Below are 72089 nucleotides of genomic sequence, written 5' to 3'. Positions count from 1 at the left end.
TCATTTCTTTCAAGATCACAGATGCCTGTTATTCACACATGGATGCTGAATGAAACACCTCCAGTCCAAGCAAGAGAGGCGTTTGTTCTTTTATTTCCAGAAATATCCATCATCTCTTCTCATCTGTGAGCAGTTTGAACTCTGATGTCTCTTTCTTTTCCAGTCCTTCAAAACTCCATCTCATTTAGAATCCATGCCTCTGGCAAAAGACCTAAAATTTATGCCACAACCAAGACGCTTCTTAAGCAAAAATAACAAATTGTTTCTTCAGTCTTTTAATGCCATTATTTCCTTAGCTGTCTTCAAAGGCTTTCACTTATTTGGTAAAATAAAGATGAGTTTTTGGTAGTTGTTACTTAAAAATATCATCAAAAGTCTAGTTGCGTCAAGCAGTGGTGGCTCACGCCTTTAAGCCCAGCACTTGGGAGGTAGAGGCAGGTGGGTCTTTGTGAGTTTGAGGCCAGCCTGGTCTACAGAGCAAGATCCAGGAAAGGCACAAAGCTACACAGAGAAACCCTGTCTCAAGAAACAAAAACAAAAAACAAACAAACAAACAAAAAAGGCTAGTTGCTACAAGGTAGCCATCTGTTAAGATCTGTAATTTATTTATCAATTACTGTGAATGTGGATTATGTTTGTATATGGGTATGTGTACCACAGAGCATATGTAGAGGTCAGAGGACAATTCTGAGGATTAAGTTCATTCCTTAGACCATATGGCTTCTGGGGATCAAAGTCAAGTCACCAGACTTATGCAGCAAGCACCTGATGAACCATCTCGAGTTCCCAAAAGTAGCTATTTTTTTAAAATACCTGTTAAGTGTACAGAGCTTTGATGTATTACAGGACACACTAAGAAGTTCTGGGAGTAAATCAGAGATCTATGCTTTCTAGAAGAAACGTGGACTGTCTCTGATTAGAGGACCTACAAAAGCTTTCCAAAGGAGGTGTCCATTGAGTTGCACTTTCAAGGAAGAAAGTTGTACTATTTTTGTAGTGTGTATTTTTTGTGGTATAGGTGTAGGCATATAGTACTCAATATAACATAAATGATGAATAAATTATTTTTCACTAAGTGAGCACATAAATAAAACCTGCTGGAGCAAGTAAAATTTCTGTACTATAATTGACTGTAACTTATCCAATATTAAAAAAGAAAATAATGACTTTTTCTATCTTCCATTTTATTTTATTTTATTTTATTTTTGAGACAGGGTTTCTCTGTGTAGCTTTGTGCCTTTCCTGGAACTCGTTTTGTAGATCAGGCTGGCCTTGAACTCACAGAGATTCAATGCCTCTGCTGCCTCTTGAGTGCTGGGATTAAAGGCATGTGCCACCACTACCGCCTGGCTCTATCTTCCATTTTAACTCTGTACTCCTCACCAAGCTTTAGAGGCTGTACATTTTCTGTAAGTTGTGATAAATTTGATATTATATGCTCAGACAACTACTAACATGGTTAGGAACCCTTTCTTTCCCTCTTTTGAACCACGCATTCTGCTATTAAGAGGAGGGATAAGATAAACACAAAACAGAAAAGCAATAGCACTGGGCGGTGGTGGCACACGCCTTTAATCCCAGCACTTGGGAGGCAGAGCCAGGTGGATCTCTGTGAGTTCGAGGCCAGCCTGGGCTACCAAGTGAGTCCCAGGAAAGGCGCAAAGCTACACAGAGAAACCCTGTCTCGAAAAACCAAAAAAAAAAAAAAAAAAAAAAAGAAAAGAAAAGCAATAGCACAGGAAGCTATTATGTACATAGAACTCCACATCATTGTAACCTGAGCTACGATATGTGGGATTTTGTTTTTGTTTGATTTAAAAGTAGGATTGTGGCATCTTTCTCATGGTCTGATAACGGAAGGTTGGAACCCTTCATCTAATTTTAAATATGTACATGTAACAAAATTAGATGCTAATTCCTGTTGTAAATGGAAGCTAAAGCTTCTGTGATATTTTCTAATATTGCTTCCAGCCCCAGTTAATCTCATACTTTGGCAAAGACATGAATGTCTAATTCTGGCCCCATCATTTGGGTCCAAGAACTCTTATTAAAACTTTAATAATTATGTTTCTTTGCAAAGGAAAGAAGAACTTAGACCTTTTTAACACCGTCTTTTTAATATTAGTGAAATCCATTGTGATATTTAGCTTTGTCAATTTACCACAACTCAGACTCACCAGGGAAGAGAATCTCCAGGAAGCGTTGTCTACATTGGGTTGCCCTGTAGATATGCATGTCTGTAGGGCAATTGTCTTAGTAAAGTTAAATTGTTGTGGGAGACTCAGCCCAAAGTGTGAGGCACCAATCCCAAGGCACCAAATGAACTTGAACTGAGCACAAGAAAGGAATCAAGTGACCATCTGTACATTCATTTCTCTCTGCTCTTGATTCTGGATGTGGTGTAACAAGCTGTTTCAAGTTACCACAGCCTTGACATCCTGCAATAATGTTCTATATTCTGGAATTATGAGGGAAAATAAACATTTCTCCTCTATGGAGTTTTGGTGGGCATAGACTATCATGCCAACAGGAAAGGAAACTAGAACTTGTACATATTCAGGTAGAAGTATGTTGTTAATAAGATAGGTTTGATTGTTGGCTTTTGATGATCACAGAACCATTGGCAGAGGAATGATTGAGGTCATTTTTTTTATAAGCTGTGCTGTACCTTGTCTTCTTTCCTCATTCACCATAGATGGGGTTTTATAAAGAATTTCTTCTCCCTGAAAAACTTTCATTTTTGTGAAGTACTCTTGAAAATAAGAAGCTTTCAGATCCAAAAGAATGAATTTATAATGGTGGATTTCAGATAGCATGAGTGACCAGTGTTGAGTGCAGAAAGTAAGCTGAGAAATAATCAGAGGGAGAATAGTAGGGAATGGAATCCACAGACAAGCCAAAGAGAAATTAGCTGGGAATGAAGGTGGACATGGTATTGTGATTTTTGGTAAAGAGACAGAATGGGTGGTACCAGGCAAAAAGAGAGGAAAGAGGTAATTTCAAATGTTAAGAAACAATTTCTGTCACCAAGTGTCAGAGGTTCATAGAACCAGTCAAAGACTCCTTATAATACTCAGATATGAAATTCCCCAAAACAAAACCTTCAAATTAAGCCAACAACAATCACAAAACCCACAGAAATGCCTCTGAAGCACACACACACACACACACACACACACACACACCTTAAAATTGAAGTATGTGTACAAAAATACTACTTAATAAAAGGCTAATTTCCATCTTATAAGTATATATTTAAGCCTTGGATTTTATATGGCTATCCTAATATATAATTCTTGCCTACCTAATCTATCTATCTGACTATCTATCTATTCATTCATCCATCTTCTATCTCACTATCATCTGTCCATCCATCCATCTATCCATCCATCCACCCATCCATCCATTCAGCCATATATTCATACATACAAATAGATAATAAAACTCTAATGTATCTGTTACCAGCTTTGAGCTTCCATAGTGTTTATTCAAGGTATGTTAGAGTTACTAATTTTTATCTTGATATAAAATAATCCAGGTTTTTTTCTGAGATCCTTGGACAGAAATTGGCCAAATGAGAAAATCCAAATATATATGTCTAAACATAATGATCAAGTGTGGGATGACTCAGCCCTCAGAGGCCAGAGGGCCAGCCAGCCCAAACTAATAATGAGAGCCAAACTGATAATAAGATACTTTCTGGGAGCCAACCTGGGTCTGCCTAAGGGCCGTAGCAACAGCAACTGAGACATGATCTGAGATAACCTGGACCAATGAGAGGCAGCCATGTCACATCAGCAGATGCATATTAACAAGATGCATGTTCCCCCAGGGGTGGGGTATAGGGTATATAAGGCTTGCCTCTTCCTGAATAAACTGAGCTTGTTGTTTCGACATCCTCTCATAGTCTGTGTCATTGACTCTGTGCCTACTCACACTTCCCCCAAAGGGAACAACAGCACAGGACTCTGCCACATCTGGCGCCTGAACAAGGACCTACTTGTCTTCCTTTCCTCATGAGTGGTGCTTATTGAGCACCCTCTTGAAAGGTGTATTTCTGTGAGTTCGTCCCTTTATGTCATGCGCTTTCAGTCCCTTCAGCAGGTAAATACTGGGACCCCCACATCCTTCTTGTTGTTTGTCTTGTTTGTGAGTCTGTCTATAGGGTAGAGTGGCACATACTTTTGTTCAGGCTCATCTGGTGTTTCCATATAAGGGCTGGTCCCTCTGGAAACAACAGCCACCATCTGACTATTTTTAGTTTTGTGTGTGTGTGTGTGTGTGTTCATAAGTGCATGCATGTGCTTGTGGGTTGTGATGCCTGGAGAGACGGCTCAGCAGTTAAGAGTTCTTGCTGCTCTGCCAGAGAACATGTGGGAACCTGATCTTTGGATGAGGGTTCTGTTCCTGGCCAGAAAAAGGAAAGTGGCCTTGGGAGTAACCACCCAGTTGTTTGTTATGCCCATCTTGTTGGTTATAATTGCCAGCCTAAAGTCCTCCTCTACTGAGGAGGTCATTAAGTCCCACAATAAGCACTGCCAGGAAAAATGTAACACAAACTTATCACCTTCATTCCATCCATGACTGATATTTCCTCTGCCTCTGCTGATGAGGAGACAGATGAGAATAGGTGTAAAGTAAAAGAAAAGAATGGAAAGAGAGAGGAAATGATTGTAACAGTGCCCAAACCTACACTAGCAGAACCTCTCTCTGCTCCCCCCATTCCTCCAGTAGCTACCCTCCCAATGCAGTATCCATGGAGTGATTTGCCTCAATGTCTGCCTGCCAAGCCAGTTGCTCCAAGTACCTCCCAGCCTATTCCACCTATGGTACTGCATAGGCACACCAAGATGTTTCCAGCTAATGTGGACCCCAGTCCCGCCAACCAGCCATGGATACCTACCCAGAACTGTCTTTGGTCCATAAGTCTGCTAATGAATCAGATCATGACTTGCTGTTTTTTGAGCAAGTCCTACAGCAATGGGCAACTGTAGCATGAATCTTAAAAGGTCTTATTAATAAAATAAAACCTGAAGCCAGGTATTGGGGTGAATGCTGGAAGATCAGAGAAGCAGAACAAGCCACAGCCACCTCACCTCACCAATCCCTCAGCTGATCCTGTTTCCTCAGACTGGAAGCCTCTGAGTCCTCATCCAAATGGATCTCAGCTGAATTGCTGCTCAAAAGCCTAAAAGCTTAACCAGCTCTAGTTCCTGGTCCTCATGCCTTATATACCTTTCTGCTTCCTGCCATTACTTCCTGGGATTAAAGGCGTGTGTCACCATGCCTGGCTGTTTCCAATGTGGCTTTGAACTCAAGGAGATCCAGAGGGATCTCTGCCTTTGGAATGCGAGGATTAAAGGTGTGTGTGTGTGCCACCATTTTATGGCCTCTGTATCTAGTGGCTGTTCTCTTCTCTGACCCCAGATAAGTTTATTAGGGTGCACAATATACTGGGGAATACAATATCACCACATTTTCCCATTTTTTGTCTAAAATTTTAAAAAAAGCTTATAACAAATACAAGAAAAATTATATCCAATAAGTATACGCAATATATACAGTCAAGAATTATATTAACAATGTCTAATTCATTAACATTTGAAAGATTCAGACAAAAAACTCTATTAATATAACAATGTCCAGTCCATTAACATTAGACAAATTCAGATAAAAAATTTCATTACATATCCTATTTAAAACAAGTAGTTGTTTTTTAAAAGTAGATTCAATAATCTCCCTTTTTTATCTTATCATATCTATATTCTCTTTTTTTGAGTAGATCCAAAAATCTACCTTTTATCTTATCACTTCTATATCTTCCCTTTTTTCAGAGTAGATTCAATGATCTGCCCTTTTCTATATCTTTTTTCTTTTTCATTTTTTTAAAAATAAGAACCTTGTATCTAATCTCCTTTGTTTAGCTTTTTTTTAAAATCATTAACGATTAACAACTTGTAACCAACCATTGTAAACAATAACAATAAGCCACTGAATGACCAAAAACCACCCACCCCACTTTTTGGGAATGTGGGCATCATTTTCTTAAATTACTTCCTGCTTTCTGGGGGTGAAGACATCTTTAGGGAATCATGAAAAGAAAATTTTTGGGTTAATTGTCAAGTCCTGGGAGAGGTAGCTGTATCATTTGTTGTCCAGTCTCTGCATAATGAGAAAAATGTAGGCCTTGTCTCAAGTCCTTGCTTGAGTTGTCTGTGAATCTGGATCATCTCAGCTAGCCATCTCGAAATTGTCCTGAGCAGTTTGTAGTCCAAAGTCAATCTTTCCATGGTGTTAATCAGCTTAATGGCTTTACCATCGTCCATGTGGAATCATCTTTGTGGGGTCCCACTACTCTTTTGAAGATTTCAAAGTTGCTGTTAGGTGTGGTCATGGCTCCCTGATGATGATTTTTTTTTTTTTGCCTCCTCTGTGGTTTGGAGCAATCACAGTCTGATAAATATCTGTCTCACAGAACCATGAACATTTTTCCCTAGAAGAGAAAATCTTCACAGCAATTTCTCCCCACCATTTATCTTGCCAAACTTTTCCAAACTGACCTTTGCCGATGCTTTCTTGTAACACCATGGTCCTGGCAATTCTTCTCTAAACAAGCAGCAGTAAACCCTTCATCCTAGGTAGCAGCATCACTGCAGTCACCATCAGGATGAGAAGCATCCAGCAATGTGGAATAGCAGCCGCTGCCTCCATGGTCCCACCATCACTGTTTCTGGCCAGGTCCGGCCCTGGCCAGAGCTTCTCCTCAGCAAGCCTCCTAGGCTGGTCTAAAAGTCTGGATCTTTCTCCCTCTGTCTCCTTCAGCAAATCCTACCAGTGTGCACCACCACAACTGGCAACATGTTGCTCAGGTCTGAGCTGGAGCCTGCAAGGCCACAGGCAAGTAGCTTTTTTGTGAATTAGTACTGGACAAGTTGGCAGCCAGATGTGGCATGAATCTTAAAAGGTCTTATTAATAAAATCAAACCTAAAGCCAGGTATTGGGGTGAAAGCTGGAAGATCAGAGAAGCAGAACAAGCCACAGCCACCTCAGCTGATCCTGTTTCCTCAGACCGGAAGCCCCTGAGTCTTCATCCAAATGGATCTCAGCTGAACTGCTGCTCAAAAGCCTAAAAGCTTAACCAGGCTCTAGTTCCTGGTCCTCATGCCTTATATACCTTTCTGCTTTCTGCCGTCACTTCCTGGGATTCGTGTGTCACCATGTCTGGCTGTTTCCAGTGTGGGTTTGAACTCACAGAGATCCAGACGAATCTCTGCCTTTGGAATGCTAGGATTAAAGGTGTGTGTGCCACCATTTTGTAGCCTCTATATCTAGTGGTTGTTTTGTTCTCGACCCCAGATAAGTTTATTAGGGTACACAATATATTGGGGAACACAATATCACCACAGGCAATGCATTTATAGATATATTATGGCTGGTACCATTTGATGAAGGCTGTGTTAGAGTCTGCAGTCTTCCTTAACTGGTGTGCTGCCTATGATGACCAGGCCAAGGCTCAGGCTCATCTTAATATACAATACAACATTGCTGTTTCTCTTGAGATACTCGTGGGCCAAGGAATGTATGTTAACCCTGTTCACACAAGCCCAAATTGGACAACAGGTTTATTTACCTGCCTCAGGAGACACCATTGCCCTTAATGCATTGGAGGGATTCCAATGCACCCTTCAGTGGCAACACCCTGCTCCCCTATTAACCTGTGGGCAAGGGTATGCTTGTGTTTTTCCCCAGAATACCACCACATCAATATGTATACCCTCCAGAGATATATGTCTGGTAATGGACTAAGAGACTTTGGCCAGTAAAGAAGCCTTCGAGGTGTAATGTATGATTTGCCCTGCTACTACAGCATTAATAAAGGTCATGTCATTACTGTCATGCCACCCTAGATATCAAACAATTTGCCTCATCCCCTACAAGGTCACTAATGCATCATAAGAACGACTTTGATTGTAACAATTCATATAAATATGACTAGGGTCCCATCCATGTCCTTGGAGACTGAATTTTTGACTAATTCTTCTCCTGTTCAAATGTCTTCTACAATAGGTTCACCAACAGATGGTGGCCATAAAGGTGACCCTACAGATTTTATTGACTTTCAGACACCCAGAACAAAGTCCTCTTAGAGAGGTAATGAACACATAGCTCACTGAGATACAGAAGGCTACTGCCTAAAACCTACTACCCAGACAGCTCTCCAGGATTGATGCTCTTTGAGGGTTGGTAGTCAATGATGGGTAAGAACTTGTTTGGCAGGCTAACCTAAGGTAGGCACAGTCCATCATGTTGAGCTCTCCTGAAGTAGAGTCCACAAGGTTAGGGCAATGCACCCTAGCTCTCACTGAGCATGTCCTGTAAAATAATAAAAAGGGGTGGATATGTGGGGTGACTCAGCCCTAACAGGCCTGAGGACCAGCCAGCCCAAACCAGTAATGTGAGCCAAACTGGTAATAAGATACTCCCTGAGAGCCAATCTGGGTCTGCCTAAGGACTTTAGCAACAGCAGCTAAGAAATGATCTGAGATGATCTGGACCAATGAGAGGCAGCCATATCACACCAGCAGATGCATATTCATCAGACCTTCCCCCAGGGTGGTGTAGAGGGTATATAAGGCTTGCCTCTTCCTAAATAAATTGAGCTTGTTGTTTCAATATTCTCTCAGAGTATGTGTCACTGACTCTGTACCTACTCACCCACTCCTCCAAAGGGAACAACACAGGACTCTGCTACAATCAAGTTGCTGGATGTAAGGATACTCAGTGTAGAACATAAGGGCATAAAACATAGTGCAGAATTTTTCAAGGGGTAGTAAATTAAAAAAAAATTAAATAATATACTTGGGGAGGCAGACGACTAAATAACTATGGCTATAAAAAGTAGAGTGCTTAGCCTGTAAATGACATGTATGAAAACATACATTAAATGTTTAAATTACATGAAGCAGAAAAAATTACATTTTCCTGTGTTTTTTTGACAGTATGAAATTGAGAAAAGAGGCTTGGCTGAGGGTTCTAGAATAATATTCAATACTTGTGTGTGTGTGTGTGTGTGTGTGTGTGTGTGTGTGTGTGTGTGTGTGTGTGTAAAGAAGTTAGAAGACAAGTTGTGGGACAAGTTCCCTCTTTCCATCATGTGTGTCCTAGGGATGTAATTCAGATTGCCAAGCTTGGTGGCAAGTGCATTTACCCACTGAGCAAACTTGCCAGTCCTAGAGTCCTAGGACTTTCCTTCCATATTAGATATGTCCATTTATTAACAGAAAACAACAGGAATTCAATTAAATAAGATATGGATTAGGGACTTTTATGCTATAAAGCAGGAGCCCTTCTTGCCTTGAGACTGCACAAAGGTGGTCCAGGCAACTACCAGAACCTGAGAGTTCCAAATTCAGCTATGTCTAGGTTGATAAACATCTTGGAAGATTCAAGTGATATCAGCCTTAAATCTTGATTTGATCTTAATAACTTAAGTCTTTGTCTTTTGCCTTCATCTTCTGTGAATAGTATTGCCACCAATTCAAGTTAGTGCTTTATAGAGAGATGTAGGTGGTGTGTCAGTCAAGGTCATGCCACAGCCAAGCAGACTTCCTAGCCATTGTGTGCTATTGCTTCACCCAAATATTAATAGGACGATGATCTAGGATGGTTCAAGCACAACCAGTCATGTAGCTTTGGATATTATTAATTATCTTTGTATATTTTAAATATATCTTGGATATGATGAGTGCAATCAACATTCCTAGCTAAGAAAAAAACCCCTACAAATAAACTTTCAAATCAAAATGGTGCCATTTACTAACTGTAGGACTCTGACCATAGTCACTCAGTATCTCATCTGTAAAATGGGCAAAATTACAAGACTTATATCTTCAAAACAATCAGCAAAATGATAATATAAAATTCCTAAACCAATCCACAACACACAATAATTGTCAACCTAGTCAGACTACAGCTGTGTGCAAAAGACCATGTTAAGAAGACGCAGATAGAAATAAACATCAAAGATTAATGACACAAAAAGTACTTGAGAAGTGTTTGCAATTCCACAACACACACACACACACACACACACACACACACACACACACACACACACAAACCAATAGTGTAGAAAATTTATCTATGTAGTTTAAGATCATGCATAGAGTCTAAGTTAAATAGGTACTAAATATGAAAACAGCCACAACCAAATTTCAAAGCTTTAGGGTTAAGATAAAGGCTTGCTATATCTCAGAAACCCTCTGTTTTGGTGAACAGGAGGAGTGGAGTTCACACCAGATGGAAGCTCGAATGTCTTAAAAATTGGCTCCAGAAACATGATGGATGGTCAAGCATTCTGGATATAAGATATTTTATATTTAAGCCTCTGCTTAGGTTCTCATTTCTCAATGCACATACTTCTCTCTAAAAAAAAAAGTACAACTCAATAATATCAACTCTCTTGCAGTTCATTTTCATTATAAATAAAAACTTTCACAAGACACTAGCCACAAAGACTGAGAGGGGATCAATATGTTCAACAATAAATATCCAATATTCAGCAAAAGGTGCATAATTTCCCCTGTGGAAATGTTAGCTTATAAATAGTCAGTAGATTGTTGCCAGAATAACGCTCATTTGGCATGTGAAATAATCAAGCAACATTCTTGAAAGATGAATTAGGGTCTGGATTTGCATAACTTGGATTCAATACATTGACACAATATTTGCATTGTGAACATATCTAAAGCTAACCAGTGGAAAGAACACATGATTTTACCAACATGCTTATACATTAATAACATTACTTGGCAATCTGATGTCTCAAGACCCAGGGTGAATTACTTATTAAAAACCCATATACAGCTATCTGTCTTTATCACTCTTTCTGGATGAGCCATAATGGTTCTGATTGTTTTCAAAATTTTATTTGGACAGGATATGACTGCTACATGAGACCTCTCAAACCAATATCATTTTCCTTACTCATAAAATACATTATACTGCTGTGTGCATTGAGCCAAATCATTAAGGAAGGAGGTATAACCTAACCTCTGTACCTCTGATTTGACCAACAGTTACACTGGAGCAAGATAACATCTTGGAAATTGTTTAAAAAGTGAAGCTAAAATGATTATGAATATTTATGACAGATTCACTTATTTCTTGAAACTTCATCCTGCCTTCTGAACCATTTCATTATTCTTAACTGTTTTCTAAGAGGTTAACTTTAAGATAGAAAAATCGTGTCTGAGACTTACATAATTTTTGAATCCACATTACTGTGTTCCTAGATCCAATCTTTCCTTCTGTTTATTTAGAATTATGTAAAAGCTAAAATGACTAGCTAAATATTACAAAATATGCAAATTAGAAAGCACATCAACACAGTTTTCACCTTTTTAAGATTTAAAAAAATATTTCAAGGCAACCACTGACTTTCTATGACTGTCTTGATGGACTGTAGAAGTTTCATTTTAGTGCAGAAAGCAATACTCACTTGCACACTGTTTTACCACTAATCCAATGTGCAGTTTCTGGACAAGGGAAATTCAGGTCTCTGAATCCAGTGATGATTCAGCTTTTCACACAGACCTAGAATGAAAGAGTTATTTTAATAATAAATAAGCCTGAGTAAAAGAATTAACTATTTGTGCTTCTATTTCATTACTGCCTTCCCCATTTCCCCAAAACAATGTTAGAAGAACAGACATAAAATATGAGTCGCACATCACAGATATGAAAAAATGAATGCAAATTATTACAGAGGAAGTGCTGCCTCTGCTGCGAAAGTGAGGAAAAGGAAGGAAATTATAACAAAGCATCTCAAAGATCCAATGGTGGTCTGTACAAGAACCTGTGATCTCAGTGTGAGAAAACCCTGACTAGTTGAGGCTGACCTAACCTTGGGCTGTAGAAGTATTTATTTTGGAGATTGCAGTCTTACCACCATTACTTTTTAATGCATGCTGGGAAGGGACAGGTTACTCAACTGTGTTCCTATGTGTCTTTCCTGCTTTCTCTCATCTGTGACCTATTTGCGTACCATTTGATGTGGCTCTCCATGGTTTCAATAGTGAGTAAAGAACAAAAGAATCCCTACCTAGTCTCAAAGCATCCTAGGGATATATTATTGTTGATCCATTGTTCAGGAAACAAGGGCATCAACGCCTGTAGGTACTTTGAAGGGAAAAAACTGCTTCACTAAGATGTATTTCATAGAAACTTCCCCAGCCTTACTCTAGAAAATTTACTATTTCAGATATTTAATGTAATCTTGAGTGATTTAAACCTTGATGTTTATCATTTCGCCTGTTATCACTTTGTACTTCACATGCCTTTCTTTGTAATTGAGATTGCTTTAAAGTATACAAATGTGTGTTTAGTAACACAGCAGCCATTTACAGGTCCTTCCCAAAGCTTCCAAATGGGATTCTGATATTTAGAGCCCACTCGCAAAACACTCAAGCATCCATCATACACAATTATGGAATTTAGACTCTATTGAAGGTGATTCACTCATTGGCAAATAGCACATGAGTGAAGAACTCTCTTCTGCTGGGTGAATTCTTGCAATTCTAAAGCTAGGATTCATCAGGAGTAAGGAAACAGACCTGCATTAAGACACGATTCAGCCGTGAGAGATGTCTGTGTGTAGCTCTTCCAGCTGTGACCTCCATCCTTGGGGCAGCTATAAGCATCACTATCCCTTGCTATTTTTGGAAGGATGCTCCTGGCAGAGAAAGAAAAAAAAGCAAGAAAAGGATTGGTTTCATTTTCTGCTGTTTTTCCTCATTATTTCTTCTTGGTAAAGACTATTTTACACCCATTCTTGGGTACGTGCTGACAGAACACAAAACAAGACAATGTCCCTCAGATACTTTGATATATATGAGAGCAATAACAATGTTTGAGGACATTTTTGTAAAAAAGATTTGGGGCACTGAGACAGAAGATACAATAATAAGATGATTTCCTTCTTATGGACCCAGGATCTGAAAGTGAGTCTTTAGCTGTTGGTAAAATATGAGTCACCGATTAGTACCGTAAGAACAAGCAAGGAACATAACTCAGTACAAAATTCCATCAGAACTCTGCATTTTTTTTTAATATGGCAGTATGTTGATGGAAATATGGTTGCAAAGTTACTTCTCACAGAGGACACTAGTGATGCCTTCTTTGGCGAGGTGACTGCTTGGAGCAAGAATGGCCACTGGAAAAAAAATCAAAGGGATTAGTGTCGTTAGTGTTTATAACCTATCACAAGATTCCACCAAATAACGGTGATGGTGACAAAACTTGAGTCATAAACCAAATCCCTTGGCATTGTTAATGGAATCCCCTGTGGATACAGCCCAAAGTGGGCCAAGGCCCAGAACATATGAGTTATGCATGTAGCTAAGAATAACGTGAAAGTTCCATTACTGGCCTTGTTTGGGTGTGACGTGAAATCACGTGGCACTGTATAACAATAAAGTAAACTGCCAAAAGTGCCTTCAAGTGATGCTGAGAGTCTGCCTTAAATTACAAAAATGTTGAGTGGAAAGCTGAAAAGCTGCCAATGCCCATCTATGGTTTGTAGGAGATAAGCCATTAGTCCTGGCGAGGTATATTGCTTCCTACATTATCATGCTGACAAATGTGAACTCCCAAGACCCATGCACTGCTTATCAACCACCCAGAGATATGCCCTTAAGAAAGAGTCTGTGTAAGGTTACTGTCTTGGAAACAGATATGACTTCTGGAGGTTATTCATCATTTGAGAAACAATGGTTTGGAGTCATAGAGATTATTGGCTTAGTTAATTAAAAGCCAATTAGCCCTCCACCTCTCCCCCCAAACTAGCAAATACCTTAAAAAAAAACCCTACCACATTCTTTTGCAAATGATTGGGTATAAAAGCTAAGATCATTTCCACAGAAATCTAATTTGGCTGTACCACACACTGATATCTACACATGTGGAAACTGACCTGGAAAACCAGTTTCTCCATCAAATTAGAAAATGGGCTAAATATATTGATTATTTCGGGGAATACAGACAAAGGAAAGCTGAAAATCAAATCAGGGAGAGTCTGTGTACTGTCAAGAATAAACCAGAAACTGAAAACTCTAAAACAATTAAACCTATGTTTTGTTAGCCCTCTGGAAACTCTAAGACTTAGCTTAAGGTTTTAGAGAACAGTTCACTAATTTTTTTCATTTATTTTTGTAAAGGATTATTAAAATAAGATAGGGTATCAGCTGTAATAACTTTAGTCATGCATATGTCAGATTTTCTTATGATATCACTTGAGATAGGATGTGGAATGATGGATGTGGACATTTTGATAGCTTTGTAATTGGCTGAAAAACAAAATCACCAGAGACTGTGAATCAAACAACAAGGTTAATGTCAAGGGAGATCACAGTGATGCATCAGCAAGCTCTGTCCCCAAGATACCAAGATAGGACCCTGTCTAAGGAATACACCAGTTACCATGGTGATAAGAGAATTTACTGATCACATTTCATCAGGGCTCATTGACCAGTGCAACCCACTGATAGTCTGGTCCACAGGGGCATGGATAAACAACTGCCTATCAATCTTCAAACAGTAGGAACCACATTACCTGGAGAAAATGAGTCGAATCAGAGCCAACATATCTTAAAAACAGCAACAAAAAAATCTTTGTAAGGAATAACTCATTGTTCATTCAAAAATATTGAATGAACTTTTATCACAATGAAACATATACACAGTTTTAACTATTTCAGACAATGGAACCCATGGTTATTAAATATGAGGCAAAAAGTTCATTCATTAACTGGAAGCAGGCTGAGGGAATCCATTAGGATGCATGTTTTGATTAAGAATCTCATAGGAAATTGTTAATGTTAGGAATGAAAACTGTTGATGTGGGAAATATAAAAAGCGACTCCAATGATATTTGTCTGTCTGGGACTCAATTAAAGAAATGGAATTTTGAACAAAGAAACTTCAGAATAGACACCAATGAGAGGACTTGAGCCTCTTTATAGACATAACCATTGGAAGTACTGAGACTAACATTGCAGTTTCACAGGAAGACAAGGCTATTTTGTGTACTAATTAATGGCTAAGAGATTCATTCAAGTGATAGAAAATTTCAGAGTGATAACATACCTCAATTAAGCTAAATTTTGAGTTTTCAGATTAAAAAATGTACCCGCCCAGTTGTTTTTTTTCCCTGTAGTTGTATAAAAGCAGGTCTTAATCTGGTATGTTTTCCAAGTAGGCTGAACCTTGTAGAGCCGAGTTTCTTAAGGACACAGAATAACCATGGTGGCCACTTTCTGACTATACATGACACATTTATTCCCTGTAGAAGTGACATTTGAGAAACAAGGAGAGACCAATATGTTTTTCCTTTGAAAGTAGATTAATAACTGTAAAAAAATCCAGCCTTCCTGAAGGCAGGCACTGGATGACTGTACTGTCTTGATCTACACGACAACTCCATAGCATAATACATTTCCTGGTAAAAGGTCATGTGATACAGTTAATAAATGTCAAATTCCAACAAGTGAAAGATTGAAAATTTACTGACAGATAGATCACTTAGTTTGGAGCCAGTATAAAGAAAAGGCCCAAAAGAACAGCTATCATTTTGAACTTATGTGTTAGCTACTACATGGTGATGATTGTTTTAGGAGCATCTATAGAGTTGTGAAATCACAAAATCTTCAACTGGTTACTATTCCAACTTTCCAGGAGAAACTAAGGCTCAGAGAAATGATGAATTATCCTGACATGACACCACTACCAAATGTTGCGTCTGCAAATTAGAATCCATATTAGCTGGGCTCTGAGGATGTCTATTTTTCTACTATATCAAGTTTTTATAAGAAGAGTTCAGTAATTAGAAAAAATAGCAGAACTCACAACACTACTAGGTCCTTGATTGTAGAGATTACAACATCTTTATAGAACAATGGAAGGTGTTGGTAGAAATGGAGGAAGAGTTGAAGCCAAGAAAAGTAAGGGCACATGAGGAAGTGCATGGAGAGTGGAACTGTGGAGACCATGCCCCCTCTTGGACTTTTATTTACCCAATGCTTTGTTTTTGTTTTTTCATACCATGAAATGAGTTCGAACTGGGATGACAATCCTTTGACATTCACACCACAGGCCCCAGTAAGTATTGGATGAGCAAGTGAATAAAAACATATCTTGAAATCAGTTCTTCAAAGTAAAAAGTTCAAGTAGAATGTCTGTGACAGTTTATAAGTTGGGTCTAAGTTGTTCCAGATAGGAACCATGATCCTTTCTTTTTTTTTTTTTTTTTTGGTTTTTCGAGACAGGGTTTCTCTGTGTAGCTTTGCGCCTTTCCTGGAACTCACTTGGTAGCCCAGGCTGGTCTCGAACTCACAGAGATCCGCCTGGCTCTGCCTCCCGAGTGCTGGGATTAAAGGCGTGCGCCACCACCTCCCGGCCCATGATCCTTTCTAATACCAACATCTGGGAAACAGAAGATCCTGAGGCAACACGGTCTATACACAATGCATTCATCTAGGCATCTACATTAGCCTGGGTTAGGTTCCATTTAAATGCTTGCTTACTTTTACACCTTTCCACTAGATTAAAATTATTGAAATCCACCAGATTACTAATTATTGAAAATATTGAACATAATATCAGCTTTCAGCCTTGGAGATGGACTTTAAACCTTAGATCTATTCATCACAACTAATGTTCATTAACTTGATTTCCCGAAATTTTTCTGTGATCCCAACAGTATATTTACATGTCTATTACATCACTTACCCTGTTATGTACTTCTGATTGAGAGTTTCTCTGTGAGCAAAATATAAAACCAGTTAATTCTGTAACCAGAGTTGGATAAGAAGAGAGAAAGGGCACAACAAACAAATTTGCGATCCTTTTAGCCTACCTGACACAAGGCTCTTCACAGACTCATATTTCCCTTTGAATTCAGTGTGAGTTCTACATCTGTAGAAAGATCTCATGCTCGGGATTAGCTTCATTACACAGTTGGACTTGGAGCGAGGCGGCAGGAGAGCAGCAAGACTTCTTTCAGGAGTGGGCACAGAAAGATGTAGTGTGCTAGGATGAATTCTCCTTTAAATAAAAACGAAGTCAGATTTTTAGAATGAAATTCTCTAGTGCTGTCAAACTGTTTGAAACTGGATTTGGCAGTTGTCCTTTCAAACTGTTATTTCAGAGCACGTGTCCCAGAAGGGACAGCTAAGAATGCTTGTCATATTTGAACTCTTTCCAGAACCATTCAGCAGGATACTGGCAGTCCACTTGTTCGTGTTAATTATTTCTGCCCTGATTGCCTGGCAACACATAACACGGGAAGTATTATATTTTGCTATTTGTGAATGCTTCCAGCAGAATGCAGGGAGAAAATGGAATACAAAGTCAGCTGGAAATGTAACTTAATAAGTTAGGTGTGTTTTTTGATTGAAAATTTGTTACAGATGAAGTGGTTTGTAATCCCATGATGGTGTGTGTTATCCATGGTTTCAGAGAGCTTGAGGGTATTTCAGTGGACCTTGATGGGCAGAAACTACTGATAGATCTTAATGGCTAGAAGACTAGAATCTATAAATATGAGTGGTATCCCCAGTAGGCAGAGTGGATTTGTAGATGTATGTGAACAAGTGTTACATGTAGGTCTGGTATATGTGCAGCTGTGCATGCAGATGGGATTTGTGTACCTGTGCCAGTGCAGGAGGTGCAGAGAAGAACTTAGGGTGACCTACTCTACAGAGCTCTACTCTTTTGAGATAATCTCTTTATGACATTTAAGCCACATCGGCACTACCAGTCCCATGAGCCTCCTTGTTTTCACCCTGCAAAGTGAAGGACAAATAGGCATACACATGGCTCACACAAGCATATGAACTCAAACCCAGATATTTTTTTTGACCTAGATCCAGAAGACTAAGGTTCTCATGCTTGCTCAGCAAGTGCTGTTACCCACTGGGCTATCCTCCCAGCCTGTAAAAGAAAATTTCTATAAACCCACATCGTTTCATCCTTTGATAATCCTACTCTCCCTCTCTTCCTTCCCTACTTCCCTTTTTACTTCCCCCCTCCCTCCCTCCCTCCCTCCCTCCCTCCCTCCCTTCCTTCTTTTCTTCTTTCTTCTTTTTCCTCTTTTAGTATTGTTGAAATCCTGAAGTTAATGCTGTCATGAGAACCCTGAAATGAAATGTTATGCCCAGAGCTGCTGTTGATTGTTTTTGCTCTTTTATTCTTTTAGGGGGCCTTCTACCCAGCTCTCAAATAAATCACACACATGGAGAGTTGTTCTTAATTATCAATGCCTGGCCTTAACTTGGCTTGTTTCTAGCCAGTTTTTTTTTTAACTTTAAATTATCCCATCTACCTTTTGCCTCTGAGATTTTTCCTTTTCTTACTTCTGTATTACTTACTTACTTCATTCTTACTGTGGCTGGCCCCTGAAGTCCTCCTCTCCTTCTCCTTTTCTCGGTCCTTGGTCTTTCTTCCTTTCCTTCCAGATTTTTCCTTGTGTTTATTCTCTCTGCCCACCAGTCTCACCTATCTTTTTTTCCTGCCTCACTATTGGCTGTTCAGCTCTTTATTAGACCATTAGATGTTTTAGACAGGCAAAGTAACACAGCTTCACAGAATAAAACAAATGCAACATAAAAGAATGTACCACATCTTTGCATCATTAAACAAATAAAATATTCCACAGCATAAAAAAAGTAGCACACCTTAAAATAATATTCTACAACACAGAGCCTTTATCAATTCTACAATACCAACCACCTTAGGACTGTAGTATACTGCAAAGCAATGAAGGTTTTGAGCATGCCTTTATGCCACATTCCTGCTGTTAGGTATGGCTTACTTCAACAACGTGGTGCAGCACCAAAACTATGGAATGCACCCAGTCCCTGTGCTAGAAGGAAATGCATAATTCGGAATGATTTCTGGGATGTCAGTGATCTTTAAAAACAATTATCTGACAACTTTTCTCCTTGCTGTGGTTTTGAAAGCCACCCCTATGTGACAGCTTTGAGCATGGTTATGTGACATTCTGTGTTGCTGGGTAATAGGTGGTGACAATTCAATGGAAATCAATTTCAAAAATTAACTGTGAAACATGGTGTTAATACATTGAGAGACACTGTTTTGTTGATGAAGGGAAGAACTGAGTTTTTCTATGGATGAGGATAGGTATTCAGTTATCAATCCATATTTTAAAAATACTTAAATAGAAGCTGAGATTATTCTCAAAATGGTTCATCCTATCATAATTAGGACCTCAAGTTTTCTTTCTGTTTGATACTTCCTCTTTATTTTTTTGCACATATATAGTGAAGTATGATTATATTATCCCCTCTTCTTCTCTTATCTCCTTAACACCTCCCTAACTTCATTGTTTCTTTTTATGTCTCCCTTATTAGTTTCTTCCTTACTCCCTTCCTCTCCCTCTTTCTTTCTTTCTGTCCCTCTGTCTTTCTGTCTTTCTTTTTTGCTTATAATGAGCCAAGTCCAATTAGTGCTGCCCATATGTGTAGGGCATCCACTGGTGACTGGGAACCCTTCCGATGGCCACACTCTCAAAGACAAACAATTCTCCATCCCTCAGCATCTACCAACTCTCAGTTGCTCCCCAGGAGAGAGTGTAGACTTCAAAATTCAATTTTTACAAAGCAACTATCTTAACTAAATTATCTAAAACTAAAGAAAACAAAGAAAAACTAAAACAAATCCTTCAAATCGCCAAACTATTCTACTGCTACATTCAATTCCGTTTGCAGAAATTCTGACAAATAAATAAAAAAACAACAAAAAACAAGGCAAGGGGTGAGGCCCACTAACAAACAGGGGTAGGAGCCATCGCTTTGGTTCCCAGTGTTTCTTAGACTTGCCCTTCATGATGTTTAGTTTCTGGCTGATGGACATTGGTGCTGTGAACATTGTTCAACCGCGGTTGTTAGAAGCATTAAGGGAAGGGAATGTAAGGTTACTCGGGTACATTGAGTTACAATAGGATTAGGTGGATAGTCACAGCCATGTTTCACCGCTTCCTCCTCTGTTTCTTTTAGTGTCCTACCTGAAAATCCTTCTTTGTGGAACCCAAAGCACCATTCCTTCTCTACTATCCAGACTAGGGATATGCTTCTGGGCAGTCTTCACATGCTCTGGCTTGGCTACAACATCCACTCGGTACCCATTTCTCATTTCCTGTCTATCTCTTCCTCTCAGTTCCGCACTGAGATTCTCTGATGCCGCCTGTTGTTTTCATGGTTCCAGGATGAGACCACAGGCATTCTACACCTGGAACCAGGCAAGGCTCCAAGGTGTCAGGGAAAGAATACTTGTTGGACTTTCTTTGGAGATTCCTTAGTGGACCACTCTCTTAGAAGGCCTCTCTGCTAATGCTCTACCAAGTTCAAGTTCTCGGGGCTCTTAAACATTTAGACTAAAGTCCTTAGCCAGAGTTTACACAAAAGTTCATAAAGGAGGTTGCCAAATGAGACAAAGCTATCAATGACAAAATTCTGTATTGAGACAGGAATTTCCCCCCATGTCCTAGAGCAAGAGTCTACATTTTGCTGTTGCTCTTAAAACAAAACAAAAAAACAAAAACAAAAAACAAAAAAAAAACAGGACCTAAGCTATGTAGTTCTGGCTGGCCTTAAATTCGATATGCAGATCAAATAGGGAAGACCACGTGTTTACAGAGATCCTCCTGCCTCAGCCTCTTCAGTTTTGAGATTCTAGGCATAAACCACCATGCTGGGAGGGGCAATTTAGAAATTTCTTAATCTTAGTCATTAATACAAAATACAAAAGGGACAGTAATTCCAGTGAGGAGCCCAGTCTGCTCTAACGTCTGTTTTTGATAGCTAGCCAGCGAGGAGCATTTTGTATTATTAAACGGTTGAAACAAATGGAGAGAAAAATATTTCCTGATATGGGAAGTTAGAATTTAAGTGCCTCTCCATAGAGTTTCAGTGTGACATAGCCATGCCCAATTTTTATAGCTCCCTTTGTACCAAAATGATGGAATTGGGTCCTTGGGTCACCCTATAACCTATCCACTGAAATATTTAGCATCTGCTAGATAACCCTTTAGAAAAAAAAAGGATTAAAAGTGCAAACTCTGATTTTTTTTTTAGTTTGTATTTTCTTTCTTTCTTTCTTTTTTTAATAAGGATTTTTTTTATTCATTTTACGTACCAACCACAGATTCCCCCTCTCTTCTATTTGACAGAATTTAGTTTTTTTCAAAATGCTCAATGAAGGCTGATACCCTTGCCCAGCCCTGAAACTGCTCTAGTCTTTGTACATTGCTCCCTCCTTGCTCAATTCATCCCTCCCTCCACTTCTTCCTTGCTCTTTCTCCTCCCCCTTATTCCAACTCTTGGTTTGTTCTCCATCCCCAAATCCCTCTCCTCTCACTTCTTTCTTTTATTGCTCAAGCTTTTACCACTCCTTTCAAATGCTTAAGCCTTTCCATAACTGTTTTCCATTTATAGCAAAGAACTAATTTTAACATATTTCATTCAAATCGGTTCCATTTAAAGATTGTACTATGAAGTATATTTCATTACACTCTAATACCAGTCAAAGCGTATAAAGACATTTTGGGTTTTTTCTTCAAGCTAAATGTTTCATTTATTTTAGATAAAGTATGCCACAAAACCCATGATTTATTAATAAAGGCATTTAAATATTGGTTTGAGGAATAAGAGCATATAGAATTATAAATTGAAATTTACATGTGTGTTTAAGATATTAACTGTAGGCCTTTATGAACTGACATTTGGTAATTTTGTATTTGTGTTTAAAAATGCATCCACATAAGTTTATTCATATGATATCATATAAAACTAAATATTTTATGTAAACATAGATATTTTAAAAGTACATTAAAATTTACATTGATCTAATTTTTTCCTTTGAATAGTAAAACAAAGTTCTCAGGTAATAACTGTAAGCACTTTAATAAAATAACACATTTTGTACATATAAACTTCCTTTCTAAAAGTGAAAAGGCAAATGGAACGGTTATATTTACCTTTAGCAACTTCTTTTTACATTTATTTATTGTCACGTGTGTGTGTGTGTGTGTGTGTATACATCTCTCTCTTTGTGTGTGTGCCCTTGTGTGTGTGCATATGTGTGTGCATGTGTTTGTATGTGTCTCTTACTTGGTGTGTGCATATGTGTGTGGATATTTCTCTTGCTTTGTGTGTCTTTGTGCATGCGTGTGCATCTCTCTTTGTGTGTGTGCGTGTTGCATGTGTTTGGTATGTGTGTTAAAGCACACATGTAAAGATCAGGGAACAAATTGTGAGAGTTTATTCTCTCCTTCCTGTGGGTCCTCAGGCTTAGCTGAGGCATCTCACTGGCTCTGTATTTACTTTCCATGTTGGTATTAAACTAATAGACTTGTCTTTAACAATGGAATTCGACAACCATGAGTACTGTTTCCCTTTTGCCTTTCATGTTTCTTTTCCCATTCCTTCTTTTCTTCCTTTCTCCTTTCCTTTCTTTCTTTTTTTTTTTAATTATAAACAAGATCTCACAGTGTGGGCTAGATCATTCTGAAACTCATTGTACATTCCAGGCTGTCTTCCTGCCTCAGTTTCCCAGGTGATGGGATTGCATACTGGAACTATTACATTTAGCTTGACCATAAGCATATTGAAGGCAGACGTATTGCCTTTGTTTTAAAATCTGAAGGCACAGTGCTTGGAGAGTTGGCCAAGAGAAGGGAGAATGAAATATTTATCTCTGACTTTAGTTGCCATAAATGTCCTCATCATCACATCCATGTGATGCTCTTTTTCAATTCCTACTCAGTGCAGAAATTCTCATGCATGTGATGCTCTTTTTCAATTCCTACTCAGTGCAGAAATTCTCATGCATGTGATGCTCTTTTTCAATTCCTACTCAGTGCAGAAATTCTCATGCATGTGAGGCTCTTCTTCAGTTCCCACTCAGTGCAGAGATTTAGATGCTTTGATTGCTCTTTTTTTTTTGGAGAAAAATGCTGAGTCTTTTGTATTAAAACCATATTCTAGCAGCTAGTGTTATCACTACCCGAGTGTACAGAAGCTGTGTTCCACATTGTTTGAAAAGATAGCATGAAGCTACAGAGTGTAATAAATTTGTGGTGTCTTTTCTTATCTAATGAAGTTCAGATTTTGAGGATGTCACTCACTCATACATTTTTAAAGAACATGGTTTTCCAGATATTGGAATAGATAGGTAGGTGTAGATAAATTGAGGAGAATAGATAGAAGTTTGTAAATACATTTAGACAAATGCATAAATTAATAATATTTAGCTTGGATAATTCTTTAAAATTCATTGTTCTTGCCAAGCCATAATGGCCCATGCCTTTAATCCCAGCACTCAGGAAGCAGAGGCAGGTGGGTTTCTGACTTCAAGGCCAGCCTGGTATACAGAGCAAGTTTCAGGACAGCCTAAGCTACACAAAGGAACTCTTCCTAAAAAAAATTGTCCTTGTATAATTAGTATGTATACATATAGTGGAAGATATTTGTAGGAACATTACCTATTTCTAATAATTGTGAACTTTCATTATAAATAGACAATATAACCATAAAATAACATAAAATGTTGAAGTTCATGATGTGGCTTGAGGCTGGTAACATATGGGTTTTGTTGTCCTAGTAGATAATACCTAATATTAAAACAATATTTATTATAAAAAGGATGAATGCAATTTATAATATGCTTTTTAAGTTTTTTTTTTTTTTTTTTGAAATTGTAACAGAATTCCATCATTTCTCCTTTTCCTTTCTCACTCTAATCTGTGTCACGCACCCTTCCCTTGCTTCCTCTCAAATTCAAGGCTTTTTCTTTAATTGTTCTTACACACAAACACACACACACCCCTACATGCATAAATATATCCTGCTCAGTCTGAATAATGTTACCTGTATGTATATAATCTCAGGGTTTAGCACGTGTTATTGGTTAATCAATTAGGAGGCTTTTTCTGGGGAAGACCATTTCTCCTGTTCTCAGCATTCCCCAGTTGACTGTGGTTCTTTGTCTACAGTTGAGATAGTTGAGATTATTCTTTTTTTTTCCATGGGATGGCTTTGCAAATCTTCTCAATGGATGGAGCTTAATTCTGGAGTTATTTTGTTGTTTCTCTGAGATGTAGCTTTTCAGCTCTCTCTATTTCTTCCTGGGAACTAGGTTTAGACTTGTAATAGTCCCTGAAGAGGTGTGCCAGAAGACAAGTATGAATGAACCCTTGCAAGCATCTTTAACATTGTACCTGCACTGTGCCCTTTAGCAAAAGCCCTGGCTAGTTTTACTCTCTCTATAGAGCAATTCCTTTCCTCATTAAGAACATGGACAGAAGTCTAGAGTGTGGTAATCATTCCTCAACAAACCAGCAGGGTACACATGTTTCCGTGTAACCTCTGCTACTTCTTGGTAGTACCAGGCCTTCTTTCTCCTAAAACAGACTTAGCTCTACTGTTTCCACCCACTCAGGTACAATTTATTGTTCTTGCTACTTTTGAGGACTAGAGCTGCTTTTAGTATCTTGAATATACCAGTGATACTGCCAGAGCCTAACTCTTAGAAAGAAGTTAGCAGGTAGAAGACAGGATGCACAACTGACAGGATTTGCTTTACTTGCTGATTTTAACCACCTTCTGACTAGCTAGTATTAGATGAGTGGTACTGATAGAGTGATAGAGCTGAGTGAGGGGTGACCAAGCATTGGCATTGACAGGTATATGTCGGTACCAAAGTCGTTGTAAAATTCTATAATAAAATACTGCAGAAGTGGCATCTACCCAAATCTTACTAACCTTCAATAATTCTTGCAATTCTACTATTAGAATCTCTCTCTCTCTCTCTCTCTCTCTCTCTCTCTCTCTCTCTCTCTCTCTCTCTCTCTCTCTGTGTGTGTGTGAAGGTGCTTGCTTCATATGAGAACAGGAAATGTAACCTTAGAGGAAAAGCATATTTATTTACCAATTTTTCTTTTCTTTTGTATCTACTCACCTACTGTAACTCAATACCAGCTAATGAAAGTAACAAAAGGGTGCCCCAGAGTAGCAAATCCCAGAATGTCTTAGTTCACAACTTAACAGTATGTATTCCACACTGCACATACCAAGAGGATATAGTAAAATGTCACAAAACCTTTTCTAGTTCGCTTCACAGGTTCTGAGAGACAGAACTCAATTTCTTAGAGAAATATTGCTATCCCCTTTCCACTTGGGACATCTGTGGGAAAGTGTGGAATAACGGCTGCATTATATGATAAGGATTTCTTCATTTATGCTGACAAGATACTTAGACAAGAGGCTTTCTTTGATAAGAGGACATTTAACTGTCATCAGTAGAAAGCATAATTGCATTCATGTTCATATAGTGAATAAATTCTTCCCAATAAACACTGACTGATTCTCATTAAGACGGAGTAATAAGATTCTGTGCTAACAAATACCATTTTCTCAAGTATGTATTTGCTCCTACAAGATCAAAATCACGCTTGTGAGAAGAGCTGCCAGTGACATGTTTAAGACCCATTTTAACAGGGAAAGTTACAAAGCCAAGTAAGTTTAATTGCATGTCACCTCTTGATTTTGACAAAATATAATGGCACAAGTTGCTAGTAAACTTAATTATGCAGATTTATTTTAGCTTAACAAAAATATATGCTATATGGAGTAAGGAGTTAGCTATGAGCCAAGTTTTAACTTGATATTCTTTTTTTTTTTTTCTGCATGAAAATGTTCATGAAGGAATGCTTTAAATTAGTGGAATTTATCGGTGTGATTATCACCAGAGGCAGACTTATACCAGGAAACACCTCTTCCAACTGTTCACAGAGCAGTGAAGGAACCTGGGAGCAGAAGATAACCCAGATCTGTGTTTGGTCTTGCACCTCTGCCAGAACTCCCCGGTATTTCTGTCATTATCGCTTAACCGAGAGCTGAAGTTTCTCCAAGCCATTTAGAATGGCTCATTGTACTGGGACAGAGATTGTTAGCTACATGAAATTTCCCTATCACGGGATGATCATTTTCTACCTCCCCACACCAATATTTCCCCATTTTCTCTCTGCCATCACCTTTCTTTCACAGATACTAAACCACAAAATTTAAAAACTCACATAGATTTGCCTCCTCCTTCTCTGCTATCAGCTTTTTACCAGTTTCCACAGTGGGTCTCTTCTTTTTTTCATATTTTCTAATGTCAGGACCTCACGGTCCTTTTGCCTCTACCACACTAATGAAAGTCTCTATGGCCAAAGGCAGTCATTATTACATTCAGCTCTTAGTCTTTTTTCCTCCAATCAACCCACTAAATGTGATTAATATTCCTAAGATTTTATTATTTCAGTGATCAAAAATCTTCCATGTTTGTAAGCAGGCTATTTAAAAACATTCAAATCTTCTACATGTGTTTTAAAAATTTTATGTTTTATTACTTTCGTTTTTATTCTAGCCAAGATGGGCACTGTTTGCTGGCCATGGTATCTTCTGGTTTGGCTTCCAGACATTGTGGATTGCGTTTCCATTTCTTGCTATTATTCTCTGTCATCCTGATCCATGTGACACTGTATCTCCTTTAGGAAGCTTCTCTAAATCTCCTCCTTCCTATTAGTTTATGCTTTATGGTCCAAACAGATCTTGGAAACTAACTAAGTGCATGCACTTTGGCATTGGACGAGATGTTGAGTTCAGAAAGTTTAAGTAGTTAGCGGTAAAACTTTCAGTTAGTTGCTTCCTCTTCTTTTCTGTTATACTTCGAAGCCTTTAAAAAAACTGTTCTTTGTAAGAGCTATTTGCCCCTCTTCTTGGTAACTAAGGACATACTGTTTGCATTGTTGCTGATTTTTTTTTTGTTTGTGTGTATAGTTTAGTCATGTTTGCAGCTTTACAAGCCTTTTGAAATGCATATCAGAAGAATTTTGATGCAAAACACATATAAGCATTAACACATATTCATTGACCAATAAGCTTACCATGATCTTTTAAATTATATAAAATTCTGGGGCTACAGACATAGCTCAGGGGTTAAGAGCACTTATTGCTCTTCCAGAGGATTTTGATTCAATTCCCAGCATCTTCAAGGCAGATAACAGCTATCTGTAGCTCCAGTTTTAGGGGATTTGACGCCCTCTTCTAGGTTCTATGGACACTATGCACAAACATGGTGCACAGACATACATGTAGACAAAATACTCATACACATAACATAAAATAACTTTAAAAATATATAAAATTATAATGAAACATGCTATTAGCTAACTTTTCAAAGTAAATATAAAATTACATTTTATTTTAAGAATATTTAAAGAATAAATATTCAGCATTTAACTAAATAAGCTGGCAGTGGGGGCAGAGACTGAATGGGCTAGATGGAACATTTCAAAACTTAGATTAAATAAAGTCTAAGACTTTATCGAAAATTTTAACCCAAGAGAAGTTTTGAAATAACAATAAAATGAAGTATTTTGTGAAACTATTAGATTTTCTTTGAAATTTCTTTTTATTTGATTATTTTTATAGGATTGAAAAGAAATATTGTCACATGCATAATGATATTATTAGGTTATAAAATAAGGGTCATTTTACTTTCATTCATTTATTCCTTTGGTTTTAGAAGTCTAGTCTACATTCTGGAACACATGGGAAATTGCCAACATCTGCCTACCTTAGTGTATTTGGTATCATGATAAGATGTAAACGCAATCTAGATTCTCCTGTAATGAATGAAATGTTTTTTGACCCAGTAGATAGCAATTCCTTACGTTTTTATATTATTAGAGACAAACTAAAATTTATCTGTAGAATCAGCACCATCCAAATATAATGCTTAAGCCGACACTTGGCACCAAGGATAGAAAATTACACTTCCTTCTCAGTGGGTACCACTTCGCTGGTGAGCAGCAGTAACGTCCTGTAAGAGTTAATGCAAAGTCAATGGGACATGAGTTAAGTTTTTAAAATGCCATTTACCATCCCAAAAATGTCTTCATGTAGCATTACATTTCTCACTTTGTGTAAGTCTTGGAAAGACATGCAATTTCTCTAGTTCCGTCAGTAGTGAAAATGCCTTCACACAGGCCTGTAGCCGATGACATTGTAGAGAAAGCTTTCCAAACACTAATTGGAAATTAAAAATAATCTTGACAACACCTCAGAGCATCATAGTTATGTTTCATCACCTTCGACACTCATTATCACTCACCACATACACATATGTTAATGGAGAAATTGTTTACAATTGTCTTCTGGTGCCATTTCTCTCTCTTTTAATCTTGTTGAGTTATTTTTGGATGGCTAACACCTTGTGATATCAAATTGAGATTTTATTCTCAGCTTATTGTACAAAACTCTATGGAAGTCTTGGTTTGTTTTTGATAGGATATTCTTCAAAGAATGTTTTATCAGAGAGTAAAAGTAGAATGTATTGATTTCTGCAAGACATTAAAAGAAAAAAAATATGTCTTTCCTTTAGATTTTTTGTAATTTATTGGAAATTAACAATAGACTGTGATTTAAATTTCTTATTATGTGATAAATAAAAATAATACGCATTTTAGTTGTTATTGGATTCGTAGTGAGACACAGTTGAAAGAGATTCATGAAATATGTATCCCAGTATTTGACTACAAAAGGCCGTGAAGAAGAAAAGGAGGATTTCATCAGTACAAAAAGGACTGTATGGAATTTGAAACCCAATGGGCTCTAGTAAAACTCACTCTGCTTGCTTCTTCACTTGGCATATGTTAGGGTTGCATGTGTGGTCATGCAAAATTTAGACAAAAAATAAGTCTGAATTTATGCCAGCTTTATAAAATGAAGTTTACACATGGAAGTGTGGACAGCCTATAAACAAAGAAAATGCCTTGCACTCATTCTTTTCTCCAGGTTTTCACTTTGGTTAAGGATTTACTGAGTCCTTTCCCCTGAACAAGTTTAGAAGGGCCACATTGTGCACAGTCTTCACAGGCAGTCACTTCTTTGCTTGCCAGAGGATATCAGAGAATACTATGTATCACAGTATGTCAAAAGTTCTGGCCTTTGATACAGTTTACTTATACCAACTTCCCAATTGTTTTCCTCTTAATAGATAGGATCTCCCTGAAAACAGTAACCACACCAAATACTTACTGCCTTTGTTAGTAGGATATAAGAGGCCATAAGTTGGACTCAATCTTAATTTTATACCTTACAGTACTAGAAATTTGTTACTTGAGGTTAAAAGTTTACTAAAGACGTATATCTCTGACTACTGATTGGTAACCAATTTAAGTTAAAGTGCTCATATACTAGTGACCAGTGTTCACAGTGTTCTTACATGGTATTTTAGTTAAAGAATGGATAATATCTCAAGTTCATAAGAAAGAAACTGGCAGTTTACCCATGGTAAGAAGTAAATATCACAAATATTTACAAATGTATTTAACAAAGAAATGATACTTTATTTATTTAACATATCTCAGAAAGCCATACAATCAAGGGCATCCCTATACTTTCAAAGATGACTGCTTCAAAGAGGACTTAACCCCAAGAATATACATCTACTACTATTCTGACAAAACACTGCCTACACCGACAGCATACTTACAAGACAGATGTCAAAAGCTCCTGCCTCTGTAGCCCTGACATGCTCTTAGCTTCTCTCAGGTACCCTTCCAAAATTTAGGGGTATTTTTAGTCCAGCAGACCATTATTTTCCATTTCAGCTATTAATTAGTATTATCTCCTAGTGATATTTCTAGCTAACTCCTCTATCTGCTCCATGAAATGAATATGATAATTTTAAATATTTACCTAATGAAACTTGATGACTTCAACTAGAGAGAGATTCACTTTTCTTTGAGGGGTGGCCATTGGCAGGTTTCTCAAGAGCCAGCAAATGACTACAGCATGTGCATTTGGACAGAACTAGCTGGACTCAATAGATTATGAAGAGAAAACATGATTTTAATCGAGAAAGAAGATAATAGTAGAGGGTGGAAGAGGGATAAGATACATCATGTACATCTATGAAAGTTTCAAAGAATGAAAAGAAGCTCCATTTTAGGGATGATAGATTAGAGATACATGGAACCTAAAGAATTTTGACAAGGCATTTCCTACATCTGTGTCACTTACCTGGTGAGAGCTCACTAGTCAATCTCAAATCTTGGGCCCCCAAGCACTTGGCTATGCTGCCTCCAATGCTATATAAAAGATGTCTAGAGAAGCTGTCTTGGACTCTTAGGCTAGAAAAACAAGCAAATTTTTATTTACAAAATGACTACTATGTTTTCTCCTTTCACTTTTACCAGTTTGAAGCAAGAGTGATTTATGAGGTTACAGATAAAAGTGAAGCACTTTCAGGTATTATTTGGAGACTTGTAAAATGTGAAATCATCAAAATAAGGGTTCCGTGGGGCTGAGGAACTACTTGGTGAGTAAACCCCTCTTACTGCATTTATGAACCTTACCCTTTCTTGAGAATTTTTTATAAGAAAAGGAAACTCTCTTGTGACTGTTGCTGTCAGACACAGACCGTAATTCTACTTTCCTTTTCTTTAGAGGCAGTTTTGCTCAAGTACTCAGTACCCAAGAAGTGGGCCAAGCAAAATTTTACAAGTACAAATATATTTCCTTAGTAGAGACATGAAGTGTGTTTTTGAGACTAAGGAGCTCAGTACTTCCTAACAGGGTGATTTGCACTGAAATAATTGCATTTGCAAATGTGTTAGTAAATGGATCTGGGTGATGTGGACATTATGCTGAAAGGGTAATAAATGAAAAAAAAAAACAAAGATACATATAATTACAAAATGATTAATTTGAGGCTTTCCAGTAGACACTATAATACTGTAAAAATCAAAGTAATCGTTTATAAACAGAACTTTAAAATTTAAAATTAAGAAAAAATCACCAAATGAACATATCAAAATGGTTGGAGAAGAGTCCACAAGACCTCAATCCTACACAAAGAACTATAGGCAAGTGAGGAAAGCTAGGCATGGAAGAGGTGGTCTTCCCTAGAAAAGAATACACCAATTGGTTGTCCAGTGGCAAACAGCCAGCTCTGAAAACATATAAATAATATATGGACTGAACAGGTTATATTTGAGTATACATATGCATATGCACATATGTATGCAATAGTAGTTAGTAAAAAAAGAGGCCATGTATTTAGAAGACAGTGGGGAGAGGAAAGGGATGTAATTAAACTATAATCTCAAAAAATTAAAAATAAAGAAAATTCAATATATTTACAGAATAGATAAAAATTTAAATAGAAGACCTACAAATAGCAAAAATCCACCAGGTGATAACATTATTTGGCATTAAATAATTGCAAATAGAAACTAGTTCTTATGTATTAGATTGTGCAAATTAAATATCACACACATACACACACACACACACACACACACACACACACACACACACACACACCCCTAGCAATGCTAAACGTTGGTAGAAATACAAGCCAATACAAGCCAGTACACGTATTTTGAAGGAGAGCTTGGTAGCTTCATAATTTCTTACAAAGGGACATGTAATTTGACAATATGATCTAGCAATTATACTTCTACATACTTATCTGATTTGAAAGCTCATACCCATAACAAACACACATATAAGTATGAGTAAGGTTTTTTTTTCATGTTTGCTAAAGTTGAATGTCACCACCAATATATTCTTTGATAGCAAATGTGTAAACTATGGCATACCTGTATAACAGAATATAGTTGGACTTGAAAAAGAAATAAGTATCAAACAAAGAAAAGGTATAAATGAATCTTAGATACACACTGTTTAACAGCAAAATATCAGCCTATGAAGGCTGCATACTGGGTGATTTCTGTTGCAGAGCATTGTACGAAGACAATGCTATAGACTGTAATCCGCCAGTGGTTTTCAGAAGTTTAAGGGAAAGAGAATCAAGATGTGAATCATAGACGAATTTTTTTTTTATTTTATTGTCTTTGAGATTTTTTTTTATTTTGCAATACAATTCAGTTCTACATATCAGCCACGGATTCCCTTGTTTCCCCCCCTCCCTCCCTCACCTTCCCCCCAGCCCACCCCCCATTCCCACCTCCTCCAGGGCAAAGCCTCCCCTGCAGATTTTAAGGGAGGTAAAACTGTTGTAGAAGGTGTTGTGATGGAGAATATAGGGAGTTGTTCATTTTCAAAACCAAAGATTTTATAGCATAAAGTACAAGAAGTAAAACAGTCCTACTTTCAGTTTTGAATGCAGGTGATGGACAGCTGAATCATGAACAGGGAAAACAAGGTTAATGGATCTGTTGTTGTTTCTGTGGTATTGGGTAAGTACAGAAATATATACTGCACTTAGTGAAAGTGTAGAATCCAGCACAAAGCTCCACGACTTCATAATGATTATTCTAACTGTATAAAAACCCATTGAGATCTATGGACTTTGGGTTTCGGATTGTTTAAACAACAAAATGGACTTAGTCTTTGCATCAAGAGAATCAAATCTGATTGGTTTGCATGACATACATGAGTTGGAGCAGCATCTTCCCTTCAGCCACATGGATTTTAAGCACATCAAATGTGAAGATCTTCACAACTTTTCTGAAATATGAACTCATTGCAGATTGAAGCATGTGCTTTTGGTGGGTGACGAATGTTGGTTGAAAGCAGAATTTCTCTTATGAAGGTGTTCTTCTTTTGGTCTAGTTTGAAAACTTGCAATTTCAGTTCATTTCATTGACATTGGGCATAATTATCAATACAGTTAGGTTGAAGTCTCTCATCTTGCCATTTATTCGCTTTTACTTTTCTATAAATTCCTGCCTTTTGTTACATGAGTAATCTTTTGCATTTCATTTTATTTATAGTATTAGCCTTTTTGGCAATCGTTTTTCTAAGAGTTACAACACATGTACTTAACTTATCACAGTATGTCCAAAGTACATTTTTTTTTAGTTACTCAAAAACGTAAACATCTTACAAAGTTTATTTTTGTCTTTGTTTATTGGGTTGCACTTACTATATATTTCATATCTACTGTATATCATAGCAGTACAAAATCAAATGTTTTTGCTATAAAGTGTAATTTTCATTTTTTGGGAAACTGGGATAAAAATTTTGAAGTCTTTAAAATATTAATGCACATGATTATCACATTTTTACTCTTCTAATTTTTCTTGCAGACGTAGATTTCTGTATTGTGTCTACTCTCTTCAGTCTAAAGAACTTTTTAAAAAGCAATTTATGGACTGGATCTGTGGAGACACTGTCTCTTGGATTTTGTTTATTTGCAAACTTCCCTCACACATATTTATAGACTATTTTCACTGGATATAGAAATATGATTTGCTTGCAATAATTTAAAAATACCAGGACTATCTTTTAGGCTTCATTATCTGGTGAGAAGCACCTATTAGACGTTATTATCCTCACATATAATGTTTTTCTTTTCTAGCTGCTTTTGAGACTTGCTCTTCAGCTGTGCTTTTTATCAGTAGACAATGATGCATCATCTAGACAGCTTTCTTTGAATTTCTCCAGTTTGAGTTCAATGGGTTTCTCACACTTACACACGTGTATCTTTCACCATATTTGGGAGTGCTTTGGCAAGAATTTCTTAAAAATGTGTTTTCTGTTACATTTTTGCTTTGCTTTTTTCTCCTCTTATTAACTAACTCAAATTATAAGTATTTATAACAGTCATTATATTCCTACAGGTTTCTGAAGTTCAGTTCATCACTGTTTTTTAAAAAAATCTTTTCGACCAGCTATTCCATACCCGATATTTGTAATATTTTGCTTTAATTTGTTTTTAAAAATCAGTGATTATTTCTGTGATGTCTACTCAACTGCTGAGCCTGTTCAGATATTATTTTAGATAACCACATGTGCAATTTTAAAATGTTTGTAATTTTAAAGTGTGTGTGTGTGTGTGTTCATGTTCATGTTCATGTGATTAATGTAAGTATGCACTGAGGTAAAAAAAATTGCATAGAACTCCCTGGAGCTAGAGTTACAGGTGGCTATGAGCTATCATACATGGATATGGAGAATCAGAAGAGTCTTCTGCAAGAGCACCAAACATCCTTAACTATGAGCCTTTTCTGCAGTCCCTGCCTTCTAGATTTCTTATCTAGTGATGTTCTCATCAGTTTTAATACTGTATACACTTCCTTTGCTGAGACTGCCCTGGGTTAGAAGATTGTGTATACAGATGGCTTATAAATGCCCCTCCAACCACACTTAACTCTTAAATACTTTAAGTAATTTGGTTATTCCTTGGACCTCTATTCCTACCTATGAAGCACACAATGGGGATTAATTATTGATGATAATGTGTTGTTTAATGGCAACCAGTGTCTAGACTCAACTAACAACATCAGACCTCAAGATCGAACATTGACCTTGTCAGTGCCAACTGGCTGCAACAGTTCACACTGTATTTCATACTTAGCAATGAAATTTTTCAGATCATTTACTTTTAAACAACTATAAATTCATACATTTGGGGAAAGTTTATTGTATGGGATCAAACTCAGGTTTTAACATTTTGTTTCTCATCAATGAAAGAGCACCAAAATGGGATGAACAAATAAATTCTGTGTTAAATCTTCACATGAAATTTAGATGTCAAAGGAGGTAGATGAAAAAAGTCTCCCAAGTAAACTATTGTCACAGATGTTTAGAGTCACAGAAAAAATGATTTTCATTATCTTTTCCCCTTTAAATGACAGAAAACATTACAAGTACAGGGCATGTATTCATTAGAATTTTAAAATATAGGAAATTGCTAACACTAATGCTTCTTTTATTTCTCTTCTTTCTGGATATTCTTTTCAATAGTTAGTCCCTGCAAAGTACATCAAATGAAAAGCCAAGGAAGAGCATGCAAGTATTCATTAGATACCTGGAGGAGTAAATACAAAGGAACATTTTCAATGAATACAGATTAGGAAATGCTACTTTTGTTTTCTTTGCTTTGCTGTGAGAAACCCACACCACTGAACAAATTTTAAATGTTATTTATCTTTGTGCATCAGCTCTAAACCAAAAATTAAAAAGCCACATATATCCAATATGATTGACAGGTATTATCAGTAATGATAGGTTTACTTTGATTTTTAACTTCACACTAAAGGATACATCCTTTTCTTGATGCCTTCTGGGACATAGCAGTCCATTTTAAACAGCAACTGTGCAAATAATTTCAGGGGAGAAAGATAGATTCTGTGCTTTTATTGTACTTGGTGTGGTTCCTTTATTCATAAGCAAAACCTTTGTTAGCATTTCCATGCATAACATCTCTGCCTTCTGCCTGCTCCATTCCTCATGTTTTGTTGAACTTTCTAATTATTTCAAAAGAAAGCAAACTCCAACTATGTTTTCAACTGAAAAGTATAAGGACATAGCTTTAAAAAACTCTCTATTTTGCTCTTGTGTATGTGTGTGTGTTTGCGTGCGTGCGTGCGTGTGTGCGTGCGTGCGTGCGTGCGTGTGTGTGTGTGTGTGTGTGTGTGTATGCCTGTGATGTGAATGTTGGTGTGTGACTGTGGGCACATATTTGCTGTTATGAATACGTGAGGTCAGAGGGCAACATCCTGTGTCAGTTCTCAACTTCTACCATTTGAGACAGAATCCCTGGTTGTTTGCTGCACCTTAAACTAGGCTAGCTACCCAAGATGACCCAGGGTTCTCATCTGATGGTAAAAGTGGAACTTCTGTGAATTCTTCTGTCTATGATTCTCATCTGATGGTAAAAGTGGAATTATAGATGTGTACTACCATGTCCAGTTTTACATGGGTGCTGGGAATCTTAGTTAAGGTCCTTATTCTTGTACAACAGGCACTTTACCTACTGAGCAGCTCAAAGTTTGCTATCAAAATCCTAAAATCTAGTTGGCCCTGGGTTATTTGTATAGCTTTGAATCTCAGTTTCCTATCTCCGAAGGTGGTAAAGGGAGTCATTAGATGGGGGACACATACATACCATCCATCAGAGATTGTGACAGGATGAAATTTTCAGAAGTGGTGGGTGCTTTCTCATGAACATCTACAGCATTTCTGAATCTCTTTACAATCATGATGCTTTACTTTTATTGAGAAAATAGGTAATTTTGATTTATGTGAAGCATGTCTCTTAAAAGTTTTTAGCTCTGATCATGTTTGTGTTATATGACAGCCATTTGTTATGTGATATAAAAGTAGTCATTAATATATAAACAAACGTCTTTTCAATTTTGATATACAGGCAGTATTTGACATTCCAGTTTTTGAGTCTATAATCTTTAAAAAAATATACATTTACTATAACAAAGTTGCTATCTATTCTACTGTATTTAATAATACTGTGTGGAATAAGAAACTGATGATATTGAAATTTATACAAGCCAAAGAAGCCAAGCCATAATTTCCAAATAGCAAATTTTACTGCCATTGATTTACATGGTTATAAACAAGAAAGCAAAAAAAAATAATAATAATAATTTGTTTGGCTCATCAAAGTAAGCCAAAATAATGATAGTATCTTATATACTATGGTGGCCTGCATATTATACTGGATTTCTTTAATGTCAAAAAAGGAAAAGGTAACAAAGGCTCAGACACTATCTTTCCTAAGTAGCATCCACTCATCCTTTGATTTTGTAAAGCAACTAAAAGCAGGATAAAGATCTGGCACCTCTGCCATTTGGTGTCTTCTTCCCTTGACTGAAACTCATGCTTGACTAGGACAAAAGCCTGGGATTCCTCAAGGAGTTCCCATGGAAAACCAGGAGGTATCTAACCTAGACAATCCCAATTTATGCTAAGGGCACACAGGTAAGAGCCATTTTCCTAAACCATCAGTCACTTTAGATTCCAGAAACATCACAGGCTGGCAGGGCAATGTAGCATGAATCTTAAAAGGTCTTAGTAAAAACAAACCTGAAGCCAGGTATTGGGGTGAATGCTGGAAGATCAGAGAAGCAGAACAAGCCACAGCCACCTCACCTCACCAATTCCTTAGCTGATCCTGTTTCCTCAGACTGGAAGCCTCTGAGTCCTCATCCAAATGGATCTCAACTGAACTGCTGCTCAAAAGCCTAAAAGCTTAACCAGCTCTAGTTCCTGGTCCTCATGCCTTATATACCTTTCTGCTTTCTATCATCACTTCCTGGGATTAAAGGCTCACTTCCTGGGATTAAAGGCATGAGTCATCATGCCTGGCTGTTTCCAATGTGGCTTTAAACTCACAGAGACCCAGATGGATCTTTGCCTCCCAAGTGATAGGATTAAAGGGGTGTGTGCCACCATTTTCTGGCCTCTATGTCTATCTAGTGGCTGTTCCGTTCTCTGACCCCAGATAAGTTTATTAGGGAGCACAATATTTTGGGGAACACAATACCACCACAGGGCAGGGCACTCCCAAGTTACAGTAATAATCTATGACTGTGAGTCTGCACCTTAGAGTAGAAGCAATTATCTTCTGCAAACCACACTCTTCTCATTAAGTAATAAGAGACACGTTGAGTCATCTTGCAGAACCAGAACTAAGATCACAATCAACTAGATGACCCCTTGACCAAGACCATCCCAGTAGCTGTTGCTCCCCTGCCCCAGTTTCTCCTGAACTTAAATCTAAAGCTCTCTCAATACCCTGAAGACGAAGTTGGTATCACTGCTCCTCCTTTATGTTCACATTCCCAACATGCTACACTGATGAACTTTACAATCTCTGTTTTTCACTATTATCATATCTTTAATTGCAGTATTAGAATGTTTGACTAAGCCCTACCTGTTGGCTCTTCCAGAACCCAGGGCTTTGGTAGTAAAACTTCCTTAACAACATTGCCAATAAAATTGATCTTTGGGATTACTATAAACAATCATTTAGAAGACATAAGAACTGTATTTTTTATTTTTGAGATTAAATATAATAGCATCATTTCTTCCTTCCCATTCTTCCCTCCAAACCCTACTATATACCTTATTTGCTCTTTTAAATTAATGACCTCTCTTTTTAAATTGTTGTTAAATGCATATCTGTGTGTGTGTGTGTGTGTGTGTATATATATATATATATATATATATATATATATATATATATATGAATATATGCATATATATTCCTAAATATAACCTCAATCTGCATAATGTTACTTGTCTGTATGTTTTCAGGGCTGCTCATTTAGTATTAAATAACCAATTGGTGTGCTCTTCCCTGGAGAAGACAATTTCTCCCTGTCTCAGCATCCCCTTAGTTGCTTGTAGGGTTTAAGCCTTGTGGGCTTTTGCCCGCAGACTTTGGCATGTCTATCAAAATGCAGAGTTGTGGAGACCAGTACCAATAGATACATCTACAAAACACTCCCACACCTAAGGTTCAGGGAACGTCGAAAAGGAGACAGAAATATTGTAAGAGCTAGAGGATTGCGGAATTTATTGTGAAAGTTTGTCTCCCAGTGAAGTCAGAAGCTACATCCATAAAGTTTTACCCACATGACTTCCTAAACATGAGCTGAAGGACAATAACAATAAATGTGCCAACACATGCTACTTTTACATTTAATTAAAATTATTTCATATAAAACTTGACTTCATACAGGTTTGAGGAAGTCATTCTTTTGATTCTTACTGCAAATACACAGATACCATCTCTGCATGTAGAAAAGCCAGCTAATTGGAAGGAATGGTTACACCTAGTAATGTATAGTGATCAACCAATCAGGTAAGGGAAAATTGATTGTTGTATCTCCAAGGCTAGTTAATTTTTATCCTGCCCAATAGGTAATCTCTCAGTTATTGAGGCCATTTTATAAAACATAAGGCATATTTCTTCTTTGGTTTTTATTCTTATCTATGACTCTATTCTTCATGAATAGTTTTTGTTGTTTGAAAACAAAGAACTTATTGAAAATGCAAGAACTAGTATCCACCTACCTATCACACCAATGGTATCAACACGGACTTTTGGACTTTGACTGCTTTCTGATTTATCTGCTGGCACAAGAGATGCATATTTTAGAACATATAATTTTTTTTCAGAAAGAGCTCATACTTAAAAATAAACTTTAACAAAGCATAATGACCCAGCTCTGAAATACAATATTTCTTTGGCAGTAAAAACTTATTTCTTAATGATCAAATCCCAAACAGCCTGTGAAAATGTGAAATTCAGTAAGAGGAATTCAGTAGAACTTAAAGCTTGAAACAGATAATTGTGTGCCTTATTGTGTATATTACACTTGAAAAATCTAATACAGGTATGCTAGATTGTAAAGATTCTCTCCCTTAAAGAGCAAGAAATTTTGTAGGCTTTATTCCCCTGGCTCCCACCCCTGTAGATGGCTCTCCATAGCTTGATTAGGCACAATAAATTCTACAGCTGTGTTCCATGGCTTTAACTGCAAATGATTAATTTAAGCTGGGGACTCCAATTTCCTTCCAAAGCGTTCTTTCATTTAGAACAACTGTTTAGAACTCACTTCGTTGGTGGTTCTCCAATATTTTTTGTCCAAAAAATGCATTTTTGAAAACCATAAACATCCTTAAACTTTCCAACTTGTACCTTACTTAAAACAGGGCATTTGTTTATGTGGAACCTAAAATGGTGAAATATACTTGTATATGAATACATACATCTGTCTCCGTGTGCATGTAAATAGCAAAAATCAGTGATCAATCCACGTTGTAGACTGTAGAACAAACCTTAATAGAAGAAAGAAAAACACTGTTCCTGGAAATATAAACAAATGCACAAATAAATGCATGTATATGGATGGAATTTCCTTTTTCTTCTACCTTGAGTCAAGTATTCTATCTATCTATCTATCTATCTATCTATCTATCTATCTATCTATCTATCTACCTATCTATCTATCTTTCTATCTTTCTATCTACACTCTACACATACCATGTATTTTATCGTTATTTCAATTTTTTAAAATAACAAAACGGTAAAGCATCATTTGAGTTAGGTTTGTTTGGTACGGCTCTGGAAATTGTTCGCCTGAATGAAAAAAATTTCAGGCTGTGGTAGAAAAGAAGGATCTTGAATTTCCCAAATCCTACACAGCAAGAGAAAACCAACTGCAACCAGTTGTCTTCTGATCTCCTTCACACACTTTGGAAAACATTCAAATTTTTCCATAGTAATAAATGTCTTTTCCAATAGCAATGTCTGAAGTCTCCAGAAGGAAGATGGGACCCCATAACAATGACTCTACCCAGTCCAGAATGATGTTAGGCTATTCACAGACATTACTCAATGATCAACCTTGGACTGAAAACTCTCCAAGATAGGTCCATAAAAATAAGATGGTCCATCATACTACACTTCTAGCCACAATCTCTGACAGCCTTTACCCATTACTCTGAGACTGGCTGCTAATCTACAGTTAGTCCAACTGAGACCTAACTATCTGAGCTTTCTTACAGAACCCAACAGAGATACTGTTGCCCCCTGAACAGCAAGAAGCAATTCTAAGAAAATGACGCCCTCTTTCCCCAAAGGTTTCACATTTCTCAGGGTTATGGATAATGGTTAGAGGTTTGGGGGTGGAAGAAAATATTGGACTAAGTATTCTCCTTAAGAAAAGAAAAAGGGGAATGGATAGGTATAGGATATTAAGGTAGATTATTGTATATACTAGTAAACTAATTTAGTAAAATATCAGCCTTAGATAAATTGTACTGTTATAGATTCTTGTATATTGACACTAATGTAAACTATTTTTAAATTCTTATTTAAAATAATTGGTATATTGATACATATACAGAACTATATTTGTTGTAATGTACATATATTCCTATTCTTATTTGAAATGTTTGTATATTGATAAAAATGTAACATTATATTTGTCATACTGTATGTATGTTCTACCTCTGTTTAGCATATTTGGTATATTGATACATATTTAGGATTATTGTCATATTGCATATTACACTATACATTCCTACCTTTAACTATTTTGTGTATTGTCACAGTTTTGAGGTCATTGTCCTTTTACCATACATTTGCTTACAGACTGTTTACCTTGTTTATGTGAAGCCCTAGTCCTTAGGTTATTTAGGTATATAAGACTTACAGATTTATAGTCACCTATAATTGTCATCTCTATAGTAATGTTAGTTAGGCTGCCTAGTTAGATATATAGGTCAGTCTTTGAACACTTCATAGACCTAGAGAATATGGCATTTAAATAACTTAGAATCCTGTTCACATGAGACATGAATGCTCCTGACAGCACCAATTTGATCCTGAGAGAATGTTGGGCTTCTAAGACATTTCCATTTGGAAGTTTGTCTTCTTGGCACAAAATGGCCTACAGGGCAAAGAACTGCCCTTGCCTCGACTGCTGACAGTATGAATACAGTCCCTTCTGAATGAGCAGGACACAAGGAAAAGTGACTACTGAACTCTGCCAAGACAGGGTAAGATAGTCTTTCAAAATACCTGTTTCTGAAAATGTTCTGTCAGATATTCTAGGCCTATAGCCAATTTGAATGCATCAACGATGCTGAGAAACTTTAGGTGACAGTCTAGGCTGCCAGCTGTCTCTGTCTACTCTTGCAAGACTCCCAAAAGTTGCTTGTGTCCATCTCCCATTTCTCAGGTATTATTATGTTCCTTCTCAGGTCTTTGATGGAATTGAAGACTAACCGTTAAGGTTACAATCTTCTCGTATCTTAGCTAGAACATATTAAATATTAGATTCAGGTTTTTCATGATAGGACACCTTTTGGAATGATCTCTGTAATGTGCCATTTACCTATGCTCCAGACTTCTCTGGATGTTAGTATGTGTCTCTTGTTTGATGTTGCTCTTATTGGTTATTTTTTATTTTTATTATACATTATATATTATATTTTTATATATATTATATTTTTATTGGTTTATTTCTCCTATTGTATATAGTTTTGTGTTAGGTTAGAACTTTCTTCCTTAGACAAAAAGGAGAGATGTAGCGGTAGCTGTCTGTGTTTCACCCCTGAAGCACCACCCCTAGAAGGCAGCAGGGAACTGCTAGGTACCTGCACCCACCTGGGGTGTGGCTGAGACAGGGACCCCTTAAGATTAGAGATGTGTACATGCACACTCTCTTGGCTACCTCGTGATCCTGGATGCTGAATTGAACACCAAGGCCAAGTTCTCCAGAGAACTGCAATGGACTGTGCCTTACCTCTCCTGGATCCTGTAACCAATCCCTTTGCTGATTGTAAGTCACCCCAAAATAAACCTCATTTAACTATTAGATAAATTATGTGGAATTGCCTTGTTAATTGCCACTTTACATACACACACAAACACACACACACACACACACACGCCCACATGCACACACACACAGTTAAATGCAATAAAATATTTTAAAAAGCAAAAACAAAAACTCAAACATATAGGACTGGATAGCCACACAGAGCAGGCTGGAGACCAAGGATGTGGAGGTAACCAACTATTTGATTTGATAATGCAGAGAAATATTGACTGTGTCTCCCATATCCATACTTTCAATCCCTAAAAACCCAGTTTTAATTAGGGAGCCACACATTGCTGTCCCCAACTATGTGCAAGCATCTTAAAGGTAAATACCAGTGAAATGAAAGCAGGGCATAGCCAATATCTTTCTGCAAGTGTTTTACATATCTATAAAATTTTCAGTCTGTTTAGAATTCCCTGAGGGTAACGGAGCATCAGCAAGCACACTCTTCCAGCTATATAGAGCCTGTGGGGAGCATGTAGCACACACATGTCTGAGTCTGGGTCACTTGAGTTTCCGTACCTGTTCTGTCTCTTATTACTTGATATTCTGCCTCTGCACCTGTAAAATGACATGAAGGTGCTTGCAACATGCACCTCTCGTGAAACAGTTTCTGGTGACCATTTCACCATGGCCTTTAGTGCAGAAGGGATTAGGGCAACATCATTTAGGCTTTCTGTTTATGAGGCATGGGACACATCTGAAAATAATGTACCCAGAATAGGAAGTTCCTACTCCAAAAGAATTTTTTCTCTGTCATTAGAAAAGGAGACCTCTTTGCCTAAATATTATCTCAGAAGCCCTTTCTTTTCTTATAATGTCAGTGAAATGAAAAAAATAGGTGGGCTAATGTGACAATCTGTCACTGAAATCACAGAGAGCATAAAGCTTGGTCTACAGCATAAATTTAAAGACTAGAAGAGTTGCTTTACAAACAAAGCACTTTGAAATTTTCCCCATCATTGTCTGAGATGCTTGTTAAAAGTGTACACTTCAGACCTGCAAGATGGCCAAACAGGGAAAGACTCTTGCCACCAAGCTTGATGATCTTAGTTTCATTCCTGTGGAGGGCCATCCCTCACCCCCACATTTCCCCAGAGTCCTCTTGAGTAGAAGCAGTAGGAAATATTAGTTAGAAGGATAGAGGGGAGAGAAAAAGATAGAAAATACAGGACAGCCTCAAGAGGGCCTGGATCCTAATCCATCGAGTCCCGACTGTCTCTGCCCTGGGGTATTTAAAGGAATGCCAAGGGGAGGAGCAAAAGACCTCCCTCCATCACAGCCAGTGCAGACCATCTTAGACACCTGCACTCAGGCCAGTGGTCCAATCATCCTCCTTATGCAGACCCGCCAGGTAAAGCCACTAGGAAACCTAGAAATGGGCTCCCTCATTCCTGGGACACAAACGATGAAGGAGAGAACCAATATCCCAAGAGTTGTCCTCTGCACTTCACATAAGCTCCACGGTATGTTCCCCCCATACATAAATAAATGCAAAACAAAAATAATGCACACTGTCACTCTAAACCACTGCAATCCAGACTCTAGTGTGGATTAGAGAGCACTATGTTCTGTATACAAATAATGCACTCATGTGAGAGAATGTCTCCAAGACTGACTTCAACAACCTCTACTTGGCTTTTATTTTTATTTGATTGATTTTTTTCATTTTTCATTTGTGTGTGGCTCACATTTGTGTATGCATTTTTTTCTTGCATGTGTGGCTGCACTTGTCCACATGCATGTGGAGGCTCATGCTTGTTGACAGGAATCATCCTCAACAGCTCATGAACATTATTCACTGAAGCAACATCTCTCACTCAAATCCAGAGCTGTCCAATATAGCTAGACTCACTGGCCAGCTTTCTTTGGGTCTCTCCTGTCTCTTCCTTCCAAGGCTGGAGTCTTAGGTGGGCTGCCACACCTATCTAGCATTTACTAGAGTTTCTGCAGATCCCATGTCCCATGTTCATGCTTTTGTGTCAAGTTCTTTAACTTCTGAGCCATCTCCCCATACTACAAAAATCAGTTTGGAAATGAATTAACAAGACTCACAACTCCCGATATATATATGTTGTTATGTCTTATTTATGTACTTACAGACTGTGGACATTGTCTGACACACCCAGAACTTTAAAAATATATTTAAGTAAATGAATAAGTAAATTTGGTTAGAAATTAAATAGTTTCTTTCTTCATTGGTCTCCTAACTCCTGAGATGTAAGGATTCTGCATTATATCTATGACACAGAAGACATGTTGTTTCAACTGTAGGAATCAGTCAATAGAAATGGCATATGTCTCTCCATCTCTGTACATTATTCCTTTCCTTGAAAACTATTTATTATAAAATATAACACTTGCTTCCTATTTGACTTAACAAATCTCAACATGTTGCCAACTTTACTTCAGATATTTTTAGCAACAAAATATCTACAAAACTATCTACAATCCTCTATATAACCCTGTCTGCCCCCTGTCTTCCTTTTAATCCCAGAGCAATAATAGGTGTGTAACTCTCATTGGTGATGTGTACTGTAACCTCCTAGGAATTTCTACAGTGCTCTGTGTTCCCCTGTCCAAAATAATTGTTTGGGGTGATATAAACTTACAGTTACTTATTTTTCTTGCTGTCATAGTCTTCAGATTTATCTATATTAATACACATAATGCTAGTTGACTTATTTTAACCTCAGTACTGTTTCATTGTATGAATACATGTATTTGTGAATGTGTGAGAAAGCTTTTCTTGACTTACATAGACTCTTTGGAATTTCTGGCTTGCACATTTAGTAGAACTGCAATTTTGATTTTCAGATGTCTTGTGTCAGTTACAAAGGTGTCAAGATGCATCTTGCTTTAAGTTTTGTTTAACTCATGATTGGTGGGGTAGCACTTATTTCCATGTGCATAGCAACCTTGTTTTCATTCTCTGTGAGCTCTCAGTCATTTCCCCTGTACGTTTTCCTCCATTGTGCTATGTGCTGTTTCCTTGTTGACTTGTAGATGTGAATGTAATTTTGATGAAAAGCTTTTGTTTGTTTCCAGGGTTAGCACGATTTTTGTCTTACTGTGGAGAGTGCCTTTTAACTTCTTTAAAAACATTTTTAATTTAGTCTTTTACAACTTCATACATGTATATGAAGGATTCTGGTCATATTCACCTTTTGTTAATCCTTCCTAACTCCTACTCCCTCTGAACTCCTCTTTCTTCCTAACAAATTTTCTCCTGTACTGATATCCTTTTTAAAAATGACACCCTGAGTTAGGGATGGTTACTTGCATAGGCTTGAGTGTAAGCTTGTTTACTGAAACACGTGCAATTTACCAGAAGAAATAATAACTATCCACCCCCCTGCATTTATCTTTCTGAGACTGGGTTACCTCAGTATATTTTCCAATTTCATCCATTTTCCTGAAAATTTCACCTTTTCTTCACAGTGGAATAAAATTCCATAAGGATATTCTATACTCTTTTGTTTTAAAACTTTAGCTTTCCACTTAATATCATTACAGTATTGCATGTTTATTTGCTCAAAAAGCCTAAGCCATATTAGAAAAACTGTAAATTTGGTTATTTAAAGCAAAACAGATTCAGCCTAAATGCCCACCAACTGATGAATGGAGGGTGAAAATATGGCACATATACGTAATGGAATTTTATTCAACTACAAGTAAACTCAATGTCATTTTGTCTCAGCCTCCCGAGTACTGGGAGGCATAAGCACCTTATGGTATCTCTACAGTCAAATCTGTGTTTTGGAGACCAATATCACATAAGTGATCTTGACTTTGGGTTTTTCTCTGCATTTCACGTCCAGAGATATTTGCCATGGATGCCCCATTATTGTAACACCCCATTTCTAAATATCTACTTTCTTGATTGTATATTGATATTACTGCAGTTAAATATATCAATATTAAAATGGCCTTTCCAGTTTCTTCCTGTTCCTCTATCAGTTGTTGGCATTAACATTTTCAGGATATATTTTTACAACATGGTAATTACATCTTCCGAGTGGATTACTTTTTCAGCTGTGTTATGTCATTTGTTGCTATGGATTTTTCCCCCTTTTGCTTTAAATTCTATTTTCCTCATGTAAATATGCCAGTTATAGTTAACATTTAATTTTCCTACATTCACTGCTTTTTAAAACTTCTATGCAGATTTTTCCCCTCAATTTGTGTTTTGCTATTTTAAACTTTCTATTTAAAATATATTCATGTTTATTGCAAATATTAATGTATTTGGGCAATTCTTTCATTTTCTCTTGTTTTCCTTTGTTATGTATAAATGATAATAAAAATTATGTTTTATTTTTCCTGCTGTTTCATAGGATTTGTGTTCAATTTCTATTTTTTAGTAAGAAGGTGCACCCTTGTTTTAACATGCATAATTACATGTAAATATATCAACAAATCCTGTATGTATTCATTGTTTCTCTCATCTTTCTATGTACACCACAAAGATCCCAGCAAAAATTCACATACCTCTGAATATCATATTTGATTTCACATACACACACATAATAGATTACGATTGTTCTGAAGCAATGGTTCTGTTAAAAATAAATGATTTCACTTTAAGAATAAAACGTTGATTTATTATTCATTTAAACATGAATTAATTTATCTGTTCACCTTCTTTATTTTTACTATCCCAGGACACAATTTTTTTTTGGTTATGTACAACTCTTAATAGTTTCAATTTGATGTGACTCAACCAGCTGAGGGATTGAATATTGATTTCATTCTAACATTGCCTTGATGGGTCTGGGGTGAGCCACTGCTTCCATCTAAGCACAGCCTTGATTTTTGTACCTGCATATATCATGTCTGACTTCTTAAGAAAGCCACAGTAGGAAAAAGTTTGGGAAATGTCGCCACAGCAGCCTTTGTATATGAAATTGTACCATCAATTCTTTTCTTTGAATAACTGAAAAACCATTGTTCTAACTGTTTTAAAAACTTGCAGCTAGGAGTTATTGATGATTCAATACTCTGATAATAGTGCTACTTTATGAAGCATTGCTTCTGTCAAAGCATAATCTGTCTGATTGGTCCTCATTTTGTTTATAACCTCCCCTGTGATAACTTTTGAGAGCAATTCTTTATCTTTAATCTTATCACAGCTTATATTAGAACATCCACATACATTGTTTTAATTTATCCTGGTGAAACCCTTTGAGTTTGAAAACTGTTTCTTAGCTATTTTAAATTTGAAAAAAATAGACTTAGCTTAATCATTAAAAAATATGAGTCACTTCAAAAATTATTTATTTTCCTTTAAAGGATTTATTTTTGTTTTTATTTTCATTTTCTCATCAGCTGAGAATTTCCAGTTTATACACAATATTTTTGAATTGTTAAAATATATTTGTTTTGTGTGTACAAGTGTTTTGCCTGCATATATGTTCTGTGCACCATGTACAAGCAATGTCCACAAGCCAAAAGAAGGCCTCAGATCACTGTGGGCCTGTAGATACAAATGGTTGTGAGCCACCAGGAGGGTGCTGGGAATTGAACCTCAGTCCTCTGGAAGAAGAGCCAGTCTTCTTAACCATGGAGACATCTCTTCAGCCCCTATGTAATGTGCTTACATTACCTCTACCCCGTTCCCTTTCTTCCAACCCTTCCCATATTACCACCACTGCTCTCCTCTCCCACTTTCATGTGTTCTTCCTATTTTTTTTTTTTTGTAAACACACGTAGTCCACTTAGTTCTGTTAGTACATGTATGGATATAGGGTTAACTATTGTATCATAGGTGCTGAACCTTAAGAAAACTGATTTTCCTTCTCTAGGAGCTATCAACAGCCAATAGATCTTTGGATAGTGTGGGGACATCCTGACCACCTCCATTCTGGGATTTTATCTAGCTTGATCTTTTTCTGGTATTGAAGTTATAGGTGCTGTCCATTTGTATGTCCAACTGCCCTTTTATGTCTAGAATGCACTGCTTTTCTGTAATTATCCACTTTTTTTGGCTTTTATGATCTTCATACCCACTGTTTTACTATGATCCCTGAGCCTTGAAAGGAGGGCATGAGATACAGATATCTCATTTGAAACTGAGCACTCCACAATCTTTTATTCTCATCATGTGGGCCATTTGTGAATATCTATGTTAATAGTCATCAACTATAAGAAGTTTCTTCCCTGGTGAAGGTTAAAAGATGCATTTATCTATGGGTGTAACAAAAAGTTGTTGAAATCAGCTGAATACAACATCGTTCAGCAGAATAATAGCTGTAGGTTCTATCCTAGAGCCAATGATCTGTCTATTCACAGGTTTTTGGTCCCATTAATACTGTCAGACATAGGTTCTGTCTTGTGGAATGGATCTGAAATCCAATCAGAAAGTGATTGGTTGCTCTGGTAACCTTTATGCCATCATTGTACCAATGGACACATCATGCTGGGCTGGTGATATCATCCCTCAAAGGATTAATAGCTGATTAAGAATGATGATTCCTTTTCTTCCCCAGTAGAATGCATAGCATATTCCAATACTATGAAATCCAGCCATTAGGGATGAAGCTACCAGGTAAGTATCAGCTTGCAAGTGTTCTCCGCAGTAGGGTCTTATCAAATGGGAACATCTTTTCTTTCCATGGCTTTTAATTTATCCTTTTGTTTTGTTTAAGCCCTTTGTATAGCAATGTTGCACACTGAATAAAGATTTTAGTAGTGCACTTCACCTTACTAAGTCCACATCTTGTGTCCAAGCTAGGTTTTCTCTCTTTTTTTTCTGCCTTAAATGGTTATGCTTTCTCTCTAAAAGTTCATTTTACCTATAGCTATCATCTATGATTTGTGGTTTAAATATTTACAGCTTCTGTTATCTGTAGTCAAGTAGGGTCCAACAATGTTACCTGAGAAATTCTAAAAGAACACAATTCATAAGTTTGAAATAGCTGTCCTTCTGAGGAACATGGTAAGATCTCCTGTTATACTGCTCTGTACTTCTTGAGCTACAACTCAACTGTTTTCCTGGAATAGTCATGATATATGTGCTGGCTTCTCACCAGGAGCTGTCTCACCTATCAAATTGTCTGTTGCAGTGTGTCAGTGCTTAAGTTCATTTTACTTAATAAGGGCATCAGTGTGTAAGAGTGATTATCCTGGCAACTTTACTATGTGCATTGTTAAAAACACTTCATTTTATTATTAGTTATTATTAGTGATTTTACTGATCAAATTGATAAATTAAACCTTTCACAGATGTGAGTATAGGAGAGGACACAGGACAGTGCTTATCACTATCTGTAGTTTCCAACATTCACTAGGGTCTTGAAACAAATCTTTGAATGAATTGAAGACAACTACTATATTTATTTTTGTGTGAAAATCATATTCTCAGTGGTCCACCAATGACCCAGTACTTTATGCAAACAAATTTTCTTTACTATGGAGAGGTCCTTGAACTGTCTCTTAATCTATAAATGACAAAATTGATGGACTATTATCCCTACCATTACATCTCCATATAAGGAAATGGTGGAGAGACTGAAGAAATAATCACAGCACTTAACACCTTGACTCGAGGGTAATCCAAGGGAAATTTGTCTTTACTCTTCTAGCCAGTCAAATCACTAAAATTAGGATTCAGTGGGACAACAGTGAGATGGGTGTTCTGACTCTGAAGAGGAAAACAAGCATGGTTTCCACAGCCAAAGCAAAGTGAATTTTGCTACTAGCTAGTGAGCTTTGGAGTTGTCCCAAATTCTCAGGTGATGTTAATCACTCTCTCTATAGGAACTCCATTTAATTTTTACTCATTTAAGTTTGGAATTTAGGCTTACTTAAATAGAAAACTCTCTTTTTAAATTTTTTGAGATTGTAATTACATCATTTCTTCTTCTTTCCTTCCTCTAAACTCTCCCATGTATCTTCCCTTTATCTTTCAAATCTATAGCTACTTCCTTTTTAATTGTTGTCACACACACACACACACACACACACACACACACACATTTGTAAGTATATAAACACAACTTGGTCAATCCATATAAAGTTTACTCCCCTTTTATTTCAGATCTCATTCCAACAAACCTTCTGCTTTGAGCTGCCTGTCCCATGGGGCTACTAGGTCACAAGGAAATCTTTTGTCCCCGACACTGTGGTGCTCAGCACTGACACCAACTGATGCATTTGCCTCAGTTCTGTCATGAGTGTGTTTCTGCTCAGCCTCCCACTTCCTTAGAGGACTCACACATCAAATCGCTATCTTAAGAAACAGACATTCTCATCTTAAATTTCTTTTTATAATAGCAATCTTTGTACTGGACATAGGTTTCAACTAGACACCTCTTTTTAATTCCTTTTTTCAAAGCAGGTAACTCTTGTTTCTCTCTTTTTGAATTTTCCAGGTTGGGTTCAGACATCAGCTGATTATCTCTCCTGTACTTAAGGGGTTCTTAGTTTCTAACTAATAAAACCAGTGTTTCCAATTTTATGTATAAAGTCATCAAAAATTTCATTTTCACCATCCTTTCTGCAGTCTAACACAACACACGTGAACTATTCTTCATTTGCTCCATGAATCAGCATGGTGGTAAAATATGTAATTAGAGATCCAGACAGCCTGGAATCAAACACACCTTCATTGTAATAGCCATGAGACTTTGGTGAGTGACTACAGCCTCTTGCCTAGTTTCTCAGTTTGAAGAATGATGGTAATAATGCTAACTCATGGGACAGTAAGAGGTTAAGGAAGTCAATATTTGTATAGATTTGTGTCTGCATTAGAAAGCACTCAATAGCTGTTGCCTATCATCCCCTAAAGATTTCAGTTCCTAGACCACCCTCTGGCTCTCTGTACAGGACAATGGTACTCTCAGTAAGCTCTTCTTCAATGTCATTGTCTTGAACACAACTTAGATGATGTCTCACTTACACCGTGGCCATCATTATAATAGCTGGAACTTTTTTTTTCTTTTTTAATTAATGATCCCATTCTCTGACTACAAACCTCCCATTTTCCTCTACTGCTACTTCATTGACAATAATCCTTCAGTCCCAGCCCAAACCCACAATCCATTGAGCTTGTCATATATATGCTGCTTCTCAACCCCTTCTAATTCTTTCTTTACCTCTTAAGCATTCTGAATTTCATAATAGATCTGTAGATTCCTTCTTCTACATACACTCATTATTTGCTGTTATCTTCTCACTTGGTTGTGCATTTTCACCAGTGCCCTAGCCATAGCTAAACCCATTTCCCTCAGTTACTCACTTACATTTAATGCTCCTTATGTGTGAGGTACACAGCATCTAGACAAACACTTCTTACTGGGCTGACTGATCTTACACCAACTTCATGAAACACAACATCAAAAAGGCCCTGTGTTTTTTTCTTTTTAAATGAAATTCTATAACTTTCAAAAATGACTTATGTTCCATTCTCTAAAAGACAATTCTACATCGTCCACACTCACCCTAGAACCCCTCACCATTGCTTATATCTCATGTGATGATTTTCACTAATAAAACGAAAGAAATCAGAAGTGGTTGTACACTAGTTCCGTGACAACCTCCACCTATCTACTTTCCATGTGTGTATATATTCTTTTTTTCTTTTCTTTTTTTTTTGTTTTTTAAGACAGGGTTTCTTTGTGTAGCCCTGGCTGTCCTGGAAATAACTCTGCAGACCAGACTATCCTTGAACTTGTAGAGATCCACCTGCCTCTGCCTTCCAAGTGTTGGGAATGTAAATATATTCTTTCTTCTTTCCTTTCTGTAGCAGAAATCTTAGGTGGTCTTATTAATAAAATCAAACCTGAGCCAGGTATTGGGGTGAACACTGGAAGATCAGAGACAGAACAAACCACAGCTAACCTCACCCAGCCAACTTCTCAGCTAATCTTGTTTCCTCAGACTGGAAGCCTCTGTGTCCTCATATCTGAATGGCTCCCAGCTGAACTGTGCTGCTCAAAACCTAAAAGCTTAACCAGCCAAATGCTTAACCAGCCAAATGCCTAACCAGCCAAATGCTTCTAGTTTCTGGTCATCACGCCGTATATATCTTTCCTTTCTACCGTCACTCCCTGGGATTAAAGGCTCACTTTCTGGGATTAAAGGTGTGAGTAACCATGCTTGGCTGTATCCTTGAACACATGGATTTCTGCCTCTGGAATGCTAGGATTAAAGGCGTATGCTACCACTGCCTATCCTAAGTATCTAGTGGCTTTTCTGTTCTCTGACCCCAGATAAGTTTATTAGGGTACACAATATTTGGAGGAACACAATACCACCACACCTTTCACTGTGTATGAACTAACCATTCTCCCCATGGAGGAAAGCCCCTGTCCTTGCACCCTGTGCACTCTTATTTCCTTTCATTGATGCAATTTTTCCCCTACTGCCATCTCAGTCTTTCTCCATTGGATAATGCTCATCAGCTCTATACATGTTCCTGTCTCTCAGTTAAATTTGAAAAGCTTCCTCCTGACCTTAAAATTTCCCTCCATATTATGTCCTCAAATACTTTGGTAGAGCTTTCTAATTGTGGAAACTTTTCTCTATCATTCACTGGCCTCTCAAGTCACTGCAACTAATAATTGTGACTTACATTTAATGTTATTTATAAACATGGTTCCAAATTTCATCTATACAGTGACAACTCCCAAGATTAAATTTTTATGTCTAGATATTGAACAGAGGCATCATCCATTAGCATATTTTCAGCCATTCTATCCCCATTCTTCTACTCCATTGTATTCTTCAATATGCTCAAAAACCAGCATCATTATAGTTATTTGGGACTAAGAGCATTCTCTGAAGTGTGACTTCATTCAGTCATACTGTGAATCCAATGAGTAAAAAATATTCATTCTGCTTTTTAAATATGTCTTCCGTCCAAATACATTTGCTCACCCCCATTATTTTTATCAGTACCCATTCCCTTGTTATTTTGATCTAGAATTCTGTAATAGCTTCTCACTGCTATTGTCACATCTTCTGCCCAGATTAATTTCCATAAAGTCTCAATACAGCTCTATGGTAAAGCCTGTTGACAAAATGGCTAAGTTGTGGTGAATTTCCAAATGAAGTAGAACTAAAATACTAGATCGAAGTAAAATAGACGATAGAGATAAATGATAGTAATTAAAGTATTCCACATTTGTTCTACTAGATAGCAACTAATTAAAACCATGTATTGCATTTAGGGAGTTACTGGGGGAAGGGTTTTCCATGCCATGAAGCAATATTCAGTGAAACTAATTCCCTGGTATAAATTTTCAATAAAGCTGATGAAAGTGCTATATGCTAATTAGTCTTAAAATGGAAAGAACATTTTTAAACTTAATTAACACTATGTTGTTTTCTGTGCACTGTTGACAGAGACCAAGTTGTATAGGAAACTTCCTTTATGAATTCTACACTTACTATACATGCTAAGTGTGGCCTTTCACATTGTGAACTCATAGCTTCCCCTGAAGGAGTTTAATGAAGATGAAATTTTATTCAAAGAAGAAAATATCATTAGTGAAGTAAGATTTAGAATGGTCAGGCTCCAAGGGAAAAAGGTAGATATTATCTTAAGTATATAAATCTTCCCAGAATGTTATAAGCATAGGTCATCTTGGTCACATGGTATGCACTGACTGGTATCATTGCTGTCTATGCTGAAGATAGAGACACCATGTAAGACTTGTACCCACATTACCAGGGGAGAGGGTTATTTCTGTTCTGTTTGACTTTCTACACTCTCTGCCTCACTAATGTGCTAATCAATCCCATTTTCATTTTTATTCCTAATTTATTAAGTGGGTTATCAAGACGGAGTGATATGGGGTATAAAACGGAAATGATTTTCAAGCAGAAAGACTTGAGGAATACCTGCCTTCTGTCTCTCCTTGATCTCCTTGAATCTTCCATGAAACATGGAATTCCAACTATAAAGCATCCATGAAAGTTAAGGGTGGGGCTCTTGACTTTCTCCACCTGGAATATGTGCATATGCACAGTGCAGACCAGCTATTGAGTTTTCAGTTCCATGGCTTTTTGTTGGTTTTATAGTTTCTTAGCTTTTAGATCAGCTATTGCTTATTTGAGGTTTCATTTCTTTAAAACTGTAACCAGAGAAGATTAAGGCTGTGTGAAAATATGTGTTCACAGAAATTTCATCCTTTTATGGCAAACCCATTTGTTTTACATTTATATGCTGTGTGTCTGCATGTGCGGACAGCTTGGTGCACATGTGAAGGCTAAGTAATAGTGTGTGTGAGTCCTCATTTTCCTTCCATCATGTTGGACCCAGGTATGGGACTTAGGTCATCAGGCTTGGCTGCAAATACCTTGACCCACGGAGACATCTCATGTACTCTTATAGTACATCTTAAAGGGGGCAATTATACTAATGGAATGTTCTCAGACCAGAATCCCCAATAAAAAAATGGGCTTCTTTTCATTTTTTCTTTTTTAAATTTCAGTTATTAAAGGTGGTATAATGACAACCCCCAAAACCCTTTTAATTTTGTTCTAGAAATTTGATATTGTTAACTTTTGACAGGCTGAAAATTGCTTAGTTCAGGTTCCCCCATTCCTTATTAGTTGGATCGACAGAAGAGCTGAAGCCAGATTGTGTTCTTCTTGCTAATATGGATGAATAGATGCTAACACTTAACATGTACCTTCTCTGTTAATCTCTAAATAACCAGCCACTTACAGTTTTATAAGCAGAGCAGTTCAATAGTTCTATTCTTTATGCATTCTACTAACTACACAAAGACATAAATTCAAAAAGAGTGGTTGCTCTTTGGAAGGCAAAAATATCTCAAAATAATTATTGGAAGTGTGTACACATGCATGGAAGATTATCCATCTGTGATTGATTCTTGCCATATTGTTTGAAGGTATGTGTACTTTTGCCACAAATTCCTAAGAGTGAGGGGGTCAGAGCATGCCATTATTAAAAGTTTTCATTGGCTAATTTTTAGTGACTAGGCAGGCAAATATTTTGTCTTCTCCAGCAATAAGAAAAAAATCCAATTTCCATAATCTCAATTTGTTTGTTATCTAAAACACTGAAATGTGTCTGTGTTTCTGCATGGTTTCTTACATAGATTAAAGTAAAAGCAGCGGGAGTCACAAAGTATAGATTGTCATGGAATGAACAAATAGAGCCTTGAATGCTGGGCAAGAACTCTTGGCAGCTCTTCCCTGAAAGCTGTGGAGAACCTGCTGCGTAGAGCCCTAAGGCATTCTGACAGTGAAAAAGCATGCTGATAAATAATGTTTTAAAACATTTAATTAATAACTAAGGCTACAGTATGGATCTCTTCTTGCTCGGGCAAGAAATGGTTGGTTATTTTTTTCCTCTTCTTCTTTAGTTACTTTCCCAAGAGGTAAAACACAAAAAATATTGGGAAATGCTAATTAGTGTTTTTGACTGTATAAACTTTGTAAGCTTAGCAAAATTCATTGTGGGTGAAGAAAATGACAGGGCATCCAATGATCCTGCTCATAATGAAAATAACAATAGGATAATATTGTGGGAAAAGACAATAGAGTGTTTAAAAGCATAGGGTCAAGAGTCATATAGATGAGACATTATAGCTTAACCCCTTGAAAATGCTTAAGGACCTCTGTTTAGACAGATGAGAGGCCCTGTGCAGATGTTCTTAGGTTAAACTATATATATATATATATATATATATATATATATATATATATATATATATATATATATATATATATATAAACACAATACTGTGTGGCAAACATTAAGCACTGGATTTATCTTAGCTATTGGTTATGAACTGTGGAATCTTTTGCAGCTCCCTGTCTTGATGAAGAGTGAAAGAATACGCTGTGTATTCCTACAAGGAATGCTTTATGCTGAGAGGCATTAGCTAAATTAACCCCAAGGAAGAAAAGTTAGAGAGCCTTTGAGAGCTGAAATACATGGAACTGACAGAAGACTCTCACTTCCCATCCCCCTTCGTAGTTTCCTGACTACCTCTTTGGGGTTGTTAAAAGAATCAGAGAGCCCTGTGGCCTCCGCCCCAAACCAGAGAAGTGCTCATCTGTAAGTCCTACTGGTACCAAAAGTGTGTCTGTGAAATCCACTGCGGGGCTGCTCTCTTTGTTTCTTTGAATGATTTTTTTCTAGATAGGTTGGTGTAGACTTGGAAATTCCATCACCTTCCTCAAGGACTCACTTCCTGATCACTATAGTCTTGGTGGACAGTCTGAGCACTCCTGTATCACACAGTGCTTCTGTCTCACCTTCGTGCAGTGAAACAATTGCTGTTTTCTTGGTAGTTTTCCTTCCCCATGCATGTGCTCTGAAGGGACATGTGTTGTATGCCCAGGGCCTAGCATGATGCCATGGATATACTCTCCATAGGCACTTAATCATGAAAGAGTGAATGTTCTAGCTGTATAGGTAGCTGTGTTGCAATGCCAGACAGAGTTCTTCAGAAGGCTGTATAGTCTCCTTCAGTATACCTAAAAACTTAAAGTTTTTCACAATAGCAATAGCAAAAGGAATAAATAGCTCCTAGCTACCCTTGCCTCTTTTTCCTGTGCACTCAAACCAAACCTTGCTATTTGTTCAAGAGAAAAATGAAGGTACAGAAACGTGAGCTTGTTTATATACCGTGCTCAACACATAAATTTGCTGAACTTTATGGTGTACTTCAGATACCACTTTTAGTATGAGATGATATAGTGAGAATCGTATTAGAATATTCAGACAGCTAACGAACTTGGGGTGCAGCCTGCAAGTAGAATTATACTCTACAGGGTACTTCCTCACTGCTGTTCTAGCATAACCAAAATCTGAACACATTTGACATTTGATTTTCCTCTTAGGTGTCCAGTGTTAGTGCAGTGAGTTTTGATAAATGATTTCTAGACCCAAAGATTCTTTGACTTTAAGGCCTTGACCAAAATTTTTTGTGTGTAAACAATAGCCAACTGAAAGGCTTATACTACTTTGTACCCACTTACCTCCAGCTCTTTTCTAACCACTAGCAACAAGTTTTGTTTTGTTTTTGTTTTTGTTATTTTAATTTGAGGTTCGGTTACATATCTGAACACACCCTGACATCTTTTCTATCTTCCTAATTATCAGTCTTCAAAACCGTTTTCTCTTCCTCTTTAATTTTTTACTGATTTGGCACGAGAGGATCTGCCTGGTACCATCTAGGTTTTCCACCCTACTTCAATAGCCCTGCATTGTGATTGGAAGGCTAATTTGCTTAGGACTTGTACAATCAGGAGCTTTTTCTCAAAACAGAAGCAGCAAGCTGCTTCACACCAACGTATACTTGGCCTCTCTCCTGTCAATCCATATGTAGCAGATGCAGAGAGAATCTGTTGGTTGGCAGAAGAAGTTTTGTGCACATGGCTCCTATTTTTAAGCCTCTGTTGGTTTCCATGTGCAGAGAATGTGGCTTGGTATGGATGGACTCTGAATCCCTCAAAAAAAAAAAAAAAAAAAAAACAGAGGAAAGAAAAGAAACCTAGACTCAAAAATCCGTGCAAGCAGACTAAAAAGGAGCTTCTTGCTGCCAATGTGTGTGTGCATGTGTGTGTGCACATGTGTGTTATGCATATTGACCAGAAAAACATGAATAATTCAACCCTCTCAAACCTAGCCAGTAAGGTCTCAGCACTCCAAATAGAATTGCAATAATTCCTATAAATCATATGAGTCTTGAAAGGGCCAATGTTTTTATTGGCAGGTTTACTCTTCTCTCTCCACCTTTGGAAATAGTATTATTACAGATGTACAGATACATGAATTAATGGCTCCCTAATTTAAAAAAAATGATGCAAAGGGCTATAAACGGAGATTGTTGTAATATGTCATTTTATAGGGAATAAAGATCCAAAGATAATTTGAAAAACATATTGTGTCCTGTCAATAATGACAAAAGTGCATTAATTGATTTGGCTGTCATCAAAACAATAAATACATTAGGTATGGGACACTTCAGTTTACTTCCCAGACAGAGAGAAACAAGTGATTACCTGGTATTTCTTAATTTTAATAATTCCTTACTATGAAGTGTTGTTATTGTTATGACTACCATTCAAAATACTCGTATAAAACATACCTCAAATTTCTGGCCAAAAATTTGTTATTATTTAAAGTTTGTTTTCATATATTTGCCTTATACTGTCTGAGCCTACACTTTATTTTTCATTAATATTAGCCCAATGCTTCACTATTCTAATAGTATCCACACAATATAATTTTACCTCCAGGTAGTCTGTAACACCTGAATATATTCAGAAAGACCAAAAGTAATTTTGAATTTGTTAGGGATATCACGATGTAGAAGAATACATTTTGGATAAAGGACTCAAGAATGGCTAGAAGGGATAAAAGCAATTAAGGAGGAGTTTTTACCATCATATCACTATCCACTCAGATTATTTTTAGTATCCTCCAAACCTGCTCTAAGAAGTGTCATTAATCACAGACAGTGTCTTCTCCAGTTTATGATTTATCTTTACTTTTTACTTATGTGTATATGTTTGTGTTTGTGCAAATGTGCACCTGAGTGCAGGTGCCCATTGAGGCCAGAAGAGGGCATCAGATACACTGAGGCTAAAATTAAAGCTTTTGTGAACTTGCTCCATGTGGTTGTTGGGAAGCAATCTCTGGTTCTTTTCAGGAACAGTATGCATCCTTAACTGCTGAGTCATCTCTCTGTTGCTTGTCTCCAATTTTGATTTGTAGTTTTGTATTTCAATTTAGAAAAATTTTCCCAATTCTTGTCACTTGTGCATCCATCTGTCAATCACAAGTCCCTCCCTAAGTCCCCTGGTGTCCAGATGGCTTTTATCATCTGGGGTGTAGAGCAATGTTTCTCAAACTATGAATAGCTTATAAATCAGATTAATGGACTTTGACCAATATCTTTTAATAAAATAGAAACTATTGTTTGTTTTGGTAATAGTTGTGTCTCTATGCCACTAAGCCAAGATTCGAATATGTTTATTATTACAGGCTCTAATCCAAACACTTGAAAAGTATGCATTTACCTTATATCCATATAATCAACATGAGTAGCTTACCCATCATGCTAACTAATAGTTAATATTCCAGTTTAACTTCCCTAGCAAAGCAGGCAGATGAATAAATAATTCTATTACTCCCCTGACATTTATCACCCCCAAACAAATGACTACTCAAGAGCTAAGTTTATTCATATCATGTCTTGTTTCTGTTAAAGTGGGTGGAGGTAGTGGTGGCAGGTGTACTTCTCAGCTCATGAATTCTCATACTTACTGCCACCTAGTTCACAGACTGAAGGAATCGATGCTCAGCCCCATATCTTTATAGATCCATTCCCACATCTTTATTAGTAATTCAGGATAAAATTTAAAGGCACATATGCTTGAGTTTTACTCGTCTCCCTCATGAACACAATATAGTGTTTCCTTAAATGACAATAATCGGAACCCAGCTCTCTGCCATCTTTCACATCTATCACAAGTACTTACACTAACCAAATTCTTTTTGCTTTCTTAGCAGCATGACTCATCTTGCTCTGTACTTTGGCTTAGCAATAGTTTTTGTCTGAGTTCCATCATTAAATATCGTGCCAAACATGCTTCTGTGAACTGACCCTTAGCCCTTGCTTCAGGACAGAACTTTGTATTTAATTTCGGTCTCTTTGAACTTTCTGCCATCACATCCTACCACCCAAGAGAGTTGGATCTGCTCCACACAGTAGTCCAGAAAGGGAAAAGAGAGAAGGAATATGTGCTTTTCTCATCATGAAGTTAGCACTGGATCTCGTTTCTCTTCATCTCACTAAATGCACCAGGAAATCTATTTTGGAAAAAAATAGATTTGTGTAGGAATGGGATATAGGATGGTAATAACCTATGAGTTTGTAAACTTTCCTTTCTTAATGTGGAATTTTCTTCTCTATGTGGTTTCTTCTTCTCATTTTGCTCCCCAAATAATTTAAAACAGTCTTAAGCCAGGTTTCTGGAACAGTGGCTATGGAGCTGAGGATTGAGAAACAGGTTGATATATTTAAAAAGAAAAACTTTCCATAAAAATAATCACTAAGGGAGCCAAGACTTCTGGATGGAAAGGAGGAGAAGCAATGCTTTGTCTGGGTGCTGTCATTTAGAGTACGAGCCACACATCAGAATCAGAGGATCTGTTCCTTATCAGGTGATTCCGTGGCTCCGTTCTCTCAATCAAGTTGTCCTATTGAGAAATCTACTGTCCTGAGAAGAGCTGGGATGATGTAGGGTTGACTTCTTGCCACCTTGGTTCTCCCCAGGACCCAAGGCCAACCCTTACTATAAGTGGAGGTATGGAGCAAGTAGCATTGGGATGTATAAAATCTCATCTTTTAAGAGACTGGGGCCAAGCAGCATGAGCAGTAGTACCAAGAAGTCTGCCTGATTCTCTAGTCTGAAGACTGACACAATTTTCCAAAAATCATAGAATAATTATTACTAGAGCTTTATTTTGAACTGAAAGGGTCATATTTTTCAATTTATGGTTTCAGAACTAGAACAGTGTTGTTCTAGACTCTGACTGAATAAGGCATAGTGGTACAAAGGATCAAAAATTACCTTATTTTGCTGAGTGCTTCTTATATCCTAGACAGTGTTTTAACATGAGAGTATATGATATTTCTCTTAATCTCATTTAATTGTCTCATCCATCCTCTATGATCACATTAGTATGCAGTTGAGACAGTCAGTCTGACTTCCAAGGCAATATCTTCCTGCAAACAGGAGCTACCATAGCTTCTGCCAAGTTAGAAAGATGAAACCAAGATCGTTCATTCCCAATTGCTGTAAACAAAATTTCCACCCCACACAAGTAGAAACAAACAAACAAGTACAAAAACCACCCTAGTAGAATAATAACCCCAAGGCTTTTCTCATTAAATTGGATTCTAAGATGTGTAATACTTGTATCCATATACTGGTGTTTCAAACTGGAGAAACTTGGAAAATTTCAGAAAGCCTCTATGGAAACCCAGTTTTCTGTCCAGGCTTCAGAGATCCTAAATCCTTCAAAATTATTGTGCATCTTCAATATCGAATTAAAATAAAAGGCCAGGATAAGGTACTTCATGCCTATGATCCTAGGAATTGGAACACTGAAGCAGGAAGGTGTCTATGAGTTTTTGGATAATCTGGACTACATAGCAACTTTCAGTTCATGTCAGATTAAAGAGTAAGACCCTGTCTCAAAAACCCTACAACCAGAATGAAAGTAAAACAACAGTCAAACAAAAGCAAAAAACAAACTGTGAAAGTGAGTATCCAAGAGGACTTGGAGGGGTAAAGTGAGCTGAACATGATCAAAGTACATTATCTGTCTGTTTCATACATATGCCTGTGTGTGGTGTGTGTGTGTGTGTGTGAGTGTATGTTTCATACATATGCCTGTGCCAATGTCAAAAAAGCCAAACTTAAAACAGTACTAAACCACAGATCAATATGAGACCCACAAATTTTCAGAATTTACACTCAGTGATTATTTATTTCCACATTTAATGTATATCTACTACATAAATTTACATGGAGTCCACCTCTTTTGGTGACTTTGGTACCAATTATACTTGGACTGTTGAAAAGTCAGCGTCACCACTTTCCACCTTTTTTCTTTATATTTTCACCCTTCAGCACATGCATACCTGTTGGTGTACACACACACACAGACACACTCACACACACACACACCACACACGCACACACACACACACACACACACACACACACCACACATGCACACACACACACCAAAATCCAATCAACTTTTCTAGTGTGTAGTTCACAGTATTTACTAATCTGACATAGAAAACTATTTTTTCTTAGGAGTAAAGGAACTTGGCTCTTAGGAATAAGACTTAGAAGTTCATGGAGTGTCGTGTTGTGTGTGGCCTTTTTTACAGTCCACAGGATGCATGCTCTTTCCTCTCTTCCTCTGCAGTTATTCCATCTCCTGTATGATGCTCTATGGTCCTGCAACAATAACTACTACAAACTGAATGGTCCCCTGTTACTGCTGCTTTCTACCATCCTCTCCTGCAGAGTTTCTTACCTGGTTTACTTCCATCAGCAGCCATTTGTGAGCCTCTGATGCTTTGCTGTTTATATTAAACTGTGAGTTTGTGTCAAAGAAGCTGTGAATTCATTACCAGAAGGCTGTGATTCCTCCCTAAAATTCAGTCTTAGCTACCTGCTTTTCCCTTCATCATTAGTTGCTTATTTTTTGTTTAGATGTGAATTAGAGTAACTGTTTCATGTGCTATTTTCCTAAGTGCCTTTTAAGAGCAGAAGGAATACATGCTTTAACAAAAAATATGTGTAGATGTAATTATTTATCTTCTCATTAAGAATGTTTCCTAAGTGTTCTGCACATGTGGAGCGTACAGTCTCACTCTTCAGTTCTTCTCCTTTCTGAACAATGGGCTCAGGTTTTCTTTAGGCACTGCCAGCATTTTCCTCCCAGTCCTCTTTACTCAGCTACCAAGTGAATTTGAAGTCACTACTACTCAGTGATACCAGCAGGGTAGAATAGGTGATTGCATCTTTTTGTGTCAGGGAATCTATAATCACAAAATATAGTCTATAGTCTATAGTCTATAGTCTATAGTCACATAATCTTTGCTTTTCCAAGCCTTGGTTTTCCCAAGTGCTCATCGAGAAACAATATAAAAGTCCTTCAAGCACCAGGATCTTTCTGTGTCAGGAAATCTATTAAAGTCGTACGATCTTTGTCTTTCTAAGCCTTGGTTTCCCCAAGTGCTCATCAAGAAATAATATAAACGTCCCTTTGTGCTGTGTAGACTAACGATAAAAATTATTGGACTAATGTTCGGGAAGTGTTTCAGAATTCTCTTATGAAGCCATTACACAAGTAGCAAGTACTATTATTATTTTGCTATTCAGCCTCCTTATTTTCATCTCTCAAAGTCATTTGGGTCATTTACTATGAAATTTTCTGATTCCTTGACAATTTTTAATGGCCCTTTGAGGGCTGCCTAATCCCCTTGTTGATGATCCATCTGCTGGCGCAGCTCATGCTTTTTCACAACATTAATATTCAGGATTAAGAAAAATAGTTGTAGATATTTTGTGTCTCGATGAAATTGCTTATCTTCTGGAGGAGAAATTTATGATCTTGCCTTTTGAATTGGATTTGTGCAGTTTTTGCAGACTTCCTTTGTGGAGAGGTGGGTATGGAGCTCAGCAATACACATTGTTAAGGAAAGTTCTGGAGGAAATATGAGGACCATGGCATTCTCTGAAATCACTGTCATGCTTATTCCTGCAGCATGACAGTATTGATGCTCTTTAGATTACAACAAAAAAAATTAGCAATGCCAGTTCTCTGAGAATGGAATATGGGTTGTGAATTTCTGAGTGTGTGTGTGTGTGTGTGTGTGTGTGTGTGTGTGTAGCTGAAGTTTTCCTGCCTGGTCCCACAGCTGCTCAGACCTAAGTAAACACACAGAGACTTATATTAGTTAAAACAACTCAGCCATTAGCTCAGGCCTACCACTGACTAGCTCTTACACTTAAAACTCAGCCCATTTCTGTTAATCTATATGTTGTCAAGTGTTCCATGGCTTTACCTGTGTGCCATTACATGCTGTTCCCTGGATGGTGGGCTGCTGTCTCCTGATTCAGCCTTCCTCTTCCCAGAATTCTCCTTGTCCGCTTATCCTGCCTATATTTTCTGCCTGGCTACTGGCCAATCAGCTTTTTATTTATCAACCAATTAGAGCAACACATTCACAGCATACAGAACATCCCACAGCATGTGTGTGTGTGTGTGTGTGTGTGTGCACATGTGCTGTTAAATTCACATTTTCACAATCCCCAAACTAAGGAACAGAATGGAGCAGCATATTTTCTGACTTTTTCTTTAGTCTCCTAAACTTCTACATATAGGAGATATGCTCACAAGGTGGTTTTTCTATAGAATTGTATCATTATAAAAATCCTAGAGGGTCAGCCGAGCAGTGGTGGCGCATGCCTTTAATCCCAGCACTTGGGAGGCAGAGCCAGGCGGATCTCTGTGAGTTCAAGGCCAGCCTGGGCTACCAAGTGAGTCCCAGGAAAGGTGCAAAGCTACACAGAGAAACCCTGTCTCGAAAAACAAAACAACAACAACAACAACAACAACAAAATCCTAGAGGGTCAAGAAAGGTTAAAAATGACAACAAAGAGAATATTACAAGTTAGTTTCAAAATAATATAAATAAAATGGTTTAAAAAATGTATTTCCGCTCTGCATTAAAAACAGGTGAAGTTAAATGATACACTTTTAATTTTAGAAGTGTCAAATTTTAATACTGTGGGTTTTCTTGTGATATCCTTTACCCATCTGCCTCTGATAATCCTTTCTTCTCCTTTTCTGCAGGATTTGTGAGCTGCAGGATTTATGAGCTCTGCCTAATGTTTGGCTGTGGGTCAGTGTCTTTGTTTCCATCAGTTGCTATGGGATGAAGGCTCTCTCATGACAATTGGTCTAGGCACCAATCTGTGAGTATAGCAGAATATCCTTAAGCATCATTACATTGACATTTTCCCCCTCCAGTTGTGTCTGATTCTATCCTAGGTCTCCAGGTCGTCCAGCCTGTGGGTCTTGGTGCTCCAGGCAGGTAAGGCCAGTCATTGATGGACCTTTTTCTCAATCTCTGTGCCACACTTATCTCAGAACATCCCATAGGCAGGACTGATTATAGGTTGAAGGTTATATGGCTGGGTTGGTTTCTCACTCACTCCACTGGAAGTTTTGCCTGGTCACAGAAGTTGGCCAGTTTAGGCTACATAACCACTATTACTAGAAGTCTTAGCTGGGGTCATCCTTACAACTAACCTAGGCTCATAGTGACTTACAAAGGCTTAATTGATAACCAGGGAGCCTGCATGGGACTGACCTAGTCACTCTGCATGTATGTTATAATTGTGTAGCTTGGTCTCTTGTGGAACTCCTAACAGTGGGAGCAGGGCCTTTCTCTGACTGTTTTACTGAATTTTGGGACCCTACTCCTCATACTGGGTCACCTTGCCAAACCTTAATACATGGGGAGGTATTTAGTTTTACTGCAATTTGATATGCCATGTTTTGTTGATATCCATTAGAGACTGGTCCTCACCGGAAAAGAAACAGAGGAGGAGTGGATTAGGGGGTAGAAGCAGAGGGGTGAGGTTAGGGAAGAGGGACTGAGAGGAGAGGAGGGAAGGAATGAGAAACTTTGGCTGTGTTGTAAAATAAATAAATTAGCTAATTAAAAAAATCAACACTGAATAGAGTTAAGCACACATTTCCTTGTCTTGGTAGTTTCATTAAATATTTGTTTTCATGCTGGAATATATCGGGTGGTTTTGGTTTTACAAAGCCCTGGGGCTGGTGAGATTTCACAGCAAATAAAGGGCTTTTGCATCCAAATTTCACCACCTAAGTTAGATCCCAGTATTCCCATGGTGGAAGGGGAGAATTGACTCTTGCAAGTTTTCATGTGATATTCACATGCATAGCATGGCACATATACACCCACCCACAGAATAAATAAATGACACAAATATTTTAATGGTTACTGGTATCAACTTCTTATTTAATTAAAAGGAAATTCATGAGCATTATCCTGCCATCATTGTACTAAATTTACATTTCTAAACGTTTCCAGAGGGGATGTTATTTTTCTTTTCCATTCTTGTTGTTCATGTCTTTCTCCCCCAGTTCTATAGTTCCCTATTTTCTTTTGTATAAAATTTCATCTACAAAATATGAATGCTCTAGACCAGTCACTGTATAATTATCAATGGCAACACTAGTCAAGGGTTCTCACCACAAAATGGATTGATCACTTGGCATAGTGACAGACATTTGTAGATGAATTTCTAAAAGGTCTTATTAAATAAAAAGCATAGAGCCAAATATAGGGGTGAAAGCCTTAGATCAGGGAAATAGGGAAAGCCACCAGCCAATCTTACTTCACCAACTCTGCAGCTTCCAAATGTGAGTTACTTCCTGTCTATACATGCCTTTATTGCCTTGCTGTTCTGCCCTCTCATTGGCTATCTTAGCCCAGCTACCTCACTTCCTCTTCCTACACAGTTCTGCCACTGTCTGTCTGTACAGACCTTCAGGTCTCTTTGGTTGGTACTGGGATTAAACGCATGTGTCCCCATGCTTGGCTCTGTTCCCTAGTGTGGCCTTGAACACACAGAGACCTTGCCTGCTAAATGGTAAGGTGTGTGCTGCCTGACTTCTTGTTTACTTAAAATGGCTGGCCTTTTCCCCCTGATCTTCAGGAAAGTTTTATTAAAGCACAAATAAAATATCGCTACATTTAGCACAAATAAAATATCACATTTCCCCTTTTTTGTCTAATAAAAATAAAAAGTTATAACTAATATAAGAAAAACTATACATAATAAGTACAATAACTATATACAATATATACAAGCATTAAATACATCAACAATATCTAGTCCATTTGCATTGACAAATTCAGTGAAAATATTCCATTATCTATCCTATTTTGGTGAGTCCAAAATGTACCAAATTCACTTTCTGTCCTATCTTATACTACTAACAGAAAACTATGTTATAATGTCTTTCAAATTTATATACTTTACACCTCCTTAGTGAGTTTCTTTTCTGAATTTTGTAACAAGGAAAATTGTTACTACAACTATCTAATCTTCAACTCCCTCAGAGACCTGAGAAGGAAATAATATTATCTCCCTAGTAAAACAGGAAGTGCAAACAAGCAACTTCCAAAAAAATGAATTATTACAGAAACAGCCAGCTGCCTGGACAGTCACCTGAGGTTTCTCTGCATGTTGGGGCATCATCTTCAGCCTAAAGACTTAGCATATCTGACAGACATATTTGCGAAGTAGGATGTATACAAGGCCTACAGCTTGATCTCACATTCAGTGTGAGTATTTCATGTACTAGATAAACTTGAATTCCACCAGTGTTCTGTCATGATTCAGGATTTTAAATTCTGGAAATTGCTGGTGTCTTTGGAATTTGGCTGCCCATTCTTCTCAGCTTGTGGGTGGCTTCTTCTCCTTTATTAAATGCCAGTCTACCATTGAGAGGTTAGACTCCATCAGCCTAGTTACTCCTACAAGAATAACTGTTTTAACTACTGTTCCACAACACACCAGAAGCCATCGGTCCACTGCCTATGCTGCCTTCAAAGAAAGGGGCACTGTACCTTTTTCAGATTACAAAGCAACTTCAGCGATGGTGCCATATTGTCCTGGCCTCAGAGGATGCCTGTTGCCAAAGCTGCAACCACACTTGTCTTGGCAAGGATCAGTAGTCTTTTGTTTTATGTCCTGTTTGTCCATTTTGGATAGCATACTGTCAGCAGTCGATGCAAAGGCACTTCGTTGCCCAGTGGCTAACTTTTGTCACAGTGAAAGTTAACTCCATATGTAGTTTTTTTAATGCCCATATCTTTTCTGAAGTAGATACACATCTTTAATCCTAGCACTTTGGAGACAGAGGCAGGCAGATCTCTGTGAGTTCAAGGCCAGCCTGGTCTACAGAGATAGGTCAGGACAACCTTACTGTTATACAGAGAAACCCTCTCTGGAAGAACCAAAAAAAAAAAAAAAAGGATTGATCATATTTCTAAACCTCCAGGGTTAGCTTTCATTTATAGTCTTAAGAAGTTACAATCAAAATATAACCTTAAAATATCACAAATTCTATATAAACCCTAAAAGGAGATATTTTTAAGACTTATAACCCAGTTTTATTTATAAGCATAATACAGGAAAAGCTATATGCTGGTCTGTTACTCATTTCTATTAATAAAAAAATAACTCTATTAAGTTTGTCTCCACTTCCATAGTATTAAGACTACATTTATTCTTTTTTCTTCTCCAATTCTATATTTGTCCTTCATCTGCTATAAAGAGTTTAACTGTTTCCATAAGGCCATTCATGTCCCTCACCTAACAATGCATTTAAAATCTCCATAAAATATTTTTCTATGTAGAGGTCTCAATGGATTTATTAGCTTTGACTCCCTCCTTGATATCTAGTACTATTCTAAGTAGAAATTTCAAAATATTTTAAGGTCTATATATCTTCAAGCAGCCCAATATTATTGACAGACCTCATTAAAATCCTGAGTCAAAAAAAAAAACAGTAGGGAAAGGGACATTCAGATGTTCACTATGGGAAATCTAATTGTGGGATGGACATTTGGCAATCTCAGTGAGATGACTTTCACTTTTTAGGTGTGATCATGACATTGTCATGGTTGATAAAACATTCTATTTCTCTATAGATGCATGATAATTCATGAGAGAAATGAAAGGAGATCTGGGTTTGAGGACACTCAACCAGACAGAAAAACAGTAGAGGGAACAGAACAAGGTCTTGGTGGTTAATTTTGTCTCTTGTATGTGTTTTAAATCTATCAAATGATTTAAATAAGGGAAAGGAAGTTCATCTGGGAAAGACTTCAGAAATCAGGATAATGTCTTTTTAACACACAACAATCATAGGCTACATTTTTATAAGTTTGTTTATATTAATGAATTAACATCAAAGAGTTGTTGGTTTGAGGCAAGGTCTCATATATACCAATCTGTCTTCTGACTTGCTACATAACTTAGGTTGACTTTGAATGTCTGATCTTCCTGCCTCTTTTCTGACGGCTGAGATTCAAGATGTATACCACTCAACTAGTTTCATTTCTGTAGCTATGATAAAAATAACTTCAGAGAAAGAAACTTGGAGAAGAAAGTGTTTATTTCAGCTCACCATTTAAGGTTATATTTCCATCACAGCAAGGAAGTTAATACAGGAGCCCAAAGCAGCTACTTATACCATATCCACCATTAAGTGTAGAGAGAAATAAATGTGTATGTGCTTAGTATTCAACTAACCTCTATTCATGTACATTCCAGGACATCAAAACAGAGTGATGTGACTCACCTTAAGGCTTCTTCTTACTACATCAACTAAGGGAATCAACATAGGCACCTACATACATGCCCTCAGGCAAAGCTGAGTAAACAGTCCCTCAGTTGGTCTTTTCCCCCCCATGTTTATAGGTTATGTCAAGTTGACAACTGAAATTAGCCACCACAACCACCATGTCCACTTTTATGTGGTCATTGGGGACCAAACCCAGTGCTTCCTGCATGGTAGGCCAACATTGTAACAACTGAACAACATAGTCAACATAGAGCTTATAATGAGCATAAAGCAGTAACTCTCAAAGTGACTAACACTCATTTCTCTCAGACCATCACTCATGCTCTTTTGTAAATATATTTTAAAATTTATTCTCCTCTCATACATTATAACCCAACCTCAGCCTCCTTTCCTCCCACTCCTTCCAGCCTCCTCTCCAACCTCCCTTCTTCCCTAGATCCATTACTCTTCTGTTTCTCTTCAGAAAAGAGCAAGCCTCCCAGGGATATCAACCAAAAATGGCATAACAAATTACAATAAGAGTAGGCATAAACCCTCATATCAAGCCTGCATGAGGAAACCCAGTAAGAAGAAAATGGTCCTGATAGCAGGCAAAAGAGCTCATTTATGCTCTTAAGCTAGAAACCCTTATCTTTCTGTACTGTGCTGCATGTGTACTTTGCCTAAAATGCTATCTGATTTTTTTATGACTATGGCCTGGTACAAGCACTCTAACATCTATCAAACTCAACTGAACTCCTTCCATTTCCTCTGCCCTCTATGGTTTTTGGAAACTACCTCATTTTGTCTTCTTGTCCCCCCACAAAATAAGAACCTTGGGGAAAAGATGGAACACTATCCTTTCATCTTTGGGGTGTTGTTTATTGCAGAGTTTCACATATTTTTAATGATCTTTAATGAATGAGTAAATGAAGGAAAGTCTGTTAGTCTGTGTAATGCCCTAATTGGAAAGCCTCACCATTAAGATGTTCTAATTGAGAAATATACTTTCTCATTTCTCTCCCTTCTTTCATAGTAATTACGCTTTTGACACCCTAGGAGCACTGCAGCTTGACCAACTCAGGTGTCTGGGAAGTTAATGCTTTGAAGTGCTCTTAAATTCATTGTCCTTTTCCCCTTAAAACTCAACAACTTTGCCTTGTCAGTAGAAGGTCTTTCCACAGTTCCTATTCTTTTGCAGCCATTTTTTTCCTGATATACTACCAGGCAAAGTATCACTCCCTGACAGACTTACTTCCCTGTGGCCTTCCCTAGACTCATTTTTTGCTTACTGTTTATTGAAGCACCATATTAGAAAGGAACAGAGGGTAAACTTCATACTACATTTTTTTTTCTATCCAAGTTATGTACATATCAAAGACACCCTTCCCCAAAGCTGAGCGCCTGCTACCTGGAGAGCTATCTTTGTAGAATTTCTTTGCTGAGTCAAAGATATGAAACCACTACCTCTTAAGAGACTATTTCTATTGCTGCAGAATTCCTACAGGAAAAATAGTAGGGAGGCCTTCAAACCTATAGGAAAATTCTGGGAGCTGTTAGGTTTCCAGCCCCCCTGACTTCTTCCTGCTTCCCCTGAATGCAAGTATGTACATAAGCAGAAGGCTTGCTGCCCCTGGGGAAAAAGTGAGGACATTTGTGAGTTTTCTTTCTAGTTAGATGAGCAAAAATTTTATGCTTACTTGAGATGCACAGTTCCTTTCACAAAGGTTAATTGAAAACTCAGAATATTTCTAGAATTGAGAATACCTGGAAAGAATCCTTACCTCAATTGGTATTTCAAAGAGTGCTACAACTTTGAAGAATCTTTTTCATTCATACGGCAAGTGAATCAGCATAATGGTTACTCTAGGGAAGGTTTAGAGCCTGGACATTTGAATAAATAGTGATAGGGGGTATTTAGAAACCTCCAAGCAATTTGTTCTTGCATCCTTGGCTCTCTCTTGATGTGATCTACGGCTCTGTTTAATTAGAAATGAAGAGAGATGTGGATATTAAGAAAAGGTGAAAAGGCATACTAAAGAAATAAAAACAGGCTCCAGACAACATGAGGATAAGTGAAGATTATAACCTGAAAAAGAAATAGTGCCTGTGCTCTCTACAGTGAGGAGGTCAAATGGACAACATCAATTTGTCCCCAGGACAAATGCCAGTCCGGTAGGTTAAGCACATATTACTCCATCTCGGAAATCACTGCCTATTCCCTTTTTCTCTAAAGCTAGAATATCTGCAGATGACCAAGGAAACACTTGGAACAACAAATGCCATTTTCTCAAAGTAATTTAGTTTCCGAATTCCCAGGGAAAGAGAAATACTCAAGGCAGTGAAGAGCAACAGACCTGGTACAAAGGCAGAGGAGAGTGGGACAAGGAAGACACAGTGCGGCACTATTCTGGCAGTGAATAGGGGGACTTTGACATCTTAACAATTTCCAAATGAACTCTGACATATATACTGTCCTAGGAATAGAGAAAATAAAGTTTTGATGTGTTTAACAACCAGCTTATAAGAAGTACAAGTCAATCTTTGCTTGAGAGAAAGCAGCAAGATTCTCTGTAACCTGCTTCTCTAAAGGCATAGTTGGAGAAGATGGACTGTATGCTGTCCTGGATGCTTCACATAGGGCTCTTCCTTTACATGCATAGTACCAACAAACCACAGGATGTTTTCATGTATTAAGTGACAGTGATAGGCACAAGGATTTTCTATAATTTTTTTTCACTATGTAGCAGAGTCTGGACTTGAACTCTTTTTTTTTTTTCTTTATTAAGAAATTTTTTCCCTCTCTCTTCTTGATCCAGCTGGGATCTCCTGCTCCCCCAAGCTCTCTTTCCCTCGACCCTCGCCCTTCATTACCCCCACTCACATCCAGGCTGTTCATGAGAGGGAGAACAAGGAATAGGAGACCATGGTAAATGAACACC

Source organism: Peromyscus eremicus, chromosome 6 (genome assembly GCF_949786415.1).
Source record: "Peromyscus eremicus chromosome 6, PerEre_H2_v1, whole genome shotgun sequence".
Lineage (NCBI taxonomy): Eukaryota > Metazoa > Chordata > Mammalia > Rodentia > Cricetidae > Peromyscus > Peromyscus eremicus.
This window is presented reverse-complemented; position numbering follows the sequence as displayed.